The sequence below is a fragment of the Anopheles stephensi genome, chromosome X (genome assembly GCF_013141755.1).
Source record: "Anopheles stephensi strain Indian chromosome X, UCI_ANSTEP_V1.0, whole genome shotgun sequence".
Classification (NCBI taxonomy): domain Eukaryota; kingdom Metazoa; phylum Arthropoda; class Insecta; order Diptera; family Culicidae; genus Anopheles; species Anopheles stephensi.
This window is the reverse complement of record NC_050201.1, coordinates 1,438,591-1,500,481: the sequence shown is the minus strand read 5'-3', so window position 1 is coordinate 1,500,481 and position 61,891 is coordinate 1,438,591. Positions and strand designations below refer to the sequence as shown.

Here is a 61,891-nt window from a genome sequence, read left to right as displayed (position 1 = left end):
TTTCTCGCTGGACTTCGTTCGTCCGCCCAGCAGGAGCTATGACTTAATTTTCTTCCAGCATTCTCTACGAGACACGCGGAGATTGGAGCACATTTCGCTCGGGAGCAGGGATAAAAAGGGTGCTGGTTTGAATTTTTGCTAGTAATTTTTACTCCTCCCTACCTTGGGCAACCGAGAGGAGATGGTCCAGGTGGGTCTTTCACTCTCGAGCAGCAACGTTCGGGGGACGCACCCTTTTGCCGCGGAGCAACGGCAGCCTGGGAGGTGGCAGTGAAAAGCAATCAGTGTTCCTCACACTGGTTCGCGAAGCCGGTTTCTAGCGTGATGGGCTACCCGGTAAAGGGTGCATACATACAAACACGCGTAACCGAAGATACTTGTGAGATAGGGGCACCGCCGGGCGTACTCTGTGCCGCGGTGATTATACAGAATGGTAAGTGTTCTGGCAGCTGCCAAGAATAAGCTCGGTAGGTAACACTAGTCTGCAAGACTAGTCTATTCCACCGGGAGGCTCGCTCGAGGCTGACTAGCGGACATCAGCACTGGAGGCAGAGGTTCAGAGAAATGTTAGATGGAGAAATGCTTCGTCCCTATCACTGTTGGCGCCGAGTCACCCACTTCAATGATTTGGCCAAGCAGACTCGATGTCACTGCAGAATATTCGGAGTTCCTGCTTTGAACTTCATGATGTAGAATGATTTGCAAAAAGACCTAGCAATCCGGGGGGCGATCAAGGTAGTAATAAAAGAAGAGGGAGAGAGAGAGACCACAAGAAAATGAAAGAAAATCAAAAGTAAAGAAAACGGCAAACCCGGTACACTCTGCATCTAAAGTCCTACGAAACCTGTTTTCCGAGCCAGAGAGCGGGTTTGCTTCTGCATATTCTATTTCATGCGAGAAAACCTCTAACGAGCAGCATAGACCAATGGCTGTCCGTCTAGCCGCGAAATTCTAAGGACAATGGCATCGAGACGGTGAGATGCTAATTTTGTTGAGGAATTAATCTGCCGTCAGATGTCATGAGGCTCAGTAGCCCCCTTTATGGTATTGCTGCGTGGGCACCACCAGCAGTCAGAACTTTCTCTTGTGCCGCGAGCTGAGTTAAAGCCGCGTAGCTGAAACGGACGAGAATCTTCCACTTGGCTGACTGAGTTAAGGATCCTTCCGAAAGAAAAAACAAATTGGTCGACAAACCAGGAATTGCAAATCACCCCAACAATTATGTCCGTACCAATAGCAATCGAATCCCTGCGTCAACGAAAGAGGGTAGGTATATATTCTCAAGGTAAAAGATTTCGGACCAATAGCGTCTGGATCAATATCCAGCATGTGCGATCGTTAACACACCAAACGGACGGAAACGCTTCCGTATTCTGAGCGCTCCAAGGATTCAATCAACACCAACCGCCTGCTCTCTTCCTTCGCTTCCTGTATCTCTCTTCTTCTTTCGCTGTTAAGCTGTTGAGGGGTATAGCGATTGATTCAAGGCTACAAACAGACTACAATAATGGACTAACAGGCAAATGACGCGGACTGTACGTCGCATGTACATTGACAATTGTCAGCCGTGGCGCTAGAACCTGATCATATTGAGAATTTCGCGTCAGGTTTCATGGACTTCTTGGGTATCTTTTTATATGATTAAGTATCTTAATATATTAAATTAGGGATTATGTCTTGGGATCTTTTTTTAATTAGCCGAGAAAATCAAGTATCAAGCTTCATATCTGAGCTACCTCTTATAGGGTGTCTATATAGTAGGGATATCTCTATGCCATCGCAAAAGTTCCAACCTGGCAACGCACAGGCACGTGTTGAGAACCGTTTCAATACACCTCCAATTAAGCGCGCCCACGATTTGGCTTCCGTTAAAATGAGCTTTTGGTCCTAGCGCTCTTCTCAGCTTCTTTGCCCGCCTATCTAACCCTCTCCATCTATGTGCTGCCTGCGTAGCCGGTACAAAGCAGCTACAATATAGCAACAGCATAGAAGTAAAGCGTGTAATTAGAGATCTAGGTGCGGATGAGGGCCCCTCGATAAACCAACCGATACCCAGCCAAGAAAAAAAAAAAGCAAGCATGGGCGAAGGAGCGAAATTAGCCGAACCGGAACCGGCTGGACCGTGGGTTACGATTTTCGGAAATGGGCACATACACCGCACACACACACACACACACACTTACACCTTAGACCCCAAGGAGGATCGTCTCGTGGAAGGTGTCTGATCAGTGCCGCACCGTTCGTCCTGCCGAGCGCAAGCGCCGTTCCACAAGGTGTATTCTGTGCGCACGTGCGTGTGTGTGTGTGTGTGTCCAGATTTCTTCAGGCCCCGAATCTGACACCCGTCAAACGAGCCGGGGCCCTTTCGGGAAAGTGCCAGGTCCAAAAAGTGTCGCTCAGTAAAAGTTTCTTCCCATTTTTTTGTTTGGTTGTTGATCAAATTATTATTGGTGGCCTCTTTAGGACGCCAGATAATCGCTTATCAGGCGTGTTTCGTGCGGCCGTAAGCAGGAGTGGATCGATCGAAACTAGCAATCAAACAAACCGAAGAACAACCAGCTCATACCACAAAATAAGGTAAGTCCACGGCTCGAATTACAGCGCCATCTATAGCACGGTCGCTTTCGGTCTAGTGGTAGTGGGCAGCGTGAATAGTGAATGAATTTTAGCAAACCGCCCGGCACTTCCCGCCCTTCCCCGGGGCGAACCTCTCCGCTTGCCAAGCAGCAACAGTATAGGCTTGCGATGGTCCGGAGGGCGGGAAAATAGTGCGTTAGCAAATATCTCCGAAACCGAACACCTCCAGACCGGGAGCAAGTAGCTCAGCGCTAGTTTGCTGGTGCTGGGGTGTGCACATTTTTCTTGCCAACTACCGATTTGTTGGCCATCGCTCAGCAACTTTTGGGGGTGGTTGGGTGTCTTGATTTTCTTTTTCTCTTCGTCTTGCTCTTTTTGTTTCTCGTCCTCCCGCATTTGCAAGATCCAAAAAGGCGTCGCGTGATGAGGACTGTTTCGGCTGACGCATGTAAGAAATTCCTGACCGCGTATGCGCTAGGGTCTCTTCGCCATCTTACTACATACTTTGGCACTGCTTCTTATCGATTTCGGAGCTTGCCTGCTGTAGTACATCCACCCACTAAGGCCAATACCAGTCCCGAATCTGCTGTGAATGGTGTTCAAGTTGAAGTTGCGATGAGTGCGAAGAGGGAGAGAGAGAGAGAGAGAGAGACTTACCAAAACACAGGGTGCAAGATACCGGAAAGGGAGCGTGAGATCGGGGCCATACGGTGCCGGAGAGACAGAGAGCGAAAGATGGCCCTGAATTTTTGCAAAATAAACCCACCCGCCAAACAACCCGGGTTGCTTTAAGTGGAACGCACGAAACGCAACAACCGCAATCGGAAGACCGCGCGACCAGCGCAAAGCTCAACGAAAGGGGAAGTAACATGGTAAAAGGGTGGGAGGCAGTCGGGAAGGCCGGTGGCGAGGGCAGTGTGGTGTGGTCGGAGGTCTAGATTTCAATTTCCCTTGATCATGACCTTTCCGCAATGGTCAATCAATTACGATTGGCACCGAACGGGCTCGAGAGTGTTCGTACGGATATGACGGCTCGCATATGTAGGACACCCACTGATCTGCGGGAGTCCCCGTCCCGGTCGAGGTGGTGTGGAGAGTTTTTGCGAACATTTTTAGGGGCCAGCCAGCATGTGATGTGCCGTGCTTCCGCGAAGCATACGCAGCTGCACCAGCTCCACCAGGTGCGCTGGGTCACCGTTTCCCCTATTCCCCATTATCCCCCGTGCCCATGTCCGGGCGAGTCTGCGCCCAGCGAGGAAACCGGTGTGGCGTCCTTCGACACAGCACGGGTCGCTCCTGCTGACGCACGAAAGGTGTTAGCTTACCGGTGAGGCGCCCGCACCACGACGTCCGTGGTTCCGTGATGCGTCAGCGGATTAGCTGGCGCGAGGACACCCTTTTCCGGAAGATGGCAGTTTTCCTGGATGTTCTAACAACAGGCACGGCAAGAGCGAGAAAAAAAATCCATATCGAACAGCACTTTTCGTATCTGCACATGATACGGGCTCGGATTGCAGTGAGGCACATTGCGCAATCGGATGCCCATGCGCCCGATTCCCCGAAAAACGCCAGGATCGGGGCGCACAGCCAATATTAAGCAATAGTACACTGGCTAGCTGGCTAGCCTAGCAACAAGCGAGCCAGCGAAAAATCGCTCGCTCAGGCTAAAGCAAGCATTAGGGTGGCGGCCGAAGAAGACGAGAACAACACGCGGGGCGCTCGCGGATATGTCTTCCGGGAGTCTGAGCTAGCACTTTTGACGCCAGCGTATCGTGTATCAGTGCTTCCTGCTCCAGTTACGTACGGTAACTGGACGGTGCTGGAGAGACCTACCCTTCTACGTTTCTTCCGCTTCAAATGCTGCCCTCTCTGCGATGCGTGACGCACCGAAGTTGCGGGTGCGATGATGCTCCAAATTGAGCTATATTTTATTCCCTCAAACCGTGGTTCCCTTCCTGGTGCAGACCCTCCGGAAGAGAATTATTCTTAGTACGCACCCCAAACTCGAGGTAGCGTCCAAAGATCACGAAAACCCCGAGACGGACCGAGATTAGAACGTGGGCAACGGTGCGTGATTCGGGGCGCAAGAACGATCGAACCATTAACGCACCAACGTGTTGGGGTTAGATTTTTTTTCGGGGGAGAATATTAACACACCAGGAATGCATTATGATAAGTAGGTAAGACGTGCACGTGGTAAGCTCAAATCAGATCCCCCCCCTAATAATCAACACCAGTTTCTCTTTCACTGCGCTTGGGCCCACTCGATCGTATCTGGAGGAGTTCTGGATTTTTGTGGTCTACGCAATGCAATTGCCGTGACGTTCGAAACTTAGTTGCCTGTTTTTCTTCTGGATTCTGAATTCAGACATCAGTATATCGTTTCACCTAACATCAGGTGAGGTGAAAGTAAAATTTTATCACCAACTCTTCAGATCAGATAGCGTCTTCGATTCTCTTTGTGGCCAGTGAGCAAAGACACACGACAACGTTTCGTATACCTTATACCGAGCAGCTGTTCGCGCCCACCTAGGGTAGTGTGGGCTCAAATTTTCGTTGGACTAAGTGGGTGTGTGTGTGTGTGTGTGTGTGTGATTTTTGAGGTCTAGTTCACCATTCTGCTGTGTTAATCAGACAGGTTGATGCTGTAGATCTTTTGTCCATATGACTGAACTGGTTCAGGCTGGGTCGGGTTCGGGTTAGGAAGAGCTTGAAACCTGCCGCGTGCTAGCGTTGCCCTTGTTGCCATACCTGCCGACCTCTCCTGCACACACTCACACACACGCTCATAAATACAGATATTCACATCCTCCGAAGTGGCCGGGGCGGTACACGCATCTTGGCTAACCTTCGGTATTGGCAGACGCGGAAGAAACGGCAAGGAAGAAGAAATCAACCTGATACCAACAACGATTAGACGATCGAACGATCAGGCTCCTGCCGAAACCTTGCCACCACGCACACACACACACAGCGCACAATCCTCAGGAAGTAGGAACGCTTAACATAAGTTTGACAGCAAAGAGTTGCTGGGCTTAGAGTCAGACCTTAGCTTAACGTGCAGATAGCTGGTTCGGGACGCATTGATGTGGCGCAGTCACCCGGTATCGAAATGCTTGGACGAACCCATCAGCCGGTCCCGTCCAAACCGGTCACAGCAGTGCTAAAAATTTTGAGCAGAAGCGAACCACCAACAAAACCGGGCACTTACAGACACACCTCCACAGCCTGTCGCCCACATATACCCCCCCCCCCCCCGCCATCCACGATCGGCATGACCTTCCAAAGCGTTCCGGACGCGGCGTGCGTACAATGCGTTGGTGCGTCAGACTCGTCGATCTGTCTGCGGCAACCGACAGCTGACAAAAATCCACACAAGGATCGGTTTTTTGGCAGACTGCAGCCCGCGCGCGCGCACGCACACACACACACGCACACCGGAAAACCGGTTTAACGCAAAATTTATTCTAATTCATCGAGCTTTTTCCTGCGAAAAGCGATCAATCAAGCGCAGCACGATTGTTATATAACTACCGTGGACGACCGGCTGGTCCGGTACCCTTGACAATGACTGTCAAACCGGGCGCGGACCGGCGAGATGGGTTTGGTTTGGTAGGGTGAGGGGTGGGAGGAGGGAGGGGGAGGGGGAGGAGGAATGGGGTCGTTTAGTGTCCCGGCAGCACCAGTCCTTGCAGACGGTTGAACGTGCTCCGAGTGTGAAAGGAGTCACCGCAACCGTACAGGACGCATACGACCGTTCGGTCCGAGAGCAACCGAGTCCGAAGAAGAAGAAGCAGGGAAACGAAACCAATTACTTGAGTGTCAGAATCTGCCAGGAGTATGGCTAGATAGCCATAAAAACACACACACACACGCGCGCGCAATCCTGTTAGGCCGCGGGCCAGTTGGGCTTAGTGGGCAGTGCTAGCAGGATAGCAGGTTTGGCGTAATGAAATCTGTCATAAATGACAGATGAACCGGACCGTTCCTAACAGGCAACAGGCCAGCCAATTAAGATACAATAAAAACCCAAACAGAACGTCTCATTATCTGGCTTCTCCCGATCGCCTCAAGCATGAAGTAACCAATCATATGACGTAAGTGAACCGGGCTCCGAGCCGAGGTCTCAGGAGTCCTAACCCCCATGAAGTACGCCGAGAACGCCTCCGAGTGGGTAACTGTTGTTGTTTTATCGTTCTGTTTTATGCTTCCGTTTTTTTATTTTTGCAGCACGCCCTGCAGTCCCATGCTAGAAACCGTGTCCCCCTGAACACTTTCACACCGGGATCGTGAAAGTGGATCTCCACTCCCTTTCTACCATCTTCCATCTGTGTGCCTGACCGAAGGCGGATCACAATTTGCCCGCGGGTATCATTCGCACCAGTACGCCAGTTTTATGGTTGCGGGTTCTTCGGCTGCAATCCAGCACGCGGCTCAAGAATTCGCTATAAAGCTAGTGGAGCGAGAGCTGGACAGACTTGCTTTCCCGTTGGGCATCTCATAAAAGAAAATCAGTTCCTGGTTCTGGTTACATGGTTCGCCCTGTTTTATTGGTGCTGCATATTTTTTGTTGTTTCGCTAGATCCTGTTATCTCAAAGTGTGTGCATGTAACGTGTGTGTGTGTGTTTTTTTTATTATTATTTGCGACACACCGATCGCCATTACCCTTTTCCCTTCGAGAACGTTCTTGCTGCCCAGTGTGACCCTTGCGCCATTCACGTTCGGCGCTATTTACGGGCTAACTAACGGTAAACGGGTTGCGGATCCGTTTGGATGTCCAACACCCTCGAAGGATGAACCTCCTCCGTTCCGGTAAATGTGTACAGGAAACCGTTCACATCGTTTGCCGTTTGTTTTTATTGCTCGCGCTTTAAGATGCTTCTCTTGAATTTTATTTCGTTCGTTCGTGATTGAGAATTTACGTTCGCGATTTTTATGTTTCGCCGTTCGCCCAAGTCAGGGTAAGGCAAACTTTGATCATGCCACTGTAGTTGTAAAGTTTCGTGATCGCCACTGTCGAGGCCAAGAAAACGAGGCTCCCTTAGTTAACAGAAGAACCTTAGTAAGATGTCTCTTATACAAGGAGCTTTATACGAAGACCCCCTGCTAACAGAATACAAGGACACTGATATGAGGTCCCTAATACAAGCACTCGAGATCGCTAATGCCATGTCAAAAATATGAGGTCTCTAATACAACCCCCCTAACACGTATCTGCTAATAGGAAGTCCCTAATACGAAGCCCCTAATACGAGGTACTTTATACGACAGCCCTAACTCGAGACTCCTAGTACGAGGTCCCTAGCAGGAAGCCCCTAATATGTGGTCCCTAATACAAAATTCCTAATATGAGGTCCTCACTAAGAGGTCTCTTATAAAAGAACCCTGGTACCAGGTCCCCAATACAAGGCCCCCAATACGAGTTCCCCAATACGTGGTCACTGAAACGAGGCCCATAATAAGAGTCCCTTTAAATTAGGATCTTTATACGCGACAGTCGTCGAATCCGTAGGAGGCTTCACTTCGACACGCGACCTGTTCACGAATTTTGTCCGACACTGTCTCCCCGTACTCAGGACTGACTATCCCCAACTATGAATAACAATCATGTCAAACAAGCCAACATAGACATACCAAGACCTCTCAGGACTCTCAGGATCTAGCAGGTTTTTGAGTCGTAGAAGACAAAGATGTTCGTTCTCTAGAGCCTGTCAATTGAATACAATAGAGTAAAGAACAATTCTGTGGAGAGATGACCATCTTCATGTGCCTCATGTTTGATGAAATATCTGAGATCAAATTGCCCCAGAAATAATCTAACTTCAACCAGCTGAAGTTATTGCGTGGCGAACACTGGCTGTAAATGGTACCGTTGTGTATGTTTTATTAATCTTAAACATTCTGCACATGGCATCTACCTCGCATTGCTTTCTTCGTTGCCTTCTGCTTGACGCCTCGAGGGCATCGCTGACGACTGTCAGTTCCTCCGCTGCCACTTACTTTCTCTGCTCTACTCTCTTGCTTTCATCCGTTGCATCATCATCATCATCATTCTGCTGGTCAAGAACTATTTCTGCGACGTGTTGTTCGCCTCATGTTTGTAGTTACTTTAGGTTGCTGATATTGTTAATCACTGCATTTGTTGCGTGATCTAAATGAACAGTTGTCATCATTTTTAAAGAAGTGTTTATAACTCAAGTAATCTGAAGTTTTCTGAAGATCATGTCCAAATTTGCTTATAACCTGATCTTGCCATTGTTTTAAACTTCGTATCCAATTCAATGTCTTTTCTTAATCACCGCTGTCCACTTCTATACCCTACCCCGTCCACGTTCGCTTTCAAAACGCTTCTCTCTCGTTTTGCTACCTCGCTTCCTCGCTCTCTTTCTCCAATGGTGATGATGGCTTCTTATACCGATCGTATCCCCATTCCTCCGAGAGCTTCGATCAAGATGGCGATTACGAATCCCCCCTCCCCCCTCTTCCTTCTCTCTGAGGGGGTGCTCCGTACTTGTCCCACGCCCACCCGCACACGACAATCGATTCGCGAACGGCAAAACGAAGGGAAAAACGTTTTTATTCGCGTTCCCTTCTTTCTTTTTTCGTACCTCGTGAAAGTGGTTTTCTGGAATGCAATGATCCAATTCCCCGAACGCTTCTGCCCGCCTTCTCAGCACCGTTCCTCCCACACCTCCCCGACCGCATCCAGATTCTTCTGCCACCATTAGCTGGAAATAAAAATGCCTAAAATGTGGTACCGTTCTTTCGCTACTCGCTCATCATTCCGCCCGGTCGTTCCGCAGCTTCCTAACCTCACTTTTTCATACCGTCAAAGGCACACGAAAATCCTTACCAAGCGAAACGGTACACTTTTGCGTGTGATGCAAACCACGAACATATAAACCGTTTTATGTCTTCCTCCATGGTTTAAGTAGTTTAAGCTTACAACGGATTTTATTTTTGATTTTCCCCATCTTGACGTTCATATTTTTGGGGCGCAAAAGAAAGCGAGAATCAAGTCGTGATATTTTGAGGTTGTTGTTGTTTTTCTCCCCACAACACATTCCCAAAACCGGTGCTGCCTTACATAATGCGAAGGAATCGGCAAAAGAAAGACTTTCAATGCTTGTGGCGATACCCAAATTTATGTCCGCCGTGTGCACTGCATCTGCATTGCTGAGAATGAGGCTGGAGGATCGGCGAAATTTGCTTGCCTGGCGTGATACGAGATGATTAAATTTTTGACAGTTCCCGCAAACTCCTCTCCAGAAGCGGGCTATCTTTCCTCTCACTTCTGAAGATGCATTACTTCCCTGCACCGGGAAACCACTCGGACCCTGGAATTGGTTTTTTGATATTGAAAATTGATGGCCTTAATTCTACCGCGACCCGAGTACAGCCGGGGTACGTATGTATGCGTTGCGTAAGAAATGGCGGTCAATAAGTTTGACCATCGGTCCCCATTTGGTGACCGTGTGCCGTTTCGATGCGGTGGCGTCGAGCAGTCGGGCGGGTGGCAACCGGGAGATTGGCAAACTTTGCCACGTGGAGACGCACAAACGCAGCACAGGATCCCGGGGCGAGCTGTTAATAGGGTCAGCGAAATGCACTAAATTGCTCATTGCCAGCCAGTTAGTCGATTCGTCCTGTCGGTCCTGTTCGCGGTCACAGGCGAATTGAGCCCAATAAATTGGTGTGGTGTCGAATCAGTTTAGGGCGGCTTCCTGCAGCGACCCTGTCTCATCCGTGAGAGAGTGAGAGAGACAGCGAGAGCTAGACTGCTCAACTGCCTTATTACGGTTGGGGGAAATGAAAATGTAATGAAACTCCAACATCATGGTTCGGTCTAGACGTGTATCCTCATATCGCGAATTAATGGCTATTCTAATCCCGTTAAGCGAGATCCCGTAGAATTCGTTCCTGGGTTTTTACTGGTTTCGTCGCACTCCTGGTCCTCGTCCCATCACTTCACCCTCAATTAGAACCTCATGAAAAGGTTGTAGACCTTCAATTTTGGACGCTAAGAGGCGTGAAGCGCGTGGAAATGGATGCAATGCTGCTCTACCAGTCCATGTACCAATGATTCGACGAATAATTGGCAATGACTCGGGAAGATTGCTCCGAACAAGAAAAAAAAACCAGCCCAACCAGCTGGCTAAACACCGAGGTAGCCATCAAGATCAGCGCTGTATAGCTTTAGGGAACACGGTTGTACGAGGTAGGCACCGGATGAGCTAGAACACTCGAGACTCGAGCGCTCTAATAGAACTCAGAGCCAGAACTCCACGTACGACATGATCGAGTGAAAGGAGATCAATCGTTGCCCAAAATCCAGAACCGGAGCGCGTTGGCGTTCGTTCTTTTGGCGAAACTGGATGATGGATAGCACGATCAATGCCAATCCCGCTTGACAGCATGTTGCGCCCCGGGAGCAACCAAGAAGAACTAACGCCGAAGAATGAGGACGAAGAAGAACCCGGCCGAGACTGTTTGGGGACAGCGTTCTGACGTACGTAGCCGCTTTAGCTTGCTGTCCAAAATGGTGATCACTTATCTTGTCCAAAAGCGAACCACGCAGAACTGGCCCGTATAACTCCCACGATGACTTTGGGACGACATGGTCATATCGCTGGTGACTGTGGCCTAAGCTTGCATACTGCCGTTCGGTTCGCATGCAGTACTTGAAACCCGGATATACGTTGCTGACGACACCAACTTGCCTTCACGACTGCGAGCTTATCCCGGGCTGCTGCTGTGGACCAGAAATGCAGTTGCGGCTCTGACCTGCTCACTTCCCTCGCCCTCAAATCCTTGACCGAGCAACCAGGTCAAACCACAGAAAACTGAAGAAAAACACAGAGAGCATACCACAGACAACAACAACAAATATCACAACAGTTATATAAAAGCGAAACAGCGAAACTGCTCAATCCATTCCAACTTCTTAGGACCACTCCACGGGAACGCTGTGCCGGGGAGAAACACGCCAAAGCTTTGCAGATCCAAATTCCGCGGGTCTGCAGATGCCCTGAAGGCACAAAATAAAACACAACCACACTAAAAAATGGCGCCACTTCAAGTGAGCTTCAGCAAAAACAAAAATCCACAGAAAAAAAAATACAAAAAAGAAAGGACTCACGCCACGGCATCGGGAAAGCGGTGACGGTGACGGATCACGGTGAGCAAAAAAAAATAAACAAAACAAATAGAGCTTTGAGCGGGTATTAGAAAACCTTGGACCAATCAGTGCACTGACAAGAAGTAAGTTCGACCAAAAAATTGGAGCACCAGCGTGGTGAGGAAAGAAAAATGGCACAACAGCCGAAACGCGATTGCTCAAGCTAATCGCACTGATATAATATATTTTTAGCAAACCAAGTCAGCAAAAAGAAACGGATAAACAACCCCCCCCCCCCCTCCTCCCTCTCGACACCCGCTCGCTCTTATCTCTCGCCTACCCCTGTGATTGTGAATAACAGTAAACACAACATAAGCTCACTGCGCACCACCATTTTGGGGACGCTCCATTGGCGGGAGGGCGGGAAACAAATGCAGGCGCCATGACAGTTGTGGCTGAATGAAAGTTGTTTGCTTGCACGATGTCGTCCCCTGCGGGGACGATCGCGACGATCGCAAATCGAGACCAAACGCCTGACGTTCGACGTTAGTTGATTTAGTAGTCAGGGCATCAGCATTAGACTTCAAGCTGCTTTGGTTGATCCTAAGATATTGATTCATCCAGGTAGTAGTTTATGGTGGATAGCTAGATCGCCAAGAGCCGATTCGGTGTTCTAGCTGCCAGAACCTGATGTGCGGACTATTGCGCACTGGGTGATCAATGTATGCAACTCTGAGAGAACTCCTCAAGAGTTTGGGTAATGGATGGATCAGCTAGGGTGGTGTAACCATAACTATACATCCAATTACGCAATGTTTGGAGCTTTGGTAGAATGAGAACAAGGTGGGGAATGCTCTCAAAAGAGTCCTCTCGATAGGAGCAGGAGAGAGAGAGAGAACGAGAGGAAAGAACGATACAGACAGAATGGAAATTCTCGGCCGAGCTTTCAATTGAGCAGAGGGATCGTCTCTTTACCGTTTGCCCTGGTCACCTTTTCTGTAGCTTTGCAGCGCCCAGTACCACCGGAGGGCAATGGACTATAACCGTAAATCACGGCTTACCGGTATTTTTCCTTTCGCGTCTTGCTGTGCCACGTTCTAGCATCCAGGACGGACGATTTTATAGCCGTTTTTTGTTTGTGTCTGTATGTTTTTGTTTTTCGTTACTTGCCGCTTATACCGGCAAGGCACGTGCGAGCAAGTCAAAACAAAAACCGAACCACTGCTATATCGGTGCTCCACAACTCACCTCACCAACTGCTACGGGTCCAATGCTCCAAAGTTGATCTAAATCCGTGCGGCCCCAGAAGGGGGGGAAACAAAACGTTGGAGTTGCTGTTGGCCCACGTGGCGTCCACAAGAATTCTGACTATTTTGTTTTGGTCCACTATTTTGTGGTTTCCCACCCAAAACAATAACAACGAACAAAAAAAAAGGAGCTATAAAAAAACGCGCGCCAAAGCTGGTCTTCCGAGTGGCGTGATAATATGGAAACCAAAACAAAAAATGGGAAGTAGAGCTGAGCTTTAAGCAGTGAGAGGGAGAGAGATAGAGGACTTGGGGGAAATGCTGAAGAGGCTGTGCAAGAGAAGCGTCCGCAGCTCTATCTGCTTCTCAAGCTAACATGGTGGGCTCGAAATTGGGGCACTTTCTAGATTTACGTAACAGCGCATGATGCCCTTCACGTTGACAGGGTGGGCCAGATCGTTGAAGAACGCTTCGGAGTTACTGTTACTGATCGGTGCGGTGTGTCCAAATCCGAGCCTACTAATGTTGACTGTCAAACTGGTCAACCTGGTAAGTGTCAGCTGTCACCTGCCACTGAGTAGAGCATAGCAAGAGGATCACTGAGGTCACTGAGGCTACTAAGTGGAGTATATGCATCTCTCTTTTCGCGATGTCGTTAGAGAATCACTTTTCTGGAAAGCTATGCTAGTGGAGTTAGTTAGCTAGGAGGAACGAATCCTCGCCATCTAAAGTAACTCTCGCCCTTGTTCTAAGCCCAAGTTCCCGTACCCTGACGTGTGCATAATCCGGATCTACTTCAATGCACACGATTTCACAACATTAGAAATCTGTATACATCTTACCCTGACTTTTCATCTTCGTGTGCCTCCTTCGCCTCCTGGCACATATGTGCGACCCGTAGCCGGCAAACGGTTTGGTGAAAGTGAACATTTTTCCTGGGATTGATGGAAGACAGTTCCAGCAGCTCCAGCACCAGCAACCAACATCGGCCGAGTTGCCTTTTTTTCCTCCCTCATCCCCCGAAACCAATTCCGGCGTGTCGTGCGGTGCGTTGGGAAGCGCCTGGAAGGAAAACCCATACCTTCCCAATTAAGGCCGGCTGCGGACTGCGCAAAAATGCGCGTTGTGGTCTAGTTCACCCGCTGTTGTTTTGGTTTTGGTTTCTATATATGTGCGCTTGCATGTAGATGTTGTTAGGTTTATTTTTTATTGCGGTTGTGGTTGATGGACTTTCGGTGCGATCGCCGGGCGGAGTCACCAGTTTTTCGGAGGTTACACGCAGTTCCAGCAACTGGAACATGAACCGGGAAAAATACGTACGTCATTGTCGGGTTCGGTTGCATGTGGCGCCATACTGTTGGCAATTCGTGAAACCGTTACGTGAAATTCCGTGCCCGAAAGCCAACCGTCCAGCCGTCAATCTTTGCTCAAATCGCAAAGACAGGATCTGCGCCGCCGTTCCAGGCGATTGACGTGAGCCAAAGGTGGTTGTTCCGACGGACTGGCGAAGACTTGCGCGTGAATGCCAATGGGCAGTGTTTTGTACGCCCCTCGATGCCTTTTTTTTGCGGTCAGCAGTTCACCAGACAAAAAACACGAACCTCAGCATGCCGAGAAGTCACTGGCGCCCTACCGGACTGGCGCTGCAAGCCAGCGACGGGGTGCACTGGTGGTATCGTTAGATCCGCACAGTTGTTGCAAATCGTCAACGTAACTGTAGTGCTCTGACATGGAATATGCGAGGGGTACACTGATAAAGAGACTACAACGGACAAATAAAAACAAAACTCGGGGGGAGAGTTACAGCTACTTTCGACAGTTCAAACATATCTGCCAAGATGAAGGACTAGCGAACAATTTTCGGAGTCCGAGCAAAAACAAGCGTTTGAATCACTCTGGCCATCATAGGCGCCCATGACAGCCGAATGGATAGCGATTGCATCAGATAGTTCGAGAAAGCGCAACTCCCTGTACTCCCTGGACCTCCTCCGGATTAGCCCAGCCTGGAACCTTCTCGAGGGAAAAGAAAATACTCACGGCGATCATCACCCACAACAACATGCGATATAGACGAGGTCTCCAACAATCTCCAGATTAAACGCAATAGAACCTAGGTGCACGTCTAGGATGGCTGGGCCAGGACAGCAGTGGTGATCGATTAGAGAGAGAACAAGAGAGGAAGAACGAAAGAGATGGATAAAAAACAACAGAGAAACCAACGGATCAAAACAAACCCCCAAAAGCTCGAGCGGACTGCAGCTCAGACGGATAAGGAACCTCCAGCCCAAAACAACACATCATCAGGCAACAGAAATTGCCGTTGCAACGGGCTCAAACATAAAGCGAGCTGCACGATTTTATTCCAAACAAAATAAAAACAAAACCATTCACACACACACACACACACACACACACATACGAGCGCGCGCTCGCACACGAGTACGCGCTCACTGACGTTGTTTACACGCGGAGAAGGCGACCTCAGTCACGTGAAGTTTGGTTGGGAAATTTTTTGGAAGGAATTCGAAAGATTCCGTAACCGTTACCTGGACCATTGACCCTGTGCCCGTTGGCACCGCTTCATCCGCAACCCCTTACCCCACCCCAAAAGCTCCCCTCCTTTTCCACCATCTTTTCTCCCACCCCCCAACTCCATCTCTCCCCCTCCGTCCTTACACAGCATTTGTTTTGTTGCATGCATACGACGACGGGTTGTAAACAAAGTCCCGGGCCAACACCTCGAGCCATTTGTTTTGGTAGTTGCTCTTTTCTTCCTCGACGCAACAACAACGCTAAAGATTGTTTTTGTTTCCCCGCTTTCTGTCGATCTGCATCTTGATTTGATTGGAATCAGATCAGCAACGGTTAGCTTAGGCAGCTCAGGAACAACCGTGCAGCTCCATATGACGCATTTTGCTGTCCCGGGTTGTCAATGAATGAACCACGTTAAACAACACGTGTGTCTCATATATCTGGGTACAAAATACCTTGTTGTAATGTGAAACTACACCTGGATTCCCTCGCCACCAGCCCCGAATCGCCCAAAAGGTGCAAATATGGCGCCGATATGCGGTGACGTCTTAACCCTACTTTGGTGCATTGCCAAACGAACGCCGGACGCCCTTGCGCGGGAAGAAAGTCGTTGAAGAGTGGTTGCGAATGGACTAGCATCAACCTCACGAGCGCGTGCGTGTGCGTGTGATACTAACATTGAACTTGACACCGCGCGTGGCTCCCACGTTCGGTGCGTAGTATGCGTACGCCCATGCACATCGCACAACGCGTGCACGCCGGATCATAATCTCGGGATCCGCTTTCGTCGATCAGACAGCGAGGCTTGGCGGGCCCCCGTCCAATAGCGCCACGACTCGTCCAATATCCAATATCCGTAGTAATTATCCGGGTCCTCAGGGCGAGATTCTTGGAGAATCCTCCAGATGTTTTAGCACTGCGGGGGTTAATGAGGAAGGGGAGAGAGAGAGAGAGAGAGAGCTTTCCCTTGCTGATGTTGGTGACTTTAGAGTTGTTTACGTTCCCATTGCGAAATACATTGCGAAGTTGTCGAAAGTAGGTGGAACAGAATAAGAGCACGAACGCGTTCTCACCAGCGCAAAAGCACAATGTACCGTAAGAATGTTTTCGGGCTTTCCCAGCCCTTGGTGACCCTTCAGACCTCTCGCTCGGGCGTGGATTACTCCAGCGGCCAGTTTTTCGCCAGTTTTTTTTTTTTTTGGCAATTCATTCTACTCAGGAGTATTTGGGGAGGAAAGGCACATCCAGAAAGAGCAACCAAGAAAGAAAGAAAAGAAAAACTAAGTGCATGAATTTCTAGCGGTTGCTGAAGCTGAACCTCGGGGCAGAAGTACGGACGGTCTAGCTCTAAAGTGACTGGTTCCCCATCGGCAAATGTCAGATATAGGAGCAATTTTCCTTTCTCTCTTTCGAGCCACAAACACACACACGTTCTGGCACATTCGGTCCCGGGGGATTGGAATTCGCGTTCTCGCGATGAGGCCATGGTCCGGACGTGCAAGAACCTCCCGTTTCTGGAACCGTTTCTGAACCGTTGTGTGTGCGTGCGTGTGTAAGCTCACCGGAGAATTTGACGAAGCGCAAAAAGAGGTCGAAATTGGGAAGTTTTGCTTTCATCATCATCATCGTTCGTGGCGACGGTATGTTGCGCAGCAGTGCGGAATCCCCCTTACCAAGTGGACTTTCGGAACCGCTCCAGAATGGGAAAAATGGCGATTTTATTTTGCTCTCGGGTGTTGCCGGTTAGTATCACCCATCCCATCCGACCATTCGTAAGGTTTGGGGACTCTTGAACCTTAACTGGTCCAGAAGTAGGTTATTGCGTTCTGGACGATGTTTTTTTTTTTTTTTGGTGGGTTTGTTTTTGGTTTTTGGTTCTTCCCATCCTACCCGCTGTTGGCCTCGCTTTCTGGTTGCTCTGGTGCTGACAACAAACGGTATATCGGTAGAATGTGCAGAGAGAATGCGCTTAATAAATGTCGCCATGCTTCGTGCGGTTAGCCAGTGATGAGGGAGTCCGGAGGGCTTCCGCGGCGTCGTATGGTGTGAAGCTGTGACATCAAACGCCAGAGCTTCATACTCGCCTGGTCCCCTGCTGACAACTCAATTGACCATCATCGTCATCAGACGTCGGCATCCAGACGCTGTCCATATTCGCGCCAATCTTTAATTGGGGTTTCGCATACGGTTCACCTTCACACACAGGGACACTCGCCAGCGTTGTCAAACCACACGCGCGCGCGCGCTCGCTCGCCATATTGTACGCTTCTTGTAAGCGCTTCCGGCCCGTACGAACGCACGTGTTGCAAAAGGAATCGTTTGATACCGCCAACTTACAAAATGAAACGTAAATAAACAACAATAAACGTTATGGCGGCAGAGTAGTCCTCTACTGTTATTGTCTTCGCTCCGCAAACAGTCATCGCTCACTTTTGCATCACTTTCCCCTCGGGGAATAGAGGGGCGAATGGAGGGGGGGGGGGGGCTGAGAGTGTGATTGGAAGCTATTGGAGGTCTATTGAATTGCATATCGAATGCGAGCAATCAGACGGCCAGCAGCAAGGAAAGCATCATGCGCCGCAGTACATGCGCACTTCCCTGTCACTTTCGTGTAGCTCCTGCGAGTTAGGCAATCGGCATGACATGGCGCACCGAGCGCGGTGCACAAGCGCTACTTGGTGCTTTCGCTTTTAATGAACCAAACCCGCGCGGCTCGGTACAGTTGTCCCTAATTCGCCCGGAACGTAGAAACACTTCGACAAGCTTTCCTGAGGCGGATATTCGAGTTTTTTCGGATATTCTGGAGATGGGGATAAAAGAAAATGAGAGCTGATGGTTTTAATACGCCCATCTGTAGAATAACTTTGAATATCCGGACAAGCGTTCCTGAGGCGTTTTTTGGCTGTTTCTCGAATATTCTGATGAAGAAGAGATATTACCAGGAAAGCTGAATTCAATGTTTTTTTACCACAAACAAACTCCTACCAAAGAAAATAAATATCGTTATCATATTTTTTTTTTCTGGCTGGGATCAGAGAAGAGGTTTTCGTTATCTTGGGATCACCTCGCCATCTATCATACTCCTCTTCAACCGAACACACTTCACCTGAATAATCAAAAGTCGGATCTGCATTTCCGTTTGGCCGGGACGTTATGGCGCATTATGCAATGCCGGATGGGTTCCAGAATCCAGACATTCCTGTGACTGTCGATGACACCCCTCCCGGTTATGGGTTGCGTTATCGCTCTGCTCCTCCAACCCTACCAACCTTCCAGATCCAGTGTGTTGGTATCAATCAACCGATAAGTGACGCTCACGTAGCGTAAGGCATTAGCTGGCCTTCGACGGATGGGACCTGACTATCCCGGGTAAGACAACGAAAAAAAAACACTCGTACGAGCTTGCAGGTGTTCGCCTAGACCGTACTTTGGCTTACCCGTACTATATTCGGCAGTACTTTATCGCAGGCCAATGACGTATTGGTTGAAGTTGCGTGAGTTGGCAGGTTTCTGTTGGTAGCGTACAATTTTTTTTTTTTTTTGCTCCCGATCCCCGTAGATGGGAGCAAAGCGTTTCCGGATCGCAATAACTACTTCCCCGGTAGGTGGGTGTGAATGTCGGAGGAGGCCCGCTACAGATTACTGACTATCGCCGAACTATTGTTGGACGATTTTACCCACCTGCGGTGATTAGAAGTGGGTTGTTGCGCCAAAACTTTATCTACTCTGTGTGAATGAGTTAATATAATATATTGGAAGCGTGTATGTTTTTTTTTTTCGCGCCCAATCACCTTTTTTTTGCTGAATGGCTGATGAGTAATCTCTAGTTCGCTATCTTAACGCTCTCCCTCCGTGTAATGCATAGCTGTGCGTGGTGGTAATGCTGGATGCACGAAACACGTTACACTGCAACCTAGTCATCGTGTGGCTTTCGCCCGAGGTTGGGTAGGTCGTGCAGAAGACAGAAGTCACTGAAACGTGCCCCAGACAGGACGCACAGGAGCACCAAGCGGACGCACAGCTTACGGGTAAGGGTTCAAGCGATGCTGGAGCTGCTGGGGATCAGGGCCCCTTCGGTGCAACTTCGGTACAATCGATTCCACTATTCAAATCAGTGTACCGTGCGCGGATCCTGACGGCGCGCCGGGCATTGCGAGAGGCACATTAAGTCAGCAGACCGGCAGGATTAGGGCGGCTCGTCCAAAAGATGCCAAGCAAACAAGGCCCAGAATCGTCGCTAGCGCTAGTGTGTGTGTGTGTGTGTGTGGTGTGGGTTTGTGTGTTAGATCTGCGAAACGAAGCGCACACGAGAAACCGAGAGCCGTACCTCGCGCACTGACCCGCCTTTCCTTGTGCCTTTCTGTCGCCTTGCCTCGTGTTTCGCATGCTGTGTTCTTGGGTCCTGCCTCGCCTCGGTGCGCTTTAATTCTTGCCCCGCGGTAGCAGAAGCTGTGATTGATACGATTCGTTTGCTGGTTGTGGTTGAACTCTGTTACGCTTCTTTTTCTTCTCCCTGGACAGACGGCACGGGGCACCGACAACGGACGGGGGCACCGGTACGGACGGCTGGTTGGTTGGTTGGTTGGTTCTGCTCTAGTACAGCTACGGTCCACACGTCGCGTACCGCGATCAGTCGATTCGGCGCAATGGAGAAGCTCGGTTCGATGATGGAGTACCGGTTGAAGACGCTGACAAGTTGGATGGTGCGCACCAGCAACGGCACGCTCGAGGAGCTGCTGAACGACGCCTGCGACACGCTCGTCCTCTGGCCGTGGACGACCGGCCTCTGGTACGGGACGCTCGGTGTCGTCCTCACGTACGGGTTCTACCTGTTCTACTATCAAGCGATGGTGTGGAAGCGGGTAAGTTAGTCACCAAAAAATAAGCAGCAACCACGCGACCTATCAACCGCAGCTCACGCTCTGTGTCACGGACAGGATCTCACCGATATCGGCTACAATCACATCCTGGATGCGGCGCGCATCGGCAAGAGCGATCGCAAGCGAGTCGACACGGTCAACCGGGCTCGGAGGCTGCGCAAGATCGGCGATCGGCTACCACCTCCATATCCGAACGGTTGGTTCTCCGTCCTGGAGTCGGAAGATCTTGCCCGTGGACAGGCGAAAGCCGTCGACTGTCTCGGTCAGAATTTGGTCGTCTTTCGGACGGATGAAGGTGAGGTGAACGTGCTCGATGCGTACTGTCCACATCTGGGTGCCAATCTCGGTGTTGGTGGGATCGTGCGAGGAGACTGCATCGAGTGTCCGTTCCATCACTGGTCGTTCAGTGGACGGGATGGCCAATGTACCAACATCCCGTACAGCAAGTCTGGCACGGTACCGAAAGTGGCCCGGCTGCGCAAATGGCGATCGCTTGAGGTGAATGGGTTCATCTTCGTGTGGCACCACGTCGACCCGGAAGCCGTACCGTGGGAGTTCAACGTGGTGCAGGAGATTGAGGATGGACGCTGGGTGTACTACGGTAAGAACGAGTTTCTGGTCAACTGTCACATCCAGGACGTGCCGGAGAATGGGGCGGACGTTGCACATCTCGCTGCCGTTCACGGACCCAACATGATGTCCGGTAGTGACATCCGATACTCACGTCCTGCCTGGGCTGACTTCGGGATGCACTCGTGGCTGGCAAGGTACGACATTGCTCTCTTCAAAAGCGAAAACAAGCGCTAACATAAGGCATTCCAATCTACAGCTGGCAAGCACCGGAAGAGGGCGATCCAACACACGTTGCCAAGATGGACCTGGTACACTCGTTCCGGATCTTCAACAAGTTTGAGGTGGGTAAAATCGATGTCCGTGCGTATCAGATCGGCCCCGGATACGTGCAGCTGATGATGATGACCGGCATGGGACCGTTTGTCGTGCTGCAGACCGTTACACCGATAGAACCGCTCGTCCAGAAAGTTATCCATCGTTTCTATGCTCCACGTACCGTGTGGAACGCCATCTTCCAGAAGTTTGCCATCCTGGCGGAGAGCATTATGGTGGGTAGTTGATAGATATTGGATGGGTTAACAGTCGGGTAATGTGATGTATATCTCTCGCAGTTCGAACGCGACATGATGGTCTGGAACCACAAGCAGTTCATCGACAATCCGCTACTGATCAAGGAGGATCGTCTGATCAAGGCCTACCGGAAGTGGTACAGCCAGTTTTACTCCGAAAACAGTGTCAGCTTCACGATGGCCAAGGAAAAGCTGGACTGGTGAACTGCAAGTCAGCCACTGCCTCAAACACCCAAATATATATGTAAATGAGTACGCGTCGCTCGGGACAGCAGTAGGACGTCCCAGAACTAGCACCAAGGATGGCGGCCTAACAGCACCGTGCAAAGCGGTGCAGTGATCTTCTTGTACTTCTAGTGCGTTCCCAATCGACATTAGGTTGAATCTGCAAATGCTATAGCTTATAAACAGAGGAGAGAAAACAGAAACGAAAATCTCCCACAAACTTCGGCAACGAAGCCCAGCCCCGGGTGAAGTGCTTGCCGAGGGAGGGGAAAACCTTCTAGATGACAAGTTAGCATGCTATTAGAGATAGGACTATGAACATAATAAAGATAATCAGTTTTGTATTTTAACGTAACATTCGTATCGGATTTTAATTAACTTGAGGGGGATGTGCGTGGGATGTGCTTATCTAATCCGCCTACAATGTTTTTGCTGATTGCCATTTTGTTTTCTTTTTTTTTCTCGGTGGCTTTAATCGGGAACGCTATCAATCGCGAGATGTTCCACGTGATCGTTTTGAACCGTTGGGAATACCGGAAGTTGAAGGCTCGGAATTCGCGGACCGTTGGACATCTGGGCTATTCAAAAATTAAATAACGATTGGTCCGTCCGACGATTAATGGCGCATTGTGTTCCCGTAACCGTGAACCGAAATGTCGGTAGAGGAGTGATGGATCAATTCTTCGGCATTATCGAACAGCGTGACGCGCTGAAAGCTTATCGTGCGTGCCTTTAAAAGAGATCGCAGTTTAAAAATAAAATACTATAAAAAGGATGCACGTGTACACTTTCAACATTACTAATGGAGCTGTGGAATAAAAAATCGAATTTCACTTATTCTTCTTTGGAGCTACAAGCTTCGAGAACTTCGAGGGCCTCTGTCTACATTTTCTGGATTCCTTGATTTCAATCAGCTTCAATAGCTTGAGAGTCAATATCTGGTAGATCGGGATATAGGTTCGGATGCGATTTGATCCCGATGAAGTTGTCTTGCTGGCTGGGGTTCCGGTTGGTCCTAGGTTGGGATCCTGGCTTCATTAGCACTAAACCCTTGAGAGCTCTTGAGTAGCTATTTTTGACTTCCGATGACTTTCACTACAATTTCTCGTAGTTAGATAGTAAGCGTCCTGAAGATCAGGTGAATGGTTCGGAAGGGATTCAATCTCGAGATCTTTGTATTGTCAATCGTCAATTTTGTGAGAGGTTTACATCGGCTGGCTTCAATTACCCATCCTTCGAAAGTCAGCGTCCTATACATCGCGGGAAAGGTCCGGATGCGTTTTGAACTTGATATTATTAAAACATCTGCTCTGCTCGTCATAAACACACAAAACTGTAAAAAAAAACTAATACGCTTTTCTTTTTTTAGATAAAATTTGAATCAATCGTTGCAATTTGCCGGTAGTGCGCACGCTGTCATATCCTCACTGCACACACAAACCAACCGGTGACGAACTCGCTCTCATATATACCAGTTGAAACATTTCAGTACCCCCTTTCAAATGCTCGATGAAACATTTCACACACTTCAGGCGAAAATGTGACGTTTCCATTAAGGGGCGAAACCGTTCCTGTTGTTGTCATCTTGCGTACACTGTTGCGGCCAACTTTTATTTACGTTCCGTTTCGGTTTTTTGCTCCCTTGCTGCAGCAGAGCCTAGCGATTTTGTAACTGCAAACACCGCTTCCAATCGAAAGGTACCGGCATCCGGTAGGCTCGGGACGTGAATTTTCATTGTCGCCAATTTTGTTTTAAGGCAAGCAGCAGCAACGCCTGCTTTTGGACGACTAAAAACCGGACGGACCGAACCAAGCGCACCGTGTGTACGTAAACAAACTGCCTTATCATTCTCGCATTTGCTCAGGTATGTAATGAGGTTAGGTGCACCCGGAGGTGGGTGGGACAGCTGTGGCAAGATACTTTACATCGGAAAGATAAGATATCGCTGAAGCGAATATAACTCGCATAATGGGTAATCCATCATGAGGGAGCTGTTGAGCGATACGGGACGAGTGCGATGAATTGTACCACTTGAATTGTAAAGAATCTTCCCTACAACCCCTTCCCCTCCCAACCACCCCGTTCTCCACCCTCCCATTTGCATTCACTTTCGCTGCGACAAGTAGCAACAGCGTTCGGGTCAGTCTACCCGTAACGCTTCGCCCGACTGACCATGACTGACGGACCCGTTCGTTCCAGCGTGCCGACGATGAAACCGACCGGTGACGTGTTGGCCGCCCTGCGGAAGCTGATGAAGAATCTGCCCAACAATCTCGGTTCGATCAACGCGTACATCATCCCGTCGAACGATGCGCACCAGAGCGAGTATCTGGCGGCACGGGACGAGCGCCGCGCGTTCGTGTCCGGGTTCGACGGGAGCGCCGGTACGGCGGTCGTGACCGACCGGGAAGCACTGCTCTGGACGGACGGTCGCTACTATCAGCAGGCGACCAAGCAGCTCGACACCAACTGGACGCTGATGCGGGACGGCCAACCGACCACACCGTCGATCGATGCGTGGCTAGCGAAAGCGCTGCAACCTGGTTCCCGGGTCGGGGTTGACGCGAATCTGATCACCGCTGCCGCCTGGACACCGTTGCAGACCTCGCTCAAAACGGCCGGCTGTACGCTGCTGCCAGTAAGCCCGAATCTGGTCGATTTGCTATGGACGGATCAACCGGCCGTACCGCACAATCCGCTGCTACCGCTTGCGACCACCTTTACCGGTGCGACGGTTGCGGAAAAGTTGGCAATCGTGCGGGAGAAGCTAACGGACAAGCGAGCGTCGGTGTTGGTGGTGAGCGCGCTGGACGAGATTGCCTGGCTGCTGAACCTGCGCGGTACCGACATCGATTACAATCCGGTGTTCTTTTCGTACGTGATTGTCACGCCGGACGCACTGTACCTGTTTATCGATGCGGGCCAGATGCAGCCCGCGGTGGAGGAACACTTCCGCGCGAACGGGGTGACGGTGGAGGTGCGCGGGTACGAGGAGATACATACGGTGTTGCGCGAGCTGGCCGCAAGTACGCCACCGCCGGCCGGTGGTGGTCCGCTGGTTTGGATCAGTTCCGGGTCGAGTTACGCGCTGGTGGCACTGGTGCCGGAAGAACGCCGTCTGCACGATATTACACCAATCAATCTGATGAAGGCGGTCAAGAACGAGACGGAAGCGAAGGGTATGCGGGACTGTCACGTGCGGGACGGCGTTGCACTCTGCCAGTATTTTGCGTGGCTGGAGCGCTGCTTGAAGGACGGTACGGCGGTGGACGAGATCAGTGGGGCGGCACGGTTGGAGGAGCTGCGTAGCCGTCAGGCACACTACAAGGGTCTCAGCTTTACCACGATCAGTGCTTCCGGACCGAATGGTTCGATCATACACTATCATCCACTGCCGGAAACGAACCGGCCGATTACGGCCCAGGAGCTTTATCTGTGCGATTCCGGTGCACAGTATCTGTAAGTTGGAGCTAGAAAGCGGACAGTCACACACACACATACTAATGCTTCTGTATTACCCCAAAAGCGACGGCACCACGGATGTAACGCGCACGATGCATTTCGGTCAACCGACCGCGGAAGAGATACGCGCCTTTACCCACGTGCTCAAGGGCCAGATTGCGCTCGGTACCGCCATCTTTCCGCGCAAGGTGAAGGGTCAATTCCTGGACACGATCGCGCGCAAAGCGCTGTGGGACATTGGGCTCGACTATGGGCACGGCACCGGGCACGGTATTGGCCATTTTCTGAACGTGCACGAAGGCCCGATGGGCATCGGTATCCGGCTGATGCCGAACGATCCAGGACTGGAGGAGAACATGTTCCTGTCGAACGGTACGGAATGATTTATGATGCACCTTTCTCGTCACTTTTACCGGTGTTTTATTTTATTTCCCCTCACCCAGAGCCCGGCTATTACAAGGACGGCCAGTTCGGGATCCGGATCGAGGATATCGTGCAGGTCGTGACGGCAAACGTAGGGACCAACTTTGATGGGCGTGGCGCCCTGACCTTCAGCACGGTTACCATGTGCCCGATCCAGACGCGGCTGATCGACGCTAGCCTGCTGACGGTGCGGGAACGCGATCATATCAATGCGTACCACCAAACCGTGCTGGACACGCTCGGTCCATTGCTGCGCGAAGCCAACGACCAGGAAACGCTCGACTGGTTGGCACGTGAAACGAAACCGATCTAGTAGTAGCACGGGTGTGCAATCCCGCGGTACGGATGCGGGAGTAGACTGTTTCGATTTCATCGCATTAAAATTATGTTTTCTTAGTATTGATTCGGGTTGTTTCCTTGCCAAAAAACTCTTTTCTCATTTTAGAAGCCATTCAAGAACGGGTGATTACACCGAAGAAGTGTTGCTGAATCATTTTTATTGGAATTAATAGCATTCGTCAACACTATTGCAGCCCTCAAATAGCAATATGCCTTTTAAGCACGACATTTATACACTGGCAATCTAACGCACACAGACGAACTCGATGCAGACGTGCTAACGAATTTTATTTCAATCTCATCAGTGAGACCTCTACGATGACCAACTCTCGCTACAAACTGACATTATCAAAATCGGTCAACCGGCAGGAGGGTTTTATAAAACGAAACTTAAGCTATGCATCTTTCTTGGTTTCCTGCACAGAAACATGTTTAACAAATAAGGGTGAGTTAATCCTAGCCATCCGAGACAACACCGTTCGTGGTTTCCCGTCCTTGAAGTAAAAGCCGGGAGTGGGTCCAGCGGTGGTCGAGATAGAAGCAGGACCGGATATTCCATAGAAATAGAAGATGGATCAGACAAACCCGCCGGAATCCGTAACATCCACCCCCCCGAGGAGGTGGATCAAAAATGTTGGCTCACGCTGAAGTGCAAAAGGGTTGGTTTCATCCAGTCACAGAACAGCCGCCTGTTTTTGGTAACGCATAACGATATAATGTTCGGCCCACTGGTTCAAGATTAGGTGGGGCTATCTGTAGGTAAAATTATCTGTTAACTGTCCACCGCATCGTAAGCCAGTGTTCCTGACTCCCAGGGCGAGTTCTGCCCGGACACCTTGCAAAAGATTGACGAGCGGTAAGCTGCTAGTGGGTGGACGAAAGGCCCGTACCGGTGGTGTCGGTCGTGTTGCGCACCGGCTCATCCTGGAACGCTAGTGCCGTGATCGCTTTCAGGTGGCCCGCGTACTCGCGCTCAACCGTCTTTGTGTCGATGCGCCACAACCGCACCAAACTGTCCGAGGAAGCTAAAATCAAAAAAAAAAAAAAGGGGGAAAGCAATAAGAGGGCGCTTCCGTAAAAAAAACGTCGTGCATTACCAGTGAACAGGTACTTGGAGTCATTGTTGAACGCAGCATCCCACACCCAGTACCGGTCGATGCGCAACTCCGCCTGCAGCGTCCACGTGTCGGTCGAGTAGATCCGTGCCGTACTGTCACCGGAGCAGGTCACCAGCAGGCTCGAATCGGGACTGAACTTACACCGCAACCCATACTTCTCGTGCGCCTGTATCTTTAGCTTCGCATCCGACCGGGTCAACTGTATCTCCTGCCCCGGTGGACCGCTCCAGCTCGTGAGCATCCAGATGAAGCAGCTGCCCTTGTTGTTGATGGCCGCCATGTACGCACCGTTCGGGCTGACCGCCACATCCTGTATCGAACACTCGACCTCCGGCAGGAGATGGTCGTGCTGGTCCGACTTCACGTCCCACAGGTAGATCCCACCGCCCTGATGGGCCATCAGCAGCTCCACCTGGTTTGGCAGCAGACAGACCGCATTCACCGGGCTCTGGCAGTCGAAGATGCGCTTGCAGGCCGGGTTCGGCGAACTCATGTCCCAGATCCGTACCTTCCCATCCTCGCCGCCGGTAAACATCCATTTGCCATCCTCCTGAAAGCCGACCCGCGTCACGTTCTTCATCACGCCCTCGAAGTTCACGATCGGATAGTTGGACACGAGATCGTACAGGCGGATGTGCTGATAGCCGCAGGCCGCCACCATGTTACGCTTGGGCGAGATGTCCAACGAATTCACTTGCTACGGGGCCATAGAGAGCAAAGCATTAAGGTCGAGTGTGTGCGTGCGTGTGTGATGGCTGTGGTAGGAGCGATTCCCTTACCGAGTCGACGTGCTGCATCGTGCGGACACACTGGCTGGTGTACGGTTGCCAAACGCGGATCGTGTGGTCGTAGCCACCGGTCACAAGTATCGGCTCAGTCAGCGGATCTCCCGTCATCCTTACCCCGGTGCGTTACGTCTTCCGGTGTGGTACGCCAGGCACGCCTAGAGCATCCGGATTCCAAGTTGAGATTAATGATTACATAGAAAGATTTCATACCAGCTGTATGCACACACTTACGAGCAATGGATTTGGACACGATTGGACTTGAGAAGAGATTGTTTTCTGCCTCACAGCACTATGCATTGGCAATGCTGCGGGTTTGCATTGTTTTGAACTACTTTTGCTTTGCGTACCAACCCGATTGCCCTAGTTTCGTACCCAATGAACACCGGCGCTATCGACCAAGATGCTTAGATGCATGGTGGAAGTGAGCACGATTCCGAAGAAAGGATGAAAGTGAGTTGAAAGGTCACCGAATGGTCTCACTTCTTGCTCACGAGAGGCACACAGTGAGACGACTTTACGCAGACATTAGTGAATGCGAACAATTTCTTCTTCTTCTTGGCTTAAGAGCACGTGTAGTATATTAAGCATGGGTTAGGACACGCCAACACATGTTTCCAGCAATCTCGGACCAATCTCCGACAAGTTCAACTTCACCTGATCCAGCCAATGAGCTCTCGCTGTAGTGGGCGGAGCAATTGCAGGCGTAGTATCCAACGAGATTTGTTTTACTACGCTAGCGTAAAAATCATGTGTTCTCGCTCTAAAATGTATTGCATTCCTGCTTGCACTGCTACAGCGTGAGAAATCTTCCCGGAGAGCTCTGAGCAGCTGATCTTTTTGAACAAAATCCAGCTCAAATGAACCTTTCTCCGCGGGTGCCGCTTAGCACAGGCAGTAAAGCACCGACACTTCATCCACTCGGACATAAGTTCAATTCTTGTTCAATGCTTGGTTATATATAGTTGAGCACGCGGTAACGTGGTTCGGACAAGAGAGACAAACACATCTAACAACGGAGAGAAAGAGAGGAAAGAAATATATGTTTTTTATCTCTCCATGATTGAAAATGGTGATTTTTTTGCTCATTTTCCGATTTTTTTTCCTGTTTGTCAACTAAATGTCAAACGATCAACAGTCTTCTTCCTACTCCAATGTGTCAAAATTCCATCCTCTCTCAATACAGTATAGGGAGAATCGTTGTGTGGCTAGTTTTGGCTAGTGAGCAACAGAGGGCGCTGTAAGTCAACCCACGCCCCAGGCAGCACTTGTGTAACGCCAATGCGTAACGTCCATTAAAGCTTGTGGTGAAAGTCTTGGGCAGGTAATTAACGTCGCATGGACATTTTTTTTCAAGTCTTTACAAACAGACACTTAGAAGGCCCCGAGTGTATGGAAAGATAATCGATGCGGGCTACAAAATGCCAAACTCTACGCTGATTTTACCATTGTGAATAATAGTGAATAAGACTCGTCAGGCACCTCCGATTGCTTGGTCATGTCATGAGAATGGCACCGAACGTCCCAGCCCGAAAGGGGGTTTTAGGCTCGTCCACACGGAGTGACGCCGCTTGATGCGACCAGCTAGAACGATATTAGCTGAGTACGTTGCTCAACTGCGAGAGGTATCCAGGACGTCGGCTCCAGCCCATAACCCACGAAGCGAAGTAAGTAAGTAATACGCAAAAACGCAAGCAATCCTTTGCGATAAGTGTTTTGGAGCTCTTAGTTTTATTAAGAATTGTGTGTTTTACAGTGCGTTGCAATAAAAGAGGAGTTTCCAATGTTTCAGTATGCTGGCATTCTGCCCTGCTTCGCGCACGATATATCTCTGGGAACAATCGCGTTATTTAAAGGTTTTCGATAAAAACAATCAATACTGTCAAATTTTGCTGCCACACACTTGCCATCTGCGGTTTTAGCTCACGTTTACGCTTGCTTTTCAGTTTTTATGCTACGTATATTCTGTATGCGCGCTTGTATGTGTGTGTGTGTGGGTGTATGTGTTCATTACATTAACATCTCCGGCCTGATCTAGAAGTACACATTATACAGTAAAAATTAAAACATGGGCTTCGCTTACACGCCTGTGTCCGCTGTCTAACACCATCCAACTCCACGCGCCCTATTCCTTCTTTCCTTTTCTCTCTTTCTTCAACCGCCTCTCTCGCTCTCGCCAGCTCTTCTAGCAATTAAAATAAGCCCAAACGCTTCTGCTTAGTTAGTAATGTTCGACAGAATGTTCAGCCATCCACGCGACTAAAGCTATCGGTTAACATAACATATAATTAAATAGACAATGTAGAACAAAGTACAAAGGTAAATTTAAGAGGATGGGATTTGATTTGTTTTTCTTCTGTTTTTGCGAAGTTTCGCTTGATCAGGCGAAGGCGAAATTTGGTCGCTGCTCGGCAGCCATACTAGCCTGCTGCTACGCTGACACATTAGTAGGTGCGTTAGGGATACTCTATCTCTTCCTTCATTGCTCGTTTCTTCTCTTTCCCGACCTTTTTTTTTTGCCCAACTCCATAGCTCGCACTTATTTTGTTTGTTTGATTGAAAATCGCATTCTTTATCGTTTTTTTGTGTGTTTGCTTTTCTCTTGATTTTTTGTATAAGTGTTAACATATTCAGTCTTCTTTGGTAAGTGGTAACGAAACGGAAGAGTCTTCAAACGATTGTATTCTCTGTTTAACTTTTGCCATTTTCCCTACCTCTCGGTAATCTATTGCCTTGCCTTTTGTTTTCTACTTGTTCCCTTTTCTTTCTCTCTCTCTCTCTCTCTCTTCAGTTTCACAGTAATTTTTGTGTTTATCAGTTGTGCCATGGTTTGGTAAACGTCAACGGAACGAAACTACTCAAAAGAAGCAAAACGAGCAGTAACTCCTTGGCGTTACGCAGCAATCAAACAGTTACTAACGCGACGCGGGTAGCAAACATTCGGGCTGAGTGTAGTAGTGTAGTAGCGAAGCAAGCAATTACGATCGTCAGTCGCGTTAGGATAGCGAAATACTCTCCCCACACAGCTGGTTTAATATAGTAACCTGCATGGTAATACTTAGAACACCACACGTTAAACATTGCAACATTTTTATCTGTATCGATCGTCCTCATTAGTATTAGTAGGCGACTGTTTAGACCTTTACTGGCTGCGCTAACCGGCAGCACAAAATGCTGCTGTGTGGATTATGTACCTGTTTCCTTGTCCGTAGGTGCATGAGGATGCATTTGTTTGCCTATGTGTGTGTGTGTGTGTTTGTGTTGCTGCGAACATCCTGCTTCCTGGCCATTACAGCATCCAATAAATGATAGATTGCTTTCTTGCAAAATCCTAACCTCACAAATACAATCAATGCGTTACGCGCGTACCGTCTCGTGACGTGCCCCACCTATCGACGCTTGACTAGAGATCGAGGCGACGACATGTTGTGTGACTTCACACCATTCACCCCAAAACAGTTAGTGTATGTGCGCGTGTGTGTGTTTGTTCTTAAGCTATTTTTTTCAACCTCGCAATTGTCCAAATATATTACACGTACACGACTGCTTCTTTGTTTTTAAATTTCGCTTTATCTTCTTTTGCTTTGCTTCTCAACTACTTCCAAAAATAAAAATTTAGATAGATCCAAGCCTAAACGTATCTTAGTCTTACTCACCGTACACAGTTTAATTTTTCTGTTGTTTTTGGTATTCGATCATTTTGCCGCAACTAGTTTAAGTTAAATTTTAAAATTAATGCTAAAAATGTTGCCTTTCCATTCACATAAAACCAAGAAGCACAAACAGAAAGAATGAAAGCAAGAAAGAACCAAATGATGGTGGAACGATGGCGAAATATTATGATTTAAAAAGAGAAACAACAATTATGACTGATATGACCAGCATTCGCGAGGATTGTTACAAATTTTGTGTTTTGTTTACGTCTTGTTCTCTCTCTTGATACATCTCTCCCTTTCCCTCTCTCTCTCTCTCTCTCTCTCTCTCTCTCTCTGTTTCACTTTCATATCCTAACTTCCGGAAGTATCTGGTAATTTTCTTAAGTGTTCCCAACTATATCCAGTAATCCTAACTCTTCTCCCTCAAACACACACACTTACAAACAAAATGCTTTGTTCGAAAGGGGATGGGGTGTACTAAAGCAAGAAGGTGAAAATGAAGAACGGGAGCTTGCTAGTAGCAATCAGGATGACTAAGTTCCTTAGACTTGGCATCCTGATGATGTCCTTTCTTCGAAAACAAAAAACAAAATGGCCCCTTTTCAAATATTTCCTGAAACACAGCCTCCTTTCAGTCACCAACCCTCCGACCACGACCCCTTCATCCAGTATCCTTCCTTCCACCCCCTCCAGGACATTGTGTGCAGGGTGGGCGCCAGGACATCTCACACAAAGAAGAAAAAAGCACAAAAAACGACACAAACACTAGGCAACTATGTTTTGTTTCCTGTAATGGTGGTGGTGGTTTATTCTAATCTTTTTTTTCCTTCCCTTCCGGTTTGTTCTTTACTTTCTCCCCTCTCTTGTATGCGCGCGCGCGTCCATTTTGTTTCGTTCCAACCTATACACACTTCACGAAGCTCTAGCTCTCTATCATCCCATTTAAATGCGCTTCCACTTGCCTTCATCTCGGGAGCCTTCCTTCCTTCACTGTTACCCAAAACTGCAACCAAAAACCATACAGTTTTTTTGCCCCATTTTACGGCCAGCGTCACCGGATGGACGCCGCGCCGCCATCTTTGTTCTGTCCGTTCGATCGATCCGACCCGATGACATCGGGCGGACACCGCGCGTACTTGTTGTCACTTCAGTCCCTCTTCTCCACTAAATCGCTAAATCGTTCCTTTTTTCCCGCCCACAAATGTAAAAAAGAAGAAGAAAACACAGGAGGAGAATCTAACCCTATAAAAAACACTATCGTAAATCGCTTTGGTACGCGTGTGGTGGCGCGTAACACGAACGCGATTCGCCACCCATTCGCAGACGGTCCTGTTCAATTGTTTAGATGTTTGTATGTGTGTGATTGTGTCGGTGTGTACAATAATGTGTGTGTGCTTGTGTTGGTTTTGTTTGTTTTGCAAAATAAATACGTGTCCTTATATCGGTAGGTACTAAGCGCTTAGTTAGTACATCATGATCCATCCTACATATGCCTACATGTACAAAATAGTGTATATATAGATTTATATATTTATATGTAAAGGTATATGAATATATATTTATATATCCATACAGGCTCCTATATGTGTGGTATATCGCATCCAAAAAAAGGGCCACACGCACACCCACACCCAACCGCAAGGCGGGTTGCGTGTAGGCGTTCCATGTACGTGTACAATAGATGCGTTTAAGATATAGCTTGTTTGTTTTTTTTTGTTTTTTAATATTATATTATCGTTATGCATCGTTATCCTTAAACGGTTAAAAATAATGTGTGTGTGTGTTTGATTGTTTGTTTTCCTACCATTTTAAAGTACATATAAATAGTTCCTCGGACTCTCTTTCTCTCGCGCTCGCTCTCTCTCTCGCTCTGTAATACAATCGCACGAACTCCCCACAACCGAGCACTTCCGGTTTGATGGCTCCACTCTTTCTTCTTCTTGTTCTTCTTCCTTCACTCAACTCCCCACAAACCTTCCTTCCCCTACAAACAGTATCCCATATAGCAGGATGCTCTCTAAAGGACACTACACACCTCCGGCTGAATGAGCTACCTGCTCCGCTGGAGGTTCTTCCGGAAGGACCCAAACCAGACCCGTATACACACACACACACACACACATACATTCGCGCAATACGTTCGCCAAAGCTCTACATTAAATAGCCAAAAGTTTCAGTCAATCGCACAGGTGAAATGGGTGAAGTGAAAGTGTTTTCCTACAGCGCCATTAAAAATAATACAAAGATGGCCGCTGTCCATGAAGCTGCTTAGGCTGAGCTCAGCAAACTTTACTACGCAACTTAAAGTCTTGGTCAAAAACTGATGCTCGTGTATGCGTATGCGTGTGTAAGGTTGCGTGTGCAGGTATGTGGAAGGTTGGTAGTGAGTCCCCGGTGGGAGAGAGGTGTGTAAGTGATGAGTGGTGGAGTTTCTAGAAAATAAGAAACTCCCCTTCCGGTTGGAATTGCCGGGAGTGGTAGAAAGGTACCTTGGACACCGTATGGCAAGCACTAAGTGTCAGCACAAATGACAGACGAAGTGACTCCATCGTCACACGCACTCTTGGAGGATGTTGTTTGTGGATACTGGAATCTTTGAACGACTCCATGTTTGTGAGTCATTTAGCTTAGAGCATGAGGGGAAAGCGAAGGAGGGAAGCAGTTGAGAGCGTGTGTGAGAGAGTTTGTGTGTGTGTGAGAGAGAGAGAGTAAGAGAAGAAGGAAGGCGATAGGAGAGGATGGTAAACAGGTAAGTGTGTGGATTGGCGGAGCCCCGCGAGCAACACACTTAACATGGCACAGGGAAACCCACGGTACTCCGCGTCGCTACGCTCATAACTAAATCAATTCAACTCTTAACACTCGTTTGCTGCTGTTGCTGTCGTTTCCGGTGATGGCGAGCAGGTCGACACTGACAACATTCATCGACCGGCTGCTGTTGCTGTTGCTGCTGACCAGGGCGCTTGGCATTTTGTCGGTTGCACATGGCTCGGTTGCATCGCTTGCGACTACAGTTAAGCTGTCCGTCCTGTGAGGACACAAAGAAAAACGAAGAAAAAATATTGGAGATTAGTTGACTGGTTCCCAGATGGCACAAGGACCGGTTGCTGCCGGACATTGCGGTAACGCGATGCTTACCTTGCAGCGACACTTGATACACTTCTCCTCGCCATGCGTCGCCAGCACTGGATGATACTCTTCGCCGTTCTCGTAGAAGTTTTCCTCGAAACGACAGCCACCGGCCGCCAGGATCATCTGTGGCGAACGCAATGTCGGGCTGCCAGCCTCGTCGTACTGCACATCCTGCCGGCCGGCGTGCACCTTCTTCGGGACCTTCGGTTCCTTCACCTGCGGACAGACCTTACAGCAGGCTTTCTTGTCCGGTCGATAGGCGACCTTGTCGCTGCACGGCAGCGGAGGACACTGAGCCCGAGTACACTTGACCTGGAGCGTAAACAGCTCGCACGTACAGATGGTGCAGGTTTCGTATCCGCTCGGGTGCAGATAGGGATGCCATGTTGTGCCTGCCTCGTGGAACTCATCACCGAGGTTACAACCACGCTGAGAGCTTGAGCTGCCGTTGCTGACTGTAGTTACTGGGGCAGCTGGAAGTCCATTACCTGCTGAAGATTTTGGAGCTGTTTAAAAAGGGAAAGGTACAGAAGGAAAGATGAGTAAGAATTTCTAGACCTGCACGAAACGATCTTGACAAAGAGACACTTACCAGCACACGAGGGACAACATTCGCCCTTCTTTTGTACAATATCTTCCTTGCGACATCTTAACGGAGGACACTTCATCTTCTCGCATTTGTACTGCTGATGATCGCAGGAGCACATGGTACACGCCTCCACCGCACTACGCCACGTTTCACCCTCGTCGTAGAACCGGCCGGAATGGAAACACTTCTCGTTGGTAGTGACCGGTACATCATTCGCCGCGAACGGATCCTGCTGCACCTCATTGTCTAGCCCACCGGTACAGTGGCTAGGGACGCGAGTCGGTGTGTGGACGCGTGCCCGCATCAGAGGTCCGGTCGTACTGTTGGAGCGTACCTCTAGATAGATAACGCTCGTCTCGAGCTTGGCCAGATCACGGGGTGGTAGTCCAAGCTGGAAGCCCTCGAGCTGATTCCCTCCAAACTCTTCCAGTAGGCGACGGCTAATCGGTGCGTTAGGTGCTTCCAGTGGTAGTTCCTCCAGGTATAGCTGCAGAGGATGGAAGGCGCTTGGAACTCCGGTAAGCGATAGGTCGTAGTGCAGGCTACACTCGTTGTCTACCGCCATCCAGGCCATACCGACGGCGTGTGCAAGCGGTGGCAGATCGGCGGTACGGCGCAACAGTACCGGAGCATTAGAGTCCCGGGCGTCCGCGACTTGGCGCGTCACAAACTTGCCTTGCAGCAGCGTGAGATTCTGGTCGTTCGATACCTGAATGGCTAGTTCGCCCGAGTAGAGCGGTTCCAGTACGCGCGGTCCCATCCGATCGATAACACCGGACGCATGCTCACCGGCAAACGCTCGGGTTAGTGTTTCGAGCTCAGGCTTACGCTTGGCACTGTCGTCGATGAGCGTCAGGACCGGGCTAGATGTTCCTGGCTGACCGTGAAGATGATGCGTCTGTACGTGGTACACCAGTGCTCCCTCTCGGTTCTGATACATCCAGGCCAATCCGCTCGCATCACTTCGTACGTCGACTCCGTGCGAGCTGAGTAGAGTTTGGAAAACTTCGCAAGCGACACGTCCTCTTACTGGACCCTGCAGCCGAAGGATATCTGGGTTGCGGCGTGATTCAACCGTCAGCGTGAGTTTACCGCGCGTTAGCAGACGCAGATCGCTTATAGAGACTGGCGATGATACCTCGAGTACGTTGATGTCGTGGGCCGGTTTGCGGACACGCTGGACGTCCTCTAGGATCAGCTGGCGCTTGTCGAGTGATTCTAGTCGCACGCTCAGCGGCACATCGTTTACGTCTTCCGGTGCAAACAGTCCGTTCAGGACGATTGTCAGATGGATGGAGGAGGTGACACCGCTGCTTGTGGACACGATCGCCGTACCACCGGCACCACTCATCATATCTTGCTGGGCAGCCGGTTCCAACAGTGAGCTAAACAGTTCATGTGCCAGTGCGGGATATTTCGCGATCGAGCCGGCTATCGCTAGTTCCGCCTGATGTTTGCTACCCCACAGCAATACCACACTCACCAGCTCATCTCGCAGCAGACGACGATATTCGCGGGGCACTCGGCGCCAGACACCACACACCTTTCCGGTCCCGTTCTGGTACGCACTTAAACGACCTTCGTCGGACGGTAGGGCAAGCGTATGCTCCTCCAAGATGTTACCATTCGCGTGCACGAACTGAATCGATCGGGGACGTGCGGCCCGCTCCGACACGTAGAAACTGTAGTAAAGATTCTTCTTGTGGAACGAGAATCGTCCAGTGGCGACCACGTTCTGGGGGTTGAGTGTCGTGTACATTGTGCTCATGTCATCCTTCTTTAACAGCGCTGAGGTACGTCCGGTTAGGAGAGCTGCAAAATCTGTAAGAGGACCGGATAGAGAGCAAACAGATGCGTTAGTTATGCGGTCTAGGTGTAGAACGTTGGTAAAGTGTTATACTTACGTTTGCTGCGCTCCTCCTCTTCGGGCATTGTCGCTTGGGGAAGATCTTGCACCACGTCAGGACCTGGGAACGAACAAAGAAAAACATGAAAACCATTAGAATTAATCAAATGATAAGATTGGTACGGGGTGTTAAAGATAACGATCGACATGTGAGGTGCGCTGGTACCTCATCCAAATGACCTGACGTGACCCGAACGATTGGACCTGACGAAGTCATTGCGGTGGCGGTCAATACGTTTGGCAACAGATAGGTTAGGTTCCTGCATCAGCATCTGTATGAACCCTCGCACATGGAACAGATGTCGCAAAAGATGTCGGAACTCTCTGCGTGCTCTCTCTCTCTCTGTCTATCTATATCTATACACTCTATCCCTCTTTCTCCCTTTGCCTTTGCCACTCTTCCATTATCTGCTTATCTTGGAGCCGTTAAGGACGTAACACTTTTGCGATTGTACTGCTCTGCACCTTGCTTCCCAGCACCAGCTTGCCAGCACCTAGTCCCCCAGCAAAGCGTAACCAACCTGACGGTTCGGATACGCCACACACCCGCTTATCAGGCGCTGTTGACAAGTAGTGTAGCGAAAACTGAGTGAGGAACAGAAGGAAAAAAAGCAGCTGTAGCCGCGTTACAGTCAGCGCGTGAAAGGAAGCAAACAATATGGCAACCAAAAAAAAAACCGACTTTTGATGTAGAAAAGTTCGCATGCTTCTTGGATGGGTTTGCGTTGTCGGCTAATGGCGGTGAAGACTCCGTTGGACATCCATCCAACCGGCCGGATATTCGGTTGGTTCCTTCCTGTCTCGGGTGTTTCTTCGCTGGGGTAGTCTTTCCTGTTTTTTGTTTTCTGCCGCTCTCTGTCAGCTGCAAGATCTCGAAGACTATCTACTGATGACCCAACGTGTGAGGTTTTGCGCACGTATTCTTATCCCCCACCCTAAAGGCGCACACCATTCAGCAACATCTCCCGGCGAACAGCGAGAGTGACATCGATCACAAGACATGGTTCGAGGACGGTGTTGGGTTACCTTCCGGGTCACGGGCTGTTGCAGGTTCTTCCACGCAACTCCGCTTTCTAGATTCACGCCAATAGGCGTAGAGAGAGCCTGAGGTAGAAGAGGAGTAGAGTCTGTTGCGTCACAGGAGGTTGCCAACACCCGGTACACCACCGTGTTTGTCTACCTGTCTACCTTGGTCAACCCCGACAGTGGTGCGTGCCTATTTGACAAGGGGGGCTGTTTATTTGCACGATTGTCCGGCCGTTTGTTTGTTTGCTTGTTGGTGTGTTTTGTTTGCCTGTTTATACACACACACACACACATTAGGCTAGCGCTAGCGGACGCTTTCGGCACCCGCACCCGTGTGTGAGCATTATTTCGAGCAACAACCCCGTCATCATCGACGAGTCCTCGGAGCTATTCGTCAATATGCGTTCCAATAGTACAAGAACCGCTACGCAATGTTCTGGGCTCAGTCTCTCGTTAGGCTTAATCAAGTGCAAGCTGAGCAGCTATGGGGGACGACAACAAAAAAGTGTCACCAAAAAAGTGGTTGGCTCTAGCTGGCTGAGGCTTCTACGACGCCTCTGTGGTTCCGCAAAAGGTAACCCATCCTGCCTATATACAGGTGACGCGCTCGCTGACGACGTTGCAGCGTCGATGGGCAGCGTAGTGTGAAGCGTACAACATCACCACGACAGCGACGCTCGGTACCGAAGTGCGAGCGGATGTCACTTCAGGGCCCCAAGTGTGTCGATCAGCAAGCAAACGTCACGTCAAAGCACTAAAGGCCCCACTGTTTGGCTCCACTTTTGATGAGTAGGTTCGCAAACTTACTCCTTGCCCGAGCACGTTGTTTGCGGTTGTTGATCGAGAATTGGCGCCACAGGGCGCCACAAAAATCCCCCCCCCCCTCCCCCCGTCACCGTGCCCGACTCGTTGCTGGTACCTCAATCTACACGTTACGCAACCGTTGTTCCTGGCACCTGTTCCAAAAAGCAAAAACCTAGAACGCAAAAGCAGCAGCAACAACAGAAAGCTTGGGGCGAGGCACCAATCAAACGTCAGTGTACTGTCGGAGCAAGCTCATACTCAGCGGCCCATATCTTTGCATATCTGCGCTAAGTGCGTAAATTCCGCATGGCGCGCCGAGCGCACCGAGTTCAGCTGGCGTCTCAGTGGCGATAAACCTCAGACAGACTTCCTCGTACACAACACGGTCCGACCGGTTGAGCGGTGTCTCGGAGGTTCGTGGTGCACGCTTTGCTGCTGCTACCTTGCTCAGTACTGTTGTTTTTTTTTTGTGCAAAAAATGTCGACGCACCGTACAAGATGGCTGCTCCAAGAACGGAAGTGAACTAAGTCAGACAGCTCAACACTTTCTCTCCGCCAGCGGACAATGTTTGGATGAGCTCGAACACTTGCGCTTGCTCACTTGTGTACCAAACAAGGGATCGCATTGTGATAATGGGAATGGGAAGCATCTGACATTGACATCGATCCTCCTCCACCGACCGGTGATCCACCCACATTTCGCTCCCAAGCAGACTAACATTTCATCGAAATGGAATCGATCCGGAATGAGCCTTTTAAATCGCGCACACCCTCATAGGGCACGCAGTGGACCGGTGCGTTACGTTGAGGTTTCTTGGAACGGCCGCGTCTAGAGCAAGAGAGAAAGAGAGAGGTGGCGGTAGGGAAGGGTACGGCGGTGGAGGATTGAAGCGAGCGATTGGTGTGCGCGATAGGAGCGACTAGATTAGCGGAAGGAGCCATAACACCCAACACCCAACACGACCTGGAGATCCGGAGTGGAGTAGCGATAGGAGTCTGTATATGATAGGTGGCTTAGGCCCCGGGTTTGCTATCAATAATAGTATTACACACAACAAACACACACGCACACATGAGGCACGCACGCACACGCACATGGTATATAGGCAAAACCCCCGGGGGAGAAAATCGGTCGAGGTCACCAAACGGCGCCACCAGCCGGTCTATCTAAACTCGCGGGTGTGCTTGTATGTGACTTCTCTGTGTGCGTGTGGGCTTATATGTGTGTGTGTGTGTGTGTGCGCGAAAAGCTCTTAAACGATCTCTCATTACATAACGAGTGTGGTTCTGTCTGGTGTGTGTGTGTGTCATTGCTGGAAGAAGGAAGTTGTGTACTAATTGCGCGCCTTTTACATCTCTGCCCCATTGAGATCTCGTTGAAGATCATCCAGGTAGATCATATCAGGACCAAAATAGCACCACTCTAAGGCGACTCTTATCTTGACGGGTTGTATGTACTGGGGGAGAGGTATCTAAGGGTAAATCAATGCGGTGATATCCGGAAGTCAAGTGTAGTTCTTGTAGTGTAGAATCGAAGTCGTCTAGATTTGGTGTACTACATGGAGAAAGTGCTCCAGTCGCACGGTAGCAAGGTTCGGTACACGGTTCGAGCCTAATGCGCCAACGAGGACCCTCTAGAACGTGTGTGTCACACTGTCGCTAATGTCGGCGACATTACCACCACCATCAACATCCTCATCATGTCACCGGCAAATGCTCAAGGCTACGCTAAGAAGGCGCGCAAAGAACGTCGCTAAAAAAAATCGGTGGCCGTCAACTCCAGCACGGTGGTGTTGGCGAAATCGTGCGAGCTATAGGGTTAGGAACGAGTTATACGGGGTAGGTAGCAGCAGCAGCTCAGGCAGCAGCAGCAACACCAGCAGCAGATGCGATTTACCGAGGGTGATATCAGGTGGTGGGCCGGGCGCCCTGACAAGGTGATAACGATTGCGGTCAACACGGTCCAGTGCACGTAGCGCCAGGCTACTGGCGAACGAACCTGCTGTTCGTTCGCACCGAAGAGTGGGTGTCGTCCAAAAGGTTCGGGCAAAGGAGGGGCGATGAGGTAGAAGGAGTTAGCAAAGTATGTTGAAGGTGTTGCTCAGCGGGGCAGACCTCCGCGTGGCGGAGGTGGCGGGTGAACTCGTAAAAACTGACTGAGGCGTCCCGAGATGGTTCAGATAGTACTTGACGGACCGATTCCCCACGTACAGTGAGTCGAGCGGGGGACAGAGATAGAGAGAGACGCAGAGAAAAGGAGATGGGTAAAGATCAGGAAAGCGAGAAAGGGATAGAGAGAGAGGGAGAGAGAGAGAGAGTGTGTCTGTGTGTGTGGCGAGAGTAGGTGGGCAAAAGACGCGCGTAAAATCTACTGGCGTAATCGGAAGACGCGTGTAGCGCACCGTGATGGCGCCGTCGCCTTAAGACTACGTCATTTGAGGTGGCAATTTTGTGCCTCATTTTTGCGCCTGCTCTTCCCCACACCGTCCCACCCCTCACACACGTTTGTTGTGGTTTTGTTGCCACCGTTTCCCTGGTGGCGGTAGTGGCGGCGACTCCACCGCACAATCGACGGAATGGTCGAGCTCGGCGCAAACAAAAAACAGCGAACGCCAATGAACCGGCGCCAAATGGGTGCACATTTAGCACCACGAAAGAAAAATAAACAATTAAAAACAAAACAACAGACCGAGAGTGAGAGAGAGAGAGAGCGAGAGGCATAGAGTCTAATAGCCTAGAGGCATAAAGACTAGACAACGGAGATGTGCTGTGCTGAGTTCTAAAGGCTTTCCTGCGGAGTGCGTCACGTGGCGTCACACATATGAGAAAACGGTTGGTGGAACTGTTACTTACTCTGAGCATCTCCCGGACAGGTCTTGCAGCATCTTCCCGGCAGCAGGATCGGATCGTCGCACGTCGGTTTCGGGCATTCGTTCTTGATGTTGCGACACTGGACACGTCCCACAACGCGACGCTTCTTCTGGAACTGGATAGATACGAGATGTGAAGAGACAGAAGAGAGAGAGAGAGAGAGAGATGGATGAGTATCAGAATATTACTGTTGAATGAAATTTCAATTTTCCCATGCCTGAGCACTCCTACCCCAAACGGTAGAGAAACGTGACCAAGAAGCAAAAACAAAAAATTGGACACCGGGATAATTAATTCATTAGTCGAGGGTCGAGCCGAGATCTACCGGATTTTGGAGCCTCATCCCCGATAACCGGATAATCGATGACGTTGACGTGCCCATAAATCCTTCTCCTTCTGTCGGAGGTACAGCTCAACCTCCCAGCAAGCTGGGTGGCTCAGTGGCAGTCGGCAGTAAATTCTGACCGGAGTCCGGATGATGAACATGCGATGCTCCATGGACGATAGTCGGGTGAGACTTTCGCAACCGAACCGAAAGGGGTTCGAAATGAATTTCGAAACGAGCGGACGTCCGTTCGAAATGAGCTGGGTAGGTCAGTGTAGACCCCACATGTCTGACCCAGGGCAATGAGAGCTGGTACTTACCGGTACACATTCGCACATGATGCAGTACATTACGCCGAACGGGGGGCCCAAATCGGCAAACCAGGTCGTATGCAGTTCGCGTATGGTCTTCCCAAACTGGCACTCTGAAAGTAGAAGAAGCAGAACAGATCAGCGATAAGTGATTTGATGGAAACGCAACGCCGCTAGCGAAAGAAAAAAAAAGAGGAAGTAACCAAAAAAAAGAGCTAAACCGGTATGGTCTAGGTTTTGGCCGAGAGCCTTAAACCTGAAACGGAGTTGTACAAGAAGACGCGTAACTCCTCAACAACAGCAAAAAAAAAGAGCCGAATCAGTCAGAGAAGGAGCGAAAAAAAAAAAGATTAGTTAACAACTGGCGCCACCAATTTGCGCGCGATCGCGATCGATTTTTTGTCTTCTTTGGTTTCCTTCTCTGTTTTGTTTCTGTGTGGCGTATCTGCCATTTTGCCGCCTATTGCCTATTGACTGGGCCATGGCGCCGACTGCACCTGTACCAGAGCAGTGGACCAGCGACAGGGCGATGGAGCCCGACGCTTGGTGGTGAAGCTTTGTTTTCGGAAAGGAATAATTATCCTTTTGTTCTCCCCCTCCCAATAACCTCTCCACTTACTCCTGTTCCATCTTCCCCTTTGGTCTTTTGTTACCGGTAGTCGCAACAAAATGGCGACAAACAAATGAGGTATTAGCCGACTAGCAGAGCTGATCCTTGTCCGAACCGCTAGCAACGGCCTCTAATGTTGCGAGCAGTTGCGGATTTTGATTCCTTCCTTCACCAAAATTCCCCCTTCGCTTCCTCCTCTCTCACGCCCCGCTCCCCGCTTGAAATGAAACTCTAATAAACTGTAACGCTGCTCAGGGAAAATGTCGCACTTCCCGGGCGATCGCAGACACGCTCGGTTTCGCATTCATCATCAGTGAACTGAAACCCCGATCGACCGAAACGGGGTTTGGTTTGTGAGCTAATTTATGGTTCCATTCATCGGTCTTACCCACCCACCCAACCCTCGAGCCCCACTCTTTTACCTTCCCGCTTCAAACCCCCGCACCACCGTTTGAGAACCGGAATTATGTAAGGTGATCGAAGTGTTGTTTGGGATAAAAATATATGTCCGGTCCGTTTTGCCGCATGTCTGTTGTGTGTCCGCAACACACGAAAAACTTTAAAGTTCGCATGATGTAAGAACGCTAAACCCTAATACCACCCCTGGCTGGTGTTTTGTGTGTGTGTGTGTGTGTGTGTGTGTGTGTGTGTGTGTGTGCAGAACCCCTGGTTTTGAACGGCGAGAAGATCAAGGTCAAACCCTGAGGTGGTCTTTCAGTTTGACGTACCGCGGTGTGGTGATCGGTGGTGACTTCTTCCTGGGTTGTGCGGTTCGGGAATGGTGAGGTTTTGCGAGAGGTTTGCCGCTGAACGCAACGGTGTGTAAAACTACGCACAACAAGTCACCCTCGTTCGTGACGCAGCATCCCATCATCGCTTGCGCCGAGTCCCGCACCGAGACCTGCGAATATTCTGCGGAGTGATTCTGCGGAGGACGACACAAGGGAGTGTTTGGTGGGGGGCGGAGGGAGGGAGGTGTATGGATACAGTACGATCCATTCTGTGCAACCGGTGGTCCGTGGCGCCCTCGCTTACCGGATATGACTATGATTCACCCCCATTCCCCATCCCTCTTCTGCCACATTCCTAATCTCAGCTCCCAAGTGCTGTCAAGTGACTTGTCACATAGAAAAAGCGCAACAGCGTGATGAAGAAAAAAAAACGCTTCCAAATGGCGCATCGGGGTGTTTCGGTGTGTGATCGGAATGGAAAATTCCTGTCTGGGGTCACGCAAGCGGGGAAAGGGTAGTTTGGGAACGAGTGGGAACGGTACGCCACGGTGTCTGAGTCTGAGGCACCTTCGAGTGCTAGAGGAACTCGCTGACTATAACACTCACAATCATAATAATAATAATAATGATAATAATAATATCTTGGTCGACATATTTCCATCCCCTGCTTCTTCTGCTTCTTCCGCTCCGTGTCATCCTGGCCTCGCCAACCCCTCTCCATCAGAGGAGGCCTCATCATCAACCTCTCATAAAAATTACGAACCACAAATCATACGCCAATGATGCGCAAAAATAGAAAATGATCTTGCACAGTTCCTTGACTTACCAAGGAGGAAGGATGAGCGGTGAAAGAGGAGAAGGCGAGGGCGGGAAAGGATGGGAAGGGAAATGAGATCGCGCACGCTCTTGTCGGGGTTCTCGCGTGCCACAACCACTTCTACTTATTTATTATGGTTTATGGGGGTCTGCTCCGTTTTTTTTCTTCTTCTCTTGCTATTTTTCGTTGGGTGGTTGGCACCCCCTACTCCATACATCACCCTCACCCCCATCCACCAAAGCCCCCTTAAAAGTCTCGGACCGAATTCGTTATTGCTCAACTGTTCTTCTGTGCAGACACGCTGGTGCACTCCAGTGTTGCTCCCATTCTGTCTCGACGCCCTCTTCTCGCCTCATCGTTTTCGTTGTTCGCCACCGAAGAAACAGCACATATGGTTGGGAAGATGCTAGGGTCGGGTGAGGGGTGGAGGGGAAGAAGAGGAGGAGTTTGCGGTCTCGTCAATTAAAGGCAATCATATGCATTAGCAACCAATTCAACTCCAATAAAACCTGAATGCCTCTCTCTCTCTCTCTTTCTCTCTTCACAATTTTCCCTCCGTCCTTATTCTCCAACCCCCACCCCTTGTGCATTTTGTGTGGGGGTTCGGTGGATTTTGGCGAGTTTTGGAGCAAGAATAGGGCCGTGCGTGAGCCAACTCGCCACCGACCATCTGCCAAAGTCTTGGCCAAAATGGCTCCATCGAGTCTCAAGTAATCGCCTCCACATGTGCTTCCCCCCCCCCTCCCGCCCCTTTTCCTTCCCACAATCTCTATACGCAGACGCACGCGCTCAGACACCACCACCATCATCATCATCATCAGTACCATCCGCCACCGATCGATCATTTCCAACCGCCTGATGCTGATGATGATGGGCCGACCGTTTCGCTCCTCCTACGCGATTAATAAATAAATAAAGAAATATGAAGCACACCCCAAAAACCATCCCCCACTCCCTCCCATTAACCCCTTTCCACTGCCCAGCGATCACCAAAGCAAAAAAAAAAAATAAGGCAGTTAACGATCCGGGGTTCGGAACATCAGGCGTTGCGCTTTTACGCCTCTTTGGTTGGTGTTTAATTTTCTCCTCCGGCACGCTTGCTCCTTCCTTTTGCTTCTCCCTTCCCCCTTCGTTATCTTTTCTCGCCCATACACCCTCTCTTGGCCTTTTTGTTTTTGGTTTGCCACCCCGTGTTTCAGTGGTTTGATTTTATTCTACGTTTCTTTGGTTTTCTAATGTGCTTTTTTTGTGTTCGTTCGGTTCATATGCGATTTCAGTTTTAGATTTTGTGTGCACTCTTCTACTTCTTTGTTTTTTCGTGTTTCTTCAAAAAAAATTTGTAAATAATTTTGCTGACTTATTGCTATAATATATTTTGGACTATGTTTTCGACACGATACTTTCGAGATAAAAAAAAACTCCAAAAAAATATTTCAATCACTCCCGTTTCACCCCTTTTTCCCGAGAGGACAAAAAGGGGTGGAAAAAGAGAGATTTTTCACAAATTTTTTTTTTGAGTAAATGGTTGAGTGTGTGCGAAAATTTGCACAAAAAAAATGAAATAGACAGGTGGGAGTCCTTCACCTACTCCTCCCTACTTCCACCACTTCCACCCCTTCTCTATTAGGGTTGAAAACAGGAGAGGCAATTGAGGGGGGTTGGTGTGGCCAGTTTTGGAGAACGATAAGTGCACAGAATGCATGATTGATTCTTCACCAATTAAGGACGTGGATGGGAGGGGAGGGAGATGATTCCAAAAGCGGGCACAGGGGGTCGGACACCAAACAAGGGTCATCTCGAGTGGCACACAATACAACCAATCCACCCACCGATCCATCCACCCACACCCACACAGTTGAACCCGAATCACATCCTTTTTTAAAGCGTCTCCCACCACCCAGCACCCTCCCACATCACCACCCCCTCCCCCCTCTCCATCCCTTTCGCTTCAGTCGGTTCGGGCGCACACGAGTCGCATTCAAACAGACAACAATGCGTTTTGGTGTGTGGAAGATTCCCTCGCATCTCTCTCAACGAAACCCACCGACCCCAGCAACGGCCATCCCGATGCAATACAATGACGAGGGGGCAGGATTGGTCAAGGAAGCAGCTAAGGTTTACCGGGTTGGGGTGGAACAGCAGCAGCAACAACAAAAAAAACAAACCTGATCGGATGATATCATCATTAAATTAAACTAAACGGTTCTCATGCGACAAACCGCAAAAACCGAAGAAGCGTCCGTCCGTTCTGTTGCTGAAGGAGAAAGGGATGGAGGAGGAAAGGAAAGGGTGAGGGAGGGTTGCAGAAGCACGAGTAAATCAACGCTCATCACGCTCGAAAAGGAGGGTTTCGGTTTGGGTTTAGAAATAACAAACAAACCTAACCAACGGCTACGAATCCGACGCCAAATGGAAGCGTGAAGAGATTCACTCAATTTTCTATGGCCGAGGTTATACGACAGCTAGCCGCAATATTTGGGGACTAGGACATCGCAAGTTCGAATACTCTCTGGGTGAGGATTTTACAAATTTCTGCAATATCTCTTTTGCTACAGGGAGCAAACACTCGACTGCCTTGCTTGAGCATTACTATTCTTGCAATGAGATGGAGAAAGGAGCGAGGACCTTCTTTCCTCCTTGAGGAATTTTAAGGATATATTTAATATGCAAATTTCGAATCTCTGAAAGACTTGGCGTAGGTCTAAATCCCACAAAAGCGCAAAGTCTTGGACGAGGGAGTCCCCCAAAAACAAAATGCTCCATGACTCACTGACCCCGGTGAAACGGTCAGACATCGGCTGGTTAAGTTTCCCAGCCCGCGTGGCCAACGCTGTCAGACAAGAATGGATGAGGTCAGACAGCTTTCCGAGGTCTATTAATTAAAAACAACAACTCACGGTCCACCCACGGGACTCGGAGCGAATCGGAACAACCGGTGCGAACGGTGCAGCTGGTCTGCCGTATTTCTCTCCCACGGGTTGGTGCCGCCAAAACGCGCCAAATCTGCTAAATGGCGCAGAAGAACGATGGCCACAGTGCGCGCTGGTGCGAAACCGGAAGGTGTCATACCTTGGACCGTTCGTGGCAACGGTGGTGTCCATCAACACGGATGACCGTTTGAAGTTGAACCGCTGGTGTGAGCGTGCGCGCGCTCTTGTCTGAGAGAAGTATCAACCGTGGAACGATAATTTACGATCGCACAAACAAACTGACACTCGATAGGGTCACAATATTTGGGCAGCGCTAGTGATGGTGCGGGACGGGTTTTGGGGAGCACTGGCAGCGGAGAAAGGAGGTCAATAAAAAATGATGCACTCCAGTTGCCGAAACGCGGCATCAATCTTCCGGCACTCGGGTACGGGAACTTCGACGCCACACACCACCGGCCGACAGGTCGTTGACAGTTCCGATAAACAGCCGGGACCGGTAATACGTCGATACGCCGAGGGAGAATGAGAATTTACAGCAACTACCAAAAGAAAAACCCCGAAAGATACCGCCCCGTGTTTACATTTCGTCGGGGTTGATGCTTTCCCAAGAATGGGGCGAAAGCCGGCCAAACACCCGGACCGATGTTAGAGATTACGGAGACCAGGCTACGCCTTCTGCCCGCGCGGCTCGAACGAGACGCACTGTCTGCGCTGGACGGTCGGTACCTAGTAGAGAGGGCCGGCGGGCGGCAGATCGCAGCGAGAAAGGATGAAAAACCCGGCTCGGCAAGTAAACCAGACCGGATCCCGGGTGGTGCATCTTCAGCGAAGAGGCGGCAAACCGCTGACAGAGGAATGCGGCTACAATATGCCTGTGCCGCAGTCAAGACACACACACACACATACAGACACGCAACGGGATACATATCCCAGGTCTCTCTTTCTTTCCCTCCCTTGCCGCCAGGTTATCCAGAATTGGTGTGCCGAGCGATCTGGCCAGACCAAGTGGCGGCAAAGGCGGCACCTGTCTGTAAACACCGTCTCTTCCACCTATCTCCACAGAGGAGAATGAAGAGGTGGGAGGGCAGAGAAGTGGTAAGAGAAGGTCCAATCTACCTTTGAGCCTGGCTGTTAGTTGGGTTGGCTGTTGAAAACTGTTTCCAGGAATATTTATCACCGCCACCGCCAGACTGTTGGGAGTCGCTTGGATCGACGCTCCATGATCAATTAGACTTGCCGGTGTGGACAAGTTATCTAGGGACCGTTCCCCGTGCATTGGTAGATATCAGAATACCAATATTTTTTTATGAGAACGCGTACTCAGACGCCGAGTTGCAAAAAAAATTATTTGAGCAAACTCCAGCTGTGGAGTGCTACCGGTGTGTGTGTGTGTGTGTGTGTCAACATTATGGGTGCGGCAATGCACACATCCACATACGGTGCCCTGATCTGACGCCCAAGATAACGCACGGGGACACGTTGACACATTGGGATAAGACACACAGTGCACAGCGCAGCTCCCTACGCTATTCTGGAACGTCCGAGAAGAGCACGTCGGTGCGGACGTGCAAATATGCGTGTGAAACGAAAGCGTGAGGACTCATGGCGAACGTCAAGATGACGCCATTACGCCACGGACGGACGGGTCCCTAGTAATGACGGTTTCATGTTCGGTTCCCACTTTTCCGGGCCAGGCTCTCAGGAATGGCTCTCACCCAACGCTCCGTAACCATCACGGAACGATCGATTATGAAGGTATGCGTGGTGTTTCAGGCTCCTCCGCCCATAGCTTGGACGCTTGGAATTCTTGCCAGTTAGGTCCCCGGTGCCTACAACCGGGCGTGGGAACTTCATCTTACTATTATCCGACCAGGTTAGGAAGTCGCAGCGCTAGAATGCTTTCTTGGGATATCCCCATGGAGGAACTAACCTTAACTAAAGCAACTTCCCCAACAAAAATATGGCGGATTTTGTGGAGATCCCGTTGTCGGCAGGTATCTGAGTGGGGAATCCGAAATCAGACGCCCCAAAGGGTGCTCTTTGGGCAGCAAAAAAACAAAAAAAGACAAGCTCGTGTGTATGTGAGTGCGTTTGGGTTGGGTTTTTGCAAAAATAGCAAAACCCGTGCGGTATGCGGTTGAACTTTAAATTGCGCGAAGTCAATTCATGTCGCGCGCTCGCGTTACTCGACAGACGCAAACGCGTACACCTACCTACCCTTTTCGCAACGAAACCCTCCTTCTTCTGCGGGAGGGGGAGGGTGCGGTGGAGGTTGCGAGGTGGTGTGCGGGTGTCTCGCGATTCTTGTCGCGTTGTGTCGTCTTCCCGCAACTGTCGGGTACGCTCGCTCACTATGCGTTTTTAGTAGTACGACGTGCCGTCGTACTTGCTTTTTACCCTTCTTTAGTGGCCGGCTCGACGACAGGCCGCTGGCGACAAACTTATGCATTGGGGGTGCGAACCTTGCCTTGCCTGACGCGGGACGCGCTAGATCCCCATACCGAATGTGCACCTCGGAGAGCGAAAAAAGCGGGGCGTCTCGGGCACTGTGTAGTTGGGGGCGTCCGGGGAGACCCTTCGCACCGATCTCTCTGCCGGACCGGAGATCGGTTATGAGTTTGTCGATTTTATTGAGTGCTGGCTGACTGACACTGTTGCTGACCGACCGGTTGGAGTAGTATTGTAACTCGCTCTTCAAGACCGGCGGACCTACACTCGAGAGGTTGCATTTCGATGCATCCGATGGGTGAGGCTGTAACAGAGGGGAGATAGCATTCAAACGGCGCTAGAAGGCGCCACGACAAACATGACACCATCTGACCCCCTTTCTCTAGTTTGCTGCAACCCTCGGTTGGAAGGATGTCAACACTGGGGAAGGGCTGTCTAGCCCAACTATTCCTGGGCAGGAGAATATAGGCAGATAATCCTTCCACGACCGGGATTAAGGGAGACCCTGCTGTACGACTGAACAACTACGCCACTCTGGCAGTGCTAGGTGACAAACGCACTCTGATGCGTCAGATACACGCGAGAAAGAGTGAGTGAGCGAGAGAGAGAGAGAGAGAACGAAGATGCAAAAAAACGGCACCCAAACCCCCTTTCGCCCTAGTTGCTCGTCTGCCAGTCGCCGTCGGCGGTGACTTCACTAAAAATAGTCTAGATAGACCAGCCCCGTGAGTGTTGTTTTGTGTTCCATTTGCTGCAACACCGGCGGCAAACATGCGGCTGGCTGACGCGAGCGCGGCAAGGAAGATGGAACCCTCAATCCCGACGACGACGACGACGGCGACGACCGTTCGCCATCTTTGCTTTCGTTTTTTTCGCTCCCAGAACCCCCCCCTCCCCCTCCCCGCCTTTCTTTCATATCCTTCAACATCTCGCCTTGCCCTAGCCGGGTGTCGTTCCCGAACGTGAAGAGGCCGCCGCACCGTAACGATTAATTGGATGATGGTTGTTGTTCTTTGTTGTTGTGTTTGTCACAAAATTTCATCCCCCTTTCATTAAGTACGGGCGGCGAAAGGGGTTTCTCGGGGGGGAAGTGGCAAGGGGATGAGGAACATTCTGACCCGTCTGGCAGAGTTTGAAAGATCGTACGTGTTGTTTTGATAGTGCAGTTACAATATTTTTCATTGACGCCCTCACCCAATCTTAATAGGAGTGAGCGTTGGGAGACATTCTTTATCGCGTTTCTTCGTGTATATTCTTCTTTGGCTAGGGCATATGCTTTGCGAAACATCCTTACCTACTACGGCGAATGCGTACGAGAGTCAATGAACTGGTGTTGCTCCGCTGACTTCACGTCAGCACGTCGCATCTACCGAGATGCGCGTGGTCCTGCTTACGAGCCTGAGGTAAGATGTCGATCAAGATCTTGTCTTCGAGTTCCAGCAATTCTGCGCTTGCCGGACACCCAAAGTAGGTGTCCGCCTGCACGCAACCCCAATGTCATAGATTCGCTCGATTATAGCAAGCTCATCCTCGTCTTGCATGGAGATGGAGGTCTCAAGAACTCGATCTCTCTCTCTCTCTCTCTCTCACTCTTTATCCCCCATTTTAGTATACGAGAATACTCATTACGGGGGTGTATTCGTTCTTTTAGAAAAAAAAAAACCATCTCCGTCTAGCTGAACCTTCACAGAGCATTCACACTGGTCAAAATCCACCGGTCAAAAAGGTGTTTTATCGCTGGCGGAGTGCGGACAGGCGGGCGATTTGTGTGATGATGAAAAATAGTGTTGCTCATCCTGTATCTGTGTCGCCCGGCCCGCGCGCGCGCTTGTGGGTGGTTTTGTGGAGGATGGTCAAAGATTATACTAGAGAAAAAAATCTCGCAAAACGCCCCAAGACCACTAATTAATTACCCTTTTGCGCTTGCAGACAGCAGCACCACCTCCATCATCCCTATGCGCCTTAATCGCAGTGGCGCAACCCGGGGTGATTCAGGTTCAGTGCGCAAACATGTCAACCTACGCACTGCCGCCGTTACTGGACACTAACCCCCAACTCATCCTCGCATCGCTCTATGACAGTGTACGTTTGTATGTGTGTGTGGGACGAACTAGGGGTGAAGTTCCGTTACGGGGCATCCAATTACGTTGCACAACAAAAAACACCTTAAGAATCCCAATAAAAGGCCAAACACAAAAAACAAAAACCTGAGGTGTCAAGAATGACCAGGGACCTCGCAGTTCTCGCTCTCGTTTTTTTTAGGCGATTTTCAATTTTCTGATGTTCAAAGTTGCCGTTTTATAGCAATCTAATTTAGGCTCATTGATAGAAGAGCAAAAGCAGGCGGGCGGGCGGGTAGGGCCCTCAGTTCAGTTGGCCTCAGCAAATAAACCCACGCTCACTTACGCTACGAAACGGTAATTGGAATTCGATACTGCATCCTCAGTTTGATTTGTTTTTAGAGTGTGCGTGCTTGTGTGTATGTGTATCGGACTTGGTGCAACGAAAACCCGTGCCAGAAGGGAGTATAGTTTCCAAGCTAGGCCCGCTCCCCGTTCCCTGCCAGCGTCCTTTCAAGAGTTCCACGTCCCGATCTGCAACAAATGCAAATGAGGAACACCACGACGCAACGTGCAACATATTGCGCCTATCGAACGTACGTACGTGTGTGTATTCCGTTACGTTTCCGGTTACCCTCATTTTGAGGCTGGAGACGGGTGGGTTGGGTGCAGGTGCAGAAAGTTTCCAGTTCCAAGGCATCTCAAAACCTAGTTGAATGCCCCCTTCGGTGCAAATTCATGGAAGCATTCGCTGCCCTCGTGTACATCAACTGTCCAGGAATGTGCAACTTGGACTTGAAGCAAACAGACCTTCAACCGGGAACTCTGTCACAGGATATCGCTGTATAATGGCAGAGCTACGATAATGTTGTAACTTCCGGCTAGTTGAGGTATCGCTAGAAGAGGTACATCTGGAAGCAGCACCTACGGAATCTGGGAAACGATCAAGCATTGCTCGCAACGGGCACTTTTGCTGTGTGCGAATTGTTCACCACGAACCGTAAGTCATCGCAGACACCAGGAAGGCGTGTGCGTGCGCATTTATGGCCTGACCCGGGTTTGTTGAAGTTGCAGGCAAGCGCAGCCAAAGCTCACCGAGAACAGCTGGAGATGGTCTTTGGTCAGAACGGCGGCGGCACCACGAGTATGTCACGTATCGTTTTCCGCAAGGCAACAGAATGAATTTCATCGTTCTGTCTGCATCGTTCCTTCGTGCAAACGTTCACACCGTCAGCAAGGATGAGCTCCGACGGTGAGCGCCCTCTGCTCGCAGGTAGAGGTCGGACACAGGTATGGTTCGGATCGGACATGCCGCAAAAGCAACAAAGCAATACAGAAGGAAACAGAAACACATCAAACGTGTCAAATGTAGGAGGACCCATCCGGTAGGGGGTAGGTATACAAAAAAAAAACACCGCATCGCAGGACACTCAGTTGCGGGGTCGTCCAGCGTTGGGTCTTCTGTTACCAATTCATCTTTGGTGGTGATTCGCATTTCGCGCTACTTCCGGCTAACCGTTACGGGTTACCGAGTTTCCCATTCTGGTGTCCCTTTCCTAAGGTCCACCTGGTTCGTGAGGGTTTGGGTTTAAGGCCGTTTCTGAATGTCTGCTGTAATACGTCACGGATGCAGCTAGTCGAAGTAGGACCCTGCTCCGACATACATTTCTCGACCAAAGCCATCAATTTTTGAAAGTCAAAAATGCCAATGGGACGCACCGAAACCGTCGCCGACGCCCTACACACAGCAACACACTGCAAAAACACAGCATTCGTAAAATAGATACACACAAGCACCAGGCATGGCGAGAGAGTATGAACTAGCGAAAAGCCAACTCTGGTGGTATGGTAGGAACGTGGGGTAGGAACCGTAAGGGGTTGTCCCGGTGGCAAAAATAATTGAAAAAACATCATCACTTCGGCGGAAACGAGCGTGTTCGGTTCTTGAAATTTTGGTTCCCTGTTTTTGTTCCTTTTTTTTGTCGACCGTGTTGCCTGATCTGGCAACACAAGGCAAGGAAGCGGCCTGGTAAAAATACGAGGAGAAAAGACCAAGAACATTACACGACACATTACCTCCCCGGGCGACTGAGAAATTATGAAATATATTTTCTTCTCCCCAGTCCCGGTTGCGGTCAACAGTGTCTGCCGTGTCCGCGCGTGTTTTCCCAGCTGTTTTGCTTCCGCCGGTAGTTGCCGTGGCCTGTCCTTGGTCCGCGAGACGCCGACGACTTATATAATCCAGGTGTTATTTCCTGATGTTGCACATCTTCGCAACGAGCAGGCCTGAAGGTATGCGAACACCGGCGTGCCGGCCTGCTTAGAGGTGCGGAATTTTTGCACCCTTAACCTTAGCTACATCCATCTCGTGGTTTCGGTCCCACGCGCGAACTATTTCAACGTACGGCGTATAAAGGTATGTGACGTACCGGTTCCGTCCCAGGTGGCGTGAGCTTGGGTAGCCTCACGTGAGACTGAGGCCACCACCCGACCGCCCAGAACTCGGTGCACCACGAAAATCTCAGCTACGGCAAGAACCAACCAGACAACAAAAGAGAAAATGGAGGTGTGACCACCCATTACCGTAACACGGTCGCGCACAAAAGGGCGCGCCGATTGCACACGGTCAAAAAGGGCGAAAATAACTATCTCGTGATCAGCAACTGACGTTTGCTGGTTGGTCGCGTACGGTGCGGTCCTGTCTCGTCACTCGACTCGACAATGCTTCCGGTTAAAGCCATCCGTCCGAACATTAAAACCTTTTTTCATTTCTTTTTGGAAAACATTCTTGACCACTCACATCCAAGTCTTCGGAACTGTCAAAGATGCAACTCGGCCGCTGGACACCCGGCATTAGCGGTTTGTTTGGAGCCGCTTGGCTTAGAACTAGACGTGCAAATATGGCAAAGGACAGCTTACCTGCGGGCCGGTTACGGCGTGCTCCCTCGTCCTCGATCAGCAGTGGATGCCGGCGGGCTACGACCGGTTGGGATGCGAACCCGATCAGCATCACCACCGACAGCCACAGGAGACAAAGTGTCGCGATAAATTTAGCCATCGTCGGTCGGCTATATCTCTCTCACTCTTGAGGTGCGGTTTTACGGGTATTGGCCGTTGCGTCCGTCCGTCGGGTTTTTTTTTTTTGATGAGGAGTGGTTTGAGTTTGTTGCTTTTTTTTCACGTTTCTGTATATGCCGCTAGGCACTTCCTTGTAATGCGCCACACACTTGCACACACAGGGTTGACTTAGATGGGCCTGTTTTTTTTTTTTTAAACCTCACTACACACTGGGTAACTTTTATTCTTGCCGCTTCACTCTATGCTCCGTGAACTTACGCTTAACACTCGGCTTTAACGCCAACACTACGTTTTTCGCTCTAAAACAATATTTCGCTCACTCGTTTATCGATAACTCGTCACCTAGAGCTTCACTATCTTCTACTTTTGTTGTTTTGTTTTGTGTCACCACCGGTTCACACGCTTGGCCCTTGGCAATTCACCTGCCTGCCTTCACATCTTATCCACAGACACGTGGGGCACTAGGTTGATGGGGTTCGCCGTGGTCGAGGATATCGATCCTCGCAGGATACACACTAACCTCACCCAGTCACCTTACCAGTTTTAGCTGGTCACATAAAACTGTTCCAACCAACACCGAGCGATCCGGAAGGTAGTGACCAGGTATGGGAGGAGATGCACAAACATGTAAAATAATAGATTAATAGAAAACAAACAAAACACAATTAGCTTGGTAGACTTTAACCCGACGTGCACGGGAATAACTCGTTCCAAGTTTGCCGAGCTGATGGCTGAGAGCTTTTAGAGCGATGATTTTTGCTTGTGCACTGGGCAGCTTCTCGTGAGCGACTGAACCGTCCTGATGATGCGGAGCCCTCAGCACGGGTCACCTGCGCAGACACACTTCCACACACACACACACACCAAGATGCGCACGCACGCACACCCCGAAGCACGGGCGGCAGAAGGATCTGCCAAGGGGCCCTTCCCCTTTTCTGCAAGCCGCGCACACACGGGTACACACACACACGCTCTCGCGCGCACACACACACAGTAGCAAGGCGTGCGCGATGTACTGCACATGTCTCTACCCCTACCCCAATCTCCATGCATCTATCCGCGTGGGCTTACCCCCGGTCCGGGAAATTGGTGGAATTTCCCGACATTTCTGGACCGAGGGACCTAAGCAAGCCTGCCACAAAGATGGGTCAACCTGTGCACAAAACTATTGCTGTCCTTTATCTAGTGGGACGGTTCAGTCGCCTGCTCAGCTCGCTGGCAAACCTAAACAATCATAGTTGGGGAAGGATATGTACTACTGCTACCATGTCTAACGCACCTGGAGGGATGATCCTTGCTGTGCTACTCCTTGGCACCTGGCCGTCGTCCGGTGCCAGCGGTGCCAATGCGTCGCCGCACCGGCGAACAGTGGCGGTCTTGCGTTTTCTGCGCTTGCGAGTACGCTGCTTCGGGCGCGTCCAGCGGTACGCTGTACACTGGCCACTGGTGGCGTTCGTTTCTTCCGTTCGTTCGATCGTTCGTCTAGCGGCACCGGTTGCTGTTGCACTGCGGTCGTTGCGGCTGCTTACATTTTCTCGCGTTTCGCGACCAGACACTGAACGAGACGAAGGGTGAAGGAAATGGAAATGGAAAAAAATGGGTTAGCGCATTCGGTGTTCCTAAAATGTGTCTACTGAAAACATCTCCCCCGAAAGACTAATACACTAGCGAGCTTGAGAATCTGCAAATGGTGGAGTCCTCTGGAATGGGACTTGGGAGAATCGTTGGAAGAGTCACTTATCCGGGAAAAATTCTACCTCAACGTTTTTGGACCCAGCCCCGCATATCCTTGTAGATAGAACAGGTTTAGAATTCCCCACTAAATGGTATTGTGGTGCCTTGCCATTACCTAGCGACTACACCAAGCCATTAGCCCGAAGTCGGTAAGGAATCACGGCTAGTGGATACCGACAAAAACGAGCCTGGGTTGGAAGCTGTGGGCATGTGTGTTGATCGTTGCGTACTATGCTGCTGCTGCTGCTGCTGCTTCAACGACTTCGCTGCCAATGCTGACTGGTTGGTTGGTTGTTGGCGGCAAACATGACCTGCACCAAGGCGTCAACCCCCCCTGAGGGCGAGTGCGTGTGTGTGTGGGGTTTGCTCGTACGTTCGATTGAGGTTGATGAGATGCGCCACCTCGGCCACTTGAGTGCTGCCTGCAGCTGCGTTGACTCGTCGACACGGCAGGATCTTACCGCAAAACCATCAATCTCCCAACTAACCAACTTCACTCACATACCCACCCACACAACAATCACGCACGCACACACACACAGAAACGAACTGATTTTGTGGGGATACTCTGTGCCCTCGTTCAACAAGCACAGTATTGGGGGGAAGCAGGGCCTGACGTTTTCCCTTCTTCGTTTTCCCGAGCACACTGACACAACCAGAGCAGCGTGAGACAGAGTGAGATAACAACAAACGGAGGGGGGACAAAAAAAAACTATATCACACACTAACTCTGGCCCCCAAAAGCCCAGAGACACACATACACACACACACACACGCACAAGCGCGAGTGTCGTCCTCCCGTGGCCGAGGGCGAGGACACCGGACGCTGGACGAACGCGTGAACCCCGAGAACTGTTTTTGCAAATTTACAAATTAATTTTCCGACAGTTTTTTGTTCTCTCTCTCTTTTCGCTTCTTGGTGTGTATCCTCTTGGTTTGCCCTTTTGCTGGCCAAACCTGTGACCCAATATTGGAGCCGCGAAAAACAGGGCCGCGATGGGTGTAAAACGTGCCCGAATGCCTCCCGCGCGCGCGAGAAGATCGTTTTGGCGGAGTAAAAGGCGGCGATTCACACAAATGTCACAATCACTGTCACAGCAGCCGGAAAGGAAAGCCCCCGGGGGACGTCAAGGGTGTCCGTACGGACACGGTCAGTGGGTGGAGGGGGTGTCGAGCGAAATTAAAAAAGGGAGAAGAAGAAAAACACAAGACAAAAAAAACGGTCACCAACGGGCTACTACGGGGTGTTGCGCGCCTGCCTTCTTTTGATGCTGCTTAAACTTCTACTGTCTGTCTACTTGCTGATGCTGCCGCCGCTGCTATATCACTGCCTGCGCTCTGTTCTGACTCTTCCGAGCAACCGCGCGTTTGTGCGATCCGCTCGATGGGAAATCGAACCTTTTGCTTCTCCGCACCGCAGTCGCTCGTTCGCTCTCGCTCTCGACTGTGGTACAGCAGCTCGCGTGCGCACTCGTACACACGCGCCGTGTACAGCATGGCCGGTCGCCTTCTCGCTCACGCACACGGCAAGGCAGCCGCTAAGCAGCGGAGAGCCGGCCAACCGCACCATCGTTGCTCTCACCGGTGTTCTCAGTTTGTCGCTCGCGTTTCGTCGCGAACCGCTCTCTGGATGCGCCACAAATTGCGCTCCTGCGGCCAAAGAACACTCTCCCAGCCCTTTCCGACGCTGTCCCCTGCCCTTTGCCAACACCCAGACTTGCATCAACATAGTGTGCGCCTCTCGCCTGTGCCGTACGCTAAGCTACCTCGTTTGCGCCTAGCGCTTGTTGCACCAAACCTCCTCCCTTTCGCTGCCCTCAACCTAACCCCGGCTGCATGCAACACCGAGCGCCGGAGGGGCCAATGCAAAAGTGCGCGAACGGCTTCGCAAAACTGCATCGAAGCCGCTTCATTCAACCGAACCAGAAGCCGCACCGAGCCAGAATGAACGGACGGTAAAGGCGGAGCAAACAACACAAGGGAAGAAGAAGCCAAATACCAAAACCAAAAAAAAAAAAACACACACCACACACGGACGACGAGATGCAAAAATGATGCTGCCCGCGAATGGCAGCATGTCCGATAGAGCGAGAACTGCATACCGCATTTGACATTAGTGCATCTCGTTTCGTGTTTGTGTGGCTCTGCCTGTTTGCAGTACACATAATTCGCTGCATATACTCATCCGGTTGCCTGAACGCGCACGCTAGCGGTAGAGTAATTATCGCGCGCACGATACCGTTGGGGACACTGACGGGCAACACCGACACAGGATGATGTTCCCTTTCCGGTCATCACTCCACGTTTTTTTCCCTGTTTTCTGCAACTTCCCGAGTTGTTGCACCATCCCCTGTACAGATGTATTCTAGATTTAGGTTTTTTCCCTCTCCTAAACCCATCAAAGACTCTCAAGCTCGGTATGAAAGTTTCCCACCAGGATACGCACCGCGTGTCCACATGCGTGTACATCTGTTTGTGGCAAAATGAGCGAGAGAAGTGCCAAAAACGTCACTAGTGATACCGCGTGCGTGCATGACTATATTATTCAATAAGTAAGCGGGGAAGGGAGGGGGGGGGGAGGAGGAAGGATGAGGATAGTAAAGGAGATTTCTAGCATGAAACGAACCCATCCACAACAAGGGTTGGGAAAAGCGTTTCAATAAACGCTCCACATCGACGCCAACTTGGGACGCCTTGGAAGCTTATTAAGCGCTGCTTAGAAGGCTCCCCAAATTAAACAGTCGGAAAATGGTCACGAATCGATTCGAAATTAAATCCGCAGATCTAAGCCAGCGTGTCCGCAAAGAGTGATAATCATATCCACAAACCCCAAACCCCGCTCCCTGACCCTAGCCCTACCGCTAGCCTTACCCCTACCCGGTAGCTTACCTTTGTGCGAGTTGCAAATCATTCGCGTTGTGCGCTGATTCGTCCCACAAATGACAACAACGGGGTGTGTGTGTGTGCTTCTCTGATTTGTGGTGCGTGCTTCACTCGTTGGTTGTGTCTTTCCCGTTCGCCTTCCTCTGTTTCGGAGTAGCTTCGGTTGATAGTGGCGTTGTTGTTGCTGGTGCTGGTCGAAGATGCTGCCGCCGTTGGTGCCGCTGTCTTTGGTACTACCTGGTGCGAAAAACTACACTACGGCCTTTTTTTTTTGCGCGAGCCGATGATAAATTGTCTCGTTTGTCTCACACTCACACTTTCCGCCTGTCCGCCCCGTGGGGGGTTTGGGGGGGGGGGTGTCGTGTACCCCGCTTGTGTTTGTGTGTGCGAAGGTGTCGGGTTTGGGTTAAAGGCTCGGTTTGGGAGGTGTGTAGGTGTGTGTTTTAAGGAGGATAGGGTGGATATTGTTGCGGTGGAGACCACACCGTCGCACCTTGTGCTGGGGGCGCCTCCAGCTGTCGACCTCCTCGTTCGCTCTCGCGCGATCGAGGTGTCGGCTTGTCTCTTTCGGTGTTCGTATTCTAGTTAGAGTTGTCTTAGTTTTTGATATAAATGTTCTACCAAAACGTTCGAACTTTGCTTACCGAACGAACGATTTGTTTTTCCTCCCCGACGGGTGGGATCCCCCCTTTTCACCTTTACCCAAACCACCCCGCTTCCTCGGACACGCACACACACACACACGCACGTTCCGCTCGTTGGGCCGCGTTTCGTAGGCCGTAGCCGTAGTGGTTCGCTTCCGCTTGTTTAGGGGGTAGTAGAAAAGTCGCGATCCTTAAGTGTAGTTGTGGATGTCGTCGTGTTCGTTGTCGTCGTCGTCGTTCGATATGTGTTTGATCGTGCTGGCATTAGCTGATGCCCGGCGACGTACTGCTGCTGCTGCTGCTGCTGCTAGTGGGCGGCTGACGTAGGAAAAGATGTTTGAATAGAGGAGGCAATAGATACTCCACCACGGCGCACACGCACAAGCACAAACTGACATATGTGACGTGAAGCGTATTGCTGTACGGAGATAGAGAACCCTCGGATCACAGATCCAACCTTGGCTGATGGATATGGGGCCTGCGAGGGTGAAAGGGCCTAGGGTAGCTCGGCAGAGATATTCGCTGATTATCGAACCCCAACACAACGGATCTCTATTACTCGATCATCGTCATCTTACATACTCTCACACACACACACACACAGGCTGATAGTCTCTGCTAAGGTGATGCAAAATAAATCAAGAATCCATCACCTTCCCTCATCACAACCCTCATCGTCACTTAGTTTTTTCTCGCTCAAGCCAGCGGAAAGTGATCGTGCGCAATTAGCCACCCTTAACGTAGCCTGCTCTCCGTCACCTGCGGAATCTCACTACCTACCCTGTGGAACTGGCGCCCCCGGAAGATGGCGAGCGCGAGCGCCCCCTTCGCACACGATCGAAGACTCACCGACGCCTGGTGTTCTCTGGAAGCTGTAACGTACTGTATTTCCGGTTTTTTCCCCCTTTTGTTTCCCTCTTCGTGTCACGGCTCACTGTTCACGCACAAGCGCTCTATCTCCAGAGCCTCCCACACCAGGGTTCTGCCGAAAATGGAGAATCGATTTTGGAGGCTCGCCTCCGGGGGAGTCTGCACCACCTCAAAATCACTGAGCGCACTGGGCGAGAGTGCAAGAACGCGAGCTCCGGATGAGGTTCGTCGCACGCAAATGTCTCCGTCGTCGTGCACGTCGCGGTCACGGTACATCACTAGCTGCGCCAGGCAGTTCTGCACGTCGATCGCTGCCGCTGCTACTACTGGCGGGCCGTGATGGTGTGTATGGCGCTACGCGCTTTTGCGCGGCCGGTTTTTGCGCTTTGCGCTCGGTTGCGCTCCACTCTTGCTCTCTAGTGAAAATATAAGAAGCAGCAGAAAAAAATAACATTAAACACACTCACACACACACACGCAGACAGAAAGTTGGATGGTAGACGGAGGTGCTAGGGTGGTTGTGACGTGGTTGTTCTCGCATTATCGCACTGGCCGAGTGACAAAAACCCATCCATAAGGTGCGACGCTTCAACATTAGACGAATGGTGTGTGCGCC

The 61,891-nt window shown here is 50.3% G+C and overlaps 4 protein-coding genes across 9 annotated transcripts; 2 read left to right on the top strand and 2 right to left on the bottom strand.

Annotated features, from left to right (window-relative positions):
* Positions 1 to 2,224: 2,224 nt before the first annotated feature.
* LOC118502971 (cholesterol 7-desaturase) lies at positions 2,225 to 22,077 on the top strand. 2 transcript variants are annotated; one of them, XM_036035753.1, is made up of 5 exons: positions 2,225 to 2,577; positions 19,997 to 20,337; positions 20,413 to 21,122; positions 21,185 to 21,476; positions 21,540 to 22,077. In XM_036035753.1, exons 2-5 carry the CDS (start codon positions 20,122 to 20,124, stop codon positions 21,699 to 21,701), a joined length of 1,380 nt encoding a protein of 459 aa, XP_035891646.1. In that variant the 5' UTR covers positions 2,225 to 2,577; positions 19,997 to 20,121; the 3' UTR covers positions 21,702 to 22,077. The 2 variants fall into 2 exon arrangements, with proteins under 2 accessions (XP_035891646.1, XP_035891638.1); XM_036035745.1 differs by lacking the exon at positions 2,225 to 2,577 and adding an exon at positions 19,376 to 19,503.
* A 1,212-nt stretch (positions 22,078 to 23,289) lies between these two features.
* LOC118502924 (xaa-Pro aminopeptidase ApepP) lies at positions 23,290 to 26,011 on the top strand. Of its 2 annotated transcripts, XM_036035675.1 has the most exons (5): positions 23,290 to 23,420; positions 23,480 to 23,587; positions 23,923 to 25,182; positions 25,250 to 25,557; positions 25,629 to 26,011. In XM_036035675.1, exons 3-5 carry the CDS (start codon positions 23,933 to 23,935, stop codon positions 25,919 to 25,921), a joined length of 1,851 nt encoding a protein of 616 aa, XP_035891568.1. In that variant the 5' UTR covers positions 23,290 to 23,420; positions 23,480 to 23,587; positions 23,923 to 23,932; the 3' UTR covers positions 25,922 to 26,011. The 2 variants fall into 2 exon arrangements, with proteins under 2 accessions (XP_035891568.1, XP_035891558.1); XM_036035665.1 differs by lacking the exons at positions 23,290 to 23,420; positions 23,480 to 23,587 and having other exon boundaries at positions 23,856 to 25,182.
* Positions 26,012 to 26,084: 73 nt separating this feature from the next.
* LOC118502982 (protein LST8 homolog) lies at positions 26,085 to 28,578 on the bottom strand. The gene is made up of 4 exons (XM_036035767.1): positions 28,085 to 28,578; positions 27,845 to 28,008; positions 27,045 to 27,762; positions 26,085 to 26,972 (listed from the first exon to the last, which is right to left on the bottom strand). The coding sequence occupies exons 2-4, from the start codon at positions 27,959 to 27,961 to the stop codon at positions 26,812 to 26,814; spliced, it is 996 nt and encodes a 331-aa protein (XP_035891660.1). The 5' UTR covers positions 27,962 to 28,008; positions 28,085 to 28,578; the 3' UTR covers positions 26,085 to 26,811.
* A 970-nt stretch (positions 28,579 to 29,548) lies between these two features.
* On the bottom strand, positions 29,549 to 61,619 carry LOC118502887 (dorsal-ventral patterning protein Sog). 4 transcript variants are annotated; one of them, XM_036035625.1, is made up of 10 exons: positions 61,186 to 61,619; positions 59,768 to 60,723; positions 56,424 to 56,699; positions 54,986 to 55,705; positions 42,480 to 42,583; positions 41,817 to 41,949; positions 37,132 to 37,194; positions 35,231 to 37,048; positions 34,645 to 35,144; positions 29,549 to 34,534 (listed from the first exon to the last, which is right to left on the bottom strand). In XM_036035625.1, the coding sequence occupies exons 4-10, from the start codon at positions 55,122 to 55,124 to the stop codon at positions 34,355 to 34,357; spliced, it is 2,937 nt and encodes a 978-aa protein (XP_035891518.1). In that variant the 5' UTR covers positions 55,125 to 55,705; positions 56,424 to 56,699; positions 59,768 to 60,723; positions 61,186 to 61,619; the 3' UTR covers positions 29,549 to 34,354. The 4 variants fall into 4 exon arrangements, with proteins under 4 accessions (XP_035891518.1, XP_035891502.1, XP_035891524.1 ...); XM_036035609.1 differs by lacking the exons at positions 59,768 to 60,723; positions 61,186 to 61,619 and adding exons at positions 56,994 to 57,524; positions 58,110 to 58,254; XM_036035631.1 differs by lacking the exons at positions 59,768 to 60,723; positions 61,186 to 61,619 and adding an exon at positions 58,177 to 58,266.
* Between the last annotated feature and the right edge of the window lie 272 nt (positions 61,620 to 61,891).

Coding starts and splice junctions, on each gene's coding strand:
- LOC118502971 (XM_036035753.1), top strand. CDS start 20,122: ATGGAGAAGCTCGGTTCGATGATGGAGTACCGGTTGAAGACGCTGACA. Junction 20,338..20,412: donor AAGCGATGGTGTGGAAGCGG/GTAAGTTAGTCA, acceptor TGTCACGGACAG/GATCTCACCGATATCGGCTA. Junction 21,477..21,539: donor TCCTGGCGGAGAGCATTATG/GTGGGTAGTTGA, acceptor TATCTCTCGCAG/TTCGAACGCGACATGATGGT.
- LOC118502924 (XM_036035665.1), top strand. CDS start 23,897: ATGACTGACGGACCCGTTCGTTCCAGCGTGCCGACGATGAAACCGACC. Junction 25,183..25,249: donor GATTCCGGTGCACAGTATCT/GTAAGTTGGAGC, acceptor TTACCCCAAAAG/CGACGGCACCACGGATGTAA. Junction 25,558..25,628: donor GAACATGTTCCTGTCGAACG/GTACGGAATGAT, acceptor CCCCTCACCCAG/AGCCCGGCTATTACAAGGAC.
- LOC118502982 (XM_036035767.1), bottom strand. CDS start 27,961: ATGACGGGAGATCCGCTGACTGAGCCGATACTTGTGACCGGTGGCTAC. Junction 27,763..27,844: donor CGATGCAGCACGTCGACTCG/GTAAGGGAATCG, acceptor ATGGCCCCGTAG/CAAGTGAATTCGTTGGACAT. Junction 26,973..27,044: donor CTCCAAGTACCTGTTCACTG/GTAATGCACGAC, acceptor TTTTGATTTTAG/CTTCCTCGGACAGTTTGGTG.
- LOC118502887 (XM_036035625.1), bottom strand. CDS start 55,124: ATGGCTAAATTTATCGCGACACTTTGTCTCCTGTGGCTGTCGGTGGTG. Junction 41,950..42,479: donor TCATGTGCGAATGTGTACCG/GTAAGTACCAGC, acceptor GTATCTATCCAG/TTCCAGAAGAAGCGTCGCGT. Junction 37,049..37,131: donor AGAGGAGGAGCGCAGCAAAC/GTAAGTATAACA, acceptor GTCCTCTTACAG/ATTTTGCAGCTCTCCTAACC.